Here is a 72,089-nt window from a genome sequence, read left to right on the forward strand (position 1 = left end):
GGTACCCTACACCATAACAGGGGGTTTGAAATTTTGACTTGTCTACTTAAAGATCACCAAAATCTGATAACAAGGTCAATTACGTACCTGGGTGGGATTGAACCACCAACCTTTTGGTTAATAGCCGTACACACTAACTGATTGCGCCACAGAGACACATTGCAAAAGTATATACTGACAAGGGCTAATAAGCATTCATCTAAAACGTTTCCTAGAAAAACTTTAAAAAGTTAATAATCTGGAGAGTTTTTGTAAGATGTTTCTTCCATCAACCAACGAAGAAACACATTGGTACTTTCCCATGATGAGTGAGTGCTTCAGGATCTCTTGCACTTACATGTGCAGCAGAGTACTGCAATGGAAGCATGCTGGACCCATAACCCAGAGGTAGGCAGATTGAAACTATCCTTTGCTATATGCATTTTTTTTGTTAATTTAAGTAATCAAAACTGGGATTGATATTTTTGCTCTTTTATTTTTACTTAAAGTACAATAACTTTTACCATTTTAATTTGTTTTAATAGTATATTGACAGTATAGTTTTCTTTCAAAAATCCACTTAATTTTCTTTACCCTGTTATTAAAATGGTAATTGACAAAAAAAACTACATTGTCACCAGAAGAGCAATACAAAATGTACAAGTGATATATTAAAATCATCTTTCCAGCTTGAATTTCAATGATGCATTGGGGCAACAATTTTGTGAGAAACATCTTCACCCTTAAATAAAGATTTTCGTAATTCCTTACCTGTGTGCTAATTAGATATCACCTTGTTTTCACATTAAACAGACTTCCACATGAGAAAGCAGCAAGGATGCAGTGGCGTTAATGTTTCCTGGTGTCAACCTGTATTATTTCAGTAGACATTGAAATGAGGATGCATCTTGCTGCCTTTCCAATGAAGCAAGTTTAATTTAGTAATAGGTGAAAAACCATCCCTACAAAGGTGTTAATCAGAGACTTGGCTTTGTGGACACTTTTCAGAGAACAAATTTGTTAGCATAAAAATAAAGCCAGAAAATGAAGAGCTGTTAAATCAAGCAATTTGATTTTTTTGCAAGCATATTTCTTTTTCTCTGCAACCCACTGCTAAATTGTGCTTCCTAGATGTTTTTATAAAATCACTGAATCAAATCTAACTCTGATTACATCAGAGAAGGCCAGGTACCCTACACAATAAGAGGGGGTTTGAAATTTTGACTTGTCTACTTAAATATCACCAAAATCTGATAACAAGGTCAATTACGTCCCTGGGTGGGATTGAACCACCAACCTTTTGGTTAATAGCCATACACACTAACTGATTGCGCCACAGAGACACTTTGCAAAAGTACATACTGACAAAGGCTAATAAGCATTCATCTAAAACGTTTCCTAGAAAAACTTAATAAAGTCAATAATCTGGAGAGTTTTTGTAAGATGTTTCTTCTATCAACCAACGAAGAAACACATTGGTACTTTCCCATGATGAGTGAGTGCTTCAGGATCTCTTGCACTTACATGTGCAGCACAGTACAGCAATGGAAGCATGCTGGGCCCATAACCCAGAGGTAGGCAGATTGAAACTATCCTCTGCTATATGCATTTTTTTGTTTGTTAATTAAAGTATTCCAAAACTGGGATTGATATTTTGGCTCTTTTATTTTTACTTAAAGTACAATAACTTTTACCATTTTAATTTGTTTTAATAGTATATTGACAGTATTGTTTTCTTTCAAAAATCCACTTCATTTTCTTTACCCTATTATTAAAATGGTAATTGACAAAAACAAACTACATTGTCACCAGAAGAGCAATACAAAATGTACAAGTGATATATTAAAATCATCTTTCCAGCTTGAATTTCAATGATGCATTGGGGCAACGATTTTGTGAGAAACATCTTCACCCTTAAATAAAGATTTTCTTAATTCCTTACCTGTGTGCTAATTAGATATCACCTTGTTTTCACATTAAACAGACTTCCACATGAGAAAGCAGCAAGGATGCAGTGGCGTTAATGTTTCCTGGTGTCAACCTGTATTATTTCAGTAGACATTGAAATGAGGATGCATCTTGCTGCCTTTCCAATGAAGCAAGTTTAATTTAGTAATAGGTGAAAAACCATCCTTACAAAGGTGTTAATCAGAGACTTGGCTTTGTGGACACTTTTCAGAGAACAAATTTGTTAGCATAAAAATAAAGCCAGAAAATAAAGAGCTGTTTAATCACTCAATTGGATTTTTCTGCCAGCATATTTTTTTTCTCTGCAACCCACTGCTAAATTGTGCTTCCTAGCTTTTTTTTATAAAATCACTGAATCAAATCTAACTCTGATTACATCAGAGAAGGCCAGGTACCCTACACAATAACAGGGAGTATGAAATTTGACTTGTCTACTTAAAGATCACCAAAATCTGATCACAAGGTCAATTGCGTCCCTGGGTGGGATTGAACCACTAACCTTTTGGTTAATAGCCGTACACACTAACTGATTGCGCCACAGAGACACTTTACAAAAGTACATACTGACAAATGCTAATAAGCATTCATCTAAAACGTTTCCTAGAAAAACTTAAAAAAGTCAATAATCTGGAGAGTTTTTGTAAGATGTTTCTTCTATCAACCAACGAAGAAACACATTGGTACTTTCCCATGATGAGTGAGTGCTTCAGGATCTCTTGCACTTACATGTGCAGCAGAGTACAGCAATGGAAGCATGCTGGGCCCATAACCCAGAGGTAGGCAGATTGAAACTATCCTCTGCTATATGCATTTTTTTTTTGTTAATTAAAGTAATCCAAAACTGGGATTGATATTTTGGCTCTTTTATTTTTACTTAAAGTACAATAACTCTTACCATTTTAATTTGTTTTAATAGTATATTGACAGTATTGTTTTCTTTCAAAAATCCACTTCATTTTCTTTACCCTATTATTAAAATGGTAATTGACAAAAACAAACTACATTGTCACCAGAAGAGCAATACAAAATGTACAAGTGATATATTAAAATCATCTTTCCAGCTTGAATTTCAATGATGCATTGGGGCAACGATTTTGTGAGAAACATCTTCACCCTTAAATAAAGATTTTCTTAATTCCTTACCTGTGTGCTAATTAGATATCACCTTGTTTTCACATTAAACAGACTTCCACATGAGAAAGCAGCAAGGATGCAGTGGCGTGAATGTTTCCTGGTGTCAACTTGTATTATTTCAGTAGACATTGAAATGAGGATGCATCTTGCTGCCTTTCCAATGAAGCAAGTTTAATTTAGTAATAGGTGAAAAACCATCCCTACAAAGGTGTTAATCAGAGACTTTGCTTTGTGGACACTTTTCAGAGAACAAATTTGTTAGCATAAAAATAAAGCCAGAAAATGAAGAGCTGTTTAATCACTCAATTGGATTTTTCTGCCAGCATATTTCTTTTTCTCTACAACCCACTGCTAAATTGTGCTTCCTAGCTGTTTTTATAAATCACTGAATCAAATCTAACTCTGATTACATCAGAGAAGGCCAGGTACCCTACACCATAACAGGGGGTTTGAAATTTTGACTTGTCTACTTAAAGATCACCAAAATCTGATAACAAGGTCAATTACGTACCTGGGTGGGATTGAACCACCAACCTTTTGGTTAATAGCCGTACACACTAACTGATTGCGCCACAGAGACACATTGCAAAAGTATATACTGACAAGGGCTAATAAGCATTCATCTAAAACGTTTCCTAGAAAAACTTTAAAAAGTTAATAATCTGGAGAGTTTTTGTAAGATGTTTCTTCCATCAACCAACGAAGAAACACATTGGTACTTTCCCATGATGAGTGAGTGCTTCAGGATCTCTTGCACTTACATGTGCAGCAGAGTACTGCAATGGAAGCATGCTGGACCCATAACCCAGAGGTAGGCAGATTGAAACTATCCTTTGCTATATGCATTTTTTTTGTTAATTTAAGTAATCAAAACTGGGATTGATATTTTTGCTCTTTTATTTTTACTTAAAGTACAATAACTTTTACCATTTTAATTTGTTTTAATAGTATATTGACAGTATAGTTTTCTTTCAAAAATCCACTTAATTTTCTTTACCCTGTTATTAAAATGGTAATTGATAAAAAAAACTACATTGTCACCAGAAGAGCAATACAAAATGTACAAGTGATATATTAAAATCATCTTTCCAGCTTGAATTTCAATGATGCATTGGGGCAACAATTTTGTGAGAAACATCTTCACCCTTAAATAAAGATTTTCGTAATTCCTTACCTGTGTGCTAATTAGATATCACCTTGTTTTCACATTAAACAGACTTCCACATGAGAAAGCAGCAAGGATGCAGTGGCGTTAATGTTTCCTGGTGTCAACCTGTATTATTTCAGTAGACATTGAAATGAGGATGCATCTTGCTGCCTTTCCAATGAAGCAAGTTTAATTTAGTAATAGGTGAAAAACCATCCCTACAAAGGTGTTAATCAGAGACTTGGCTTTGTGGACACTTTTCAGAGAACAAATTTGTTAGCATAAAAATAAAGCAAGAAAATTAAGAGCTGTTAAATCAAGCAATTTGATTTTTTTGCAAGCATATTTTTTTTCTCTGCAACCCACTGCTAAATTGTGCTTCCTAGATGTTTTTATAAAATCACTGAATCAAATCTAACTCTGATTACATCAGAGAAGGCCAGGTACCCTACACAATAACAGGGAGTATGAAATTTGACTTGTCTACTTAAAGATCACCAAAATCTGATCACAAGGTCAATTGCATCCCTGGGTGGGATTGAAGCACTAACCTTTTGGTTAATAGCCGTACACACTAACTGATTGCGCCACAGAGACACTTTGCGAAAGTGCATACTGACAAAGGCTAATAAGCATTCATCTAAATCGTTTCCTAGAAAAACTTTAAAAAGTCAATAATCTGGAGAGTTTTTGTAAGATGTTTCTTCCATCAACCAACGAAGAAACACATTGGTACTTTCCCATGATGAGTGAGTGCTTCAGGATCTCTTGCACTTACATATGCAGCAAAGTACAGCAATGGAAGCATGCTGGGCTCATAACCCAGAGGTAGGCAGATTGAAACTATCCTCTGCTGTATGCTTTTTTTTTTTTAATTAAAGTAATCCAAAACTGGGATTGATATTTTGTCTCTTTTATTTTTACTTAAAGTACAATAACTTTTACCATTTTAATTTGTTTTAATAGTATATTGACAGTATTGTTTTCTGTCAAAAATCCACTTAATTTTCTTTACCCTATTATTAAAATGGTAATTGACAAAAACAAACTACATTGTCACCAGAAGAGCAATACAAAATGTACAAGTGATATATTAAAATCATCTTTCCAGCTTGAATTTCAATGATGCATTGGGGCAACGATTTTGTGAGAAACATCTTCACCCTTAAATAAAGATTTTCGTAATTCCTTACCTGTGTGCTAATTAGATATCACCTTGTTTTCACATTAAACAGACTTCCACATGAGAAAGCAGCAAGGATGCAGTGGCGTTAATGTTTCCTGGTGTCAACTTGTATTATTTCAGTAGACATTGAAATGAGGATGCATCTTGCTGCCTTTCCAATGAAGCAAGTTTAATTTAGTAATAGGTGAAAAACCATCCCTACAAAGGTGTTAATCAGAGACTTGGCTTTGTGGACACTTTTCAGAGAACAAATTTGTTAGCATAAAAATAAAGCCAGAAAATGAAGAGCTGTTTAATCACTCAATTGGATTTTTCTGCCAGCATATTTTTTTTCTCTGCAAACCACTGCTAAATTGTGCTTCCTCGCTGTTTTTATAAAATCAATGAATCAAATCTAACTCTGATTACATCAGAAAAGGCCAGGTACCCTACACCATAAGAGGGGGTTTGAAATTTTGACTTGTCTACTTAAAGATCACCAAAATCTGATAACAAAATCAATTACATCCCTGGGTGGGATTGAACCACCAACCTTTTAGTTAATAGCCATACACACTAACTGATTGCGCCACAGAGACACTTTGCGAAAGTGCATACTGACAAAGGCTAATAAGCATTCATCTAAAACGTTTCCTAGAAAAACTTTAAAAAGTCAATAATCTGGAGAGTTTTTGTAAGATGTTTCTTCCATCAACCAACGAAGAAACACATTGGTACTTTCCCATGATGAGTGAGTGCTTCAGGATCTCTTGCACTTACATGTGCAGCAAAGTACAGCAATGGAAGCATGCTGGGCTCATAACCCAGAGGTAGGCAGATTGAAACTATCCTCTGCTGTATGCTTTTTTTTTTTTAATTAAAGTAATCCAAAACTGGGATTGATATTTTGGCTCTTTTATTTTTACTTAAAGTACAATAACTTTTACCATTTTAATTTGTTTTAATAGTATATTGACAGTATTGTTTTTTTTCAAAATTCCACTTAATTTTCTTTACCCTATTATTAAAATGGTAATTGACAAAAACAAACTACATTGTCACCAGAAGAGCAATACAAAATGTACAAGTGATATATTAAAATCATCTTTCCAGCTTGAATTTCAATGATGCATTGGGGCAACGATTTTGTGAGAAACATCTTCACCCTTAAATAAAGATTTTCTTAATTCCTTACCTGTGTGCTAATTAGATATCACCTTGTTTTCGCATTAAACAGACTTCCACATGAGAAAGCAGCAAGGATGCAGTGGCGTTAATGTTTCCTGGTGTCAACTTGTATTATTTCAGTAGACATTGAAATGAGGATGCATCTTGCTGCCTTTCCAATGAAGCAAGTTTAATTTAGTAATAGGTGAAAAACCATCCCTACAAAGGTGTTAATCAGAGACTTGGCTTTGTGGACACTTTTCAGAGAACAAATTTGTTAGCATAAAAATAAAGCTAGAAAATGAAGAGCTGTTTAATCACTCAATTGGATTTTTTTTGCCAGCATATTTTTTTTCTCTGCAACCCACTGCTAAATTGTGCTTCCTAGCTGTTTTTTATAAAATCACTGAATCAAATCTAACTCTGATTACATCAGAGAAGGCCAGGTACCCTACACAATAAGAGGGGGTTTGAAATTTTGACTTGTCTACTTAAATATCACCAAAATCTGACCACAAGGTCAATTACGTTCCTGGGTGGGATTGAACCACCAACCTTTTGGTTAATAGCCTAACACACTAACCAATTGCACCACAGAGACACTTTGCAAAAAATACATACTGACAAAGGCTAATAAGCATTCATCAAGAACGTTTCCTAGAAAAACTTTAAAAAGTCAATAATCTGGAGAGTTTTTGTAAGATGTTTCTTCCATCAACCAATGAAGAAACACATTGGTGCTTTCCCATGATGAGTGAGTGCTTCAGGATCTCTTGCACTTACATGTGCAGCAGAGTACTGCAATGGAAGCATGCTGGGCCCATAACCCAGAGATAGGTAGATTGAAACTATCCTCTGCTATATGCATTTTTTTTTGTTAATTAAAGTAATCCAAAACTGGGATTGATATTTTGTCTCTTTTATTTTTACTTAAAGTACAATTACTTTTACCATTTTAATTTGTTTTAATAGTATATTGACAGTATTGTTTTCTTTCAAAAATCCACTTCATTTTCTTTACCCTATTATTAAAATGGTAATTGACAAAAACAAACTACATTGTCACCAGAAGAGCAATACAAAATGTACAAGTGATATATTAAAATCATCTTTCCAGCTTGAATTTCAATGATGCATTGGGGCAACGATTTTGTGAGAAACATCTTCACCCTTAAATAAAGATTTTCTTAATTCCTTACCTGTGTGCTAATTAGATATCACCTTGTTTTCACATTAAACAGACTTCCACATGAGAAAGCAGCAAGGATGCAGTGGCGTGAATGTTTCCTGGTGTCAACTTGTATTATTTCAGTAGACATTGAAATGAGGATGCATCTTGCTGCCTTTCCAATGAAGCAAGTTTAATTTAGTAATAGGTGAAAAACCATCCCTACAAAGGTGTTAATCAGAGACTTTGCTTTGTGGACACTTTTCAGAGAACAAATTTGTTAGCATAAAAATAAAGCCAGAAAATGAAGAGCTGTTTAATCACTCAATTGGATTTTTCTGCCAGCATATTTCTTTTTCTCTACAACCCACTGCTAAATTGTGCTTCCTAGCTGTTTTTATAAATCACTGAATCAAATCTAACTCTGATTACATCAGAGAAGGCCAGGTACCCTACACCATAACAGGGGGTTTGAAATTTTGACTTGTCTACTTAAAGATCACCAAAATCTGATAACAAGGTCAATTACGTACCTGGGTGGGATTGAACCACCAACCTTTTGGTTAATAGCCGTACACACTAACTGATTGCGCCACAGAGACACATTGCAAAAGTATATACTGACAAGGGCTAATAAGCATTCATCTAAAACGTTTCCTAGAAAAACTTTAAAAAGTTAATAATCTGGAGAGTTTTTGTAAGATGTTTCTTCCATCAACCAACGAAGAAACACATTGGTACTTTCCCATGATGAGTGAGTGCTTCAGGATCTCTTGCACTTACATGTGCAGCAGAGTACTGCAATGGAAGCATGCTGGACCCATAACCCAGAGGTAGGCAGATTGAAACTATCCTTTGCTATATGCATTTTTTTTGTTAATTTAAGTAATCAAAACTGGGATTGATATTTTTGCTCTTTTATTTTTACTTAAAGTACAATAACTTTTACCATTTTAATTTGTTTTAATAGTATATTGACAGTATAGTTTTCTTTCAAAAATCCACTTAATTTTCTTTACCCTGTTATTAAAATGGTAATTGACAAAAAAAACTACATTGTCACCAGAAGAGCAATACAAAATGTACAAGTGATATATTAAAATCATCTTTCCAGCTTGAATTTCAATGATGCATTGGGGCAACAATTTTGTGAGAAACATCTTCACCCTTAAATAAAGATTTTCGTAATTCCTTACCTGTGTGCTAATTAGATATCACCTTGTTTTCACATTAAACAGACTTCCACATGAGAAAGCAGCAAGGATGCAGTGGCGTTAATGTTTCCTGGTGTCAACCTGTATTATTTCAGTAGACATTGAAATGAGGATGCATCTTGCTGCCTTTCCAATGAAGCAAGTTTAATTTAGTAATAGGTGAAAAACCATCCCTACAAAGGTGTTAATCAGAGACTTGGCTTTGTGGACACTTTTCAGAGAACAAATTTGTTAGCATAAAAATAAAGCCAGAAAATGAAGAGCTGTTAAATCAAGCAATTTGATTTTTTTGCAAGCATATTTCTTTTTCTCTGCAACCCACTGCTAAATTGTGCTTCCTAGATGTTTTTATAAAATCACTGAATCAAATCTAACTCTGATTACATCAGAGAAGGCCAGGTACCCTACACAATAAGAGGGGGTTTGAAATTTTGACTTGTCTACTTAAATATCACCAAAATCTGATAACAAGGTCAATTACGTCCCTGGGTGGGATTGAACCACCAACCTTTTGGTTAATAGCCATACACACTAACTGATTGCGCCACAGAGACACTTTGCAAAAGTACATACTGACAAAGGCTAATAAGCATTCATCTAAAACGTTTCCTAGAAAAACTTAATAAAGTCAATAATCTGGAGAGTTTTTGTAAGATGTTTCTTCTATCAACCAACGAAGAAACACATTGGTACTTTCCCATGATGAGTGAGTGCTTCAGGATCTCTTGCACTTACATGTGCAGCACAGTACAGCAATGGAAGCATGCTGGGCCCATAACCCAGAGGTAGGCAGATTGAAACTATCCTCTGCTATATGCATTTTTTTGTTTGTTAATTAAAGTATTCCAAAACTGGGATTGATATTTTGGCTCTTTTATTTTTACTTAAAGTACAATAACTTTTACCATTTTAATTTGTTTTAATAGTATATTGACAGTATTGTTTTCTTTCAAAAATCCACTTCATTTTCTTTACCCTATTATTAAAATGGTAATTGACAAAAACAAACTACATTGTCACCAGAAGAGCAATACAAAATGTACAAGTGATATATTAAAATCATCTTTCCAGCTTGAATTTCAATGATGCATTGGGGCAACGATTTTGTGAGAAACATCTTCACCCTTAAATAAAGATTTTCTTAATTCCTTACCTGTGTGCTAATTAGATATCACCTTGTTTTCACATTAAACAGACTTCCACATGAGAAAGCAGCAAGGATGCAGTGGCGTTAATGTTTCCTGGTGTCAACCTGTATTATTTCAGTAGACATTGAAATGAGGATGCATCTTGCTGCCTTTCCAATGAAGCAAGTTTAATTTAGTAATAGGTGAAAAACCATCCTTACAAAGGTGTTAATCAGAGACTTGGCTTTGTGGACACTTTTCAGAGAACAAATTTGTTAGCATAAAAATAAAGCCAGAAAATAAAGAGCTGTTTAATCACTCAATTGGATTTTTCTGCCAGCATATTTTTTTTCTCTGCAACCCACTGCTAAATTGTGCTTCCTAGCTTTTTTTTATAAAATCACTGAATCAAATCTAACTCTGATTACATCAGAGAAGGCCAGGTACCCTACACAATAACAGGGAGTATGAAATTTGACTTGTCTACTTAAAGATCACCAAAATCTGATCACAAGGTCAATTGCGTCCCTGGGTGGGATTGAACCACTAACCTTTTGGTTAATAGCCGTACACACTAACTGATTGCGCCACAGAGACACTTTACAAAAGTACATACTGACAAATGCTAATAAGCATTCATCTAAAACGTTTCCTAGAAAAACTTAAAAAAGTCAATAATCTGGAGAGTTTTTGTAAGATGTTTCTTCTATCAACCAACGAAGAAACACATTGGTACTTTCCCATGATGAGTGAGTGCTTCAGGATCTCTTGCACTTACATGTGCAGCAGAGTACAGCAATGGAAGCATGCTGGGCCCATAACCCAGAGGTAGGCAGATTGAAACTATCCTCTGCTATATGCATTTTTTTTTTGTTAATTAAAGTAATCCAAAACTGGGATTGATATTTTGGCTCTTTTATTTTTACTTAAAGTACAATAACTCTTACCATTTTAATTTGTTTTAATAGTATATTGACAGTATTGTTTTCTTTCAAAAATCCACTTCATTTTCTTTACCCTATTATTAAAATGGTAATTGACAAAAACAAACTACATTGTCACCAGAAGAGCAATACAAAATGTACAAGTGATATATTAAAATCATCTTTCCAGCTTGAATTTCAATGATGCATTGGGGCAACGATTTTGTGAGAAACATCTTCACCCTTAAATAAAGATTTTCTTAATTCCTTACCTGTGTGCTAATTAGATATCACCTTGTTTTCACATTAAACAGACTTCCACATGAGAAAGCAGCAAGGATGCAGTGGCGTGAATGTTTCCTGGTGTCAACTTGTATTATTTCAGTAGACATTGAAATGAGGATGCATCTTGCTGCCTTTCCAATGAAGCAAGTTTAATTTAGTAATAGGTGAAAAACCATCCCTACAAAGGTGTTAATCAGAGACTTTGCTTTGTGGACACTTTTCAGAGAACAAATTTGTTAGCATAAAAATAAAGCCAGAAAATGAAGAGCTGTTTAATCACTCAATTGGATTTTTCTGCCAGCATATTTCTTTTTCTCTACAACCCACTGCTAAATTGTGCTTCCTAGCTGTTTTTATAAATCACTGAATCAAATCTAACTCTGATTACATCAGAGAAGGCCAGGTACCCTACACCATAACAGGGGGTTTGAAATTTTGACTTGTCTACTTAAAGATCACCAAAATCTGATAACAAGGTCAATTACGTACCTGGGTGGGATTGAACCACCAACCTTTTGGTTAATAGCCGTACACACTAACTGATTGCGCCACAGAGACACATTGCAAAAGTATATACTGACAAGGGCTAATAAGCATTCATCTAAAACGTTTCCTAGAAAAACTTTAAAAAGTTAATAATCTGGAGAGTTTTTGTAAGATGTTTCTTCCATCAACCAACGAAGAAACACATTGGTACTTTCCCATGATGAGTGAGTGCTTCAGGATCGCTTGCACTTACATGTGCAGCAGAGTACAGCAATGGTAGCATGCTGGGCCCATAACCCAGAGGTAGGCAGATTGAAACTATCCTCTGCTATATGCTTTTTTTTTGTTAATTAAAGTAATCCAAAACTGGGATTGATATTTTGGCTCTTTTATTTTTACTTAAAGTACAATAACTTTTACCATTTTAATTTGTTTTAATAGTATATTGACAGTATTGTTTTCTTTCAAAAATCCACTTAATTTTCTTTACCCTATTATTAAAATGGTAATTGACAAAAACAAACTACATTGTCACCAGAAGAGCAATACAAAATGTACAAGTGATATATTAAAATCATCTTTCCAGCTTGAATTTCAATGATGCATTGGGGCAACGATTTTGTGAGAAACATCTTCACCCTTAAATAAAGATTTTCTTAATTCCTTACCTGTGTGATAATTAGATATCACCTTGTTTTCGCATTAAACAGACTTCCACATGAGAAAGCAGCAAGGATGCAGTGGCGTTAATGTTTCCTGGTGTCAACTTGTATTATTTCAGTAGACATTGAAATGAGGATGCATCTTGCTGCCTTTCCAATGAAGCAAGTTTAATTTAGTAATAGGTGAAAAACCATCCTTACAAAGGTGTTAATCAGAGACTTGGCTTTGTGGACACTTTTCAGAGAACAAATTTGTTAGCATAAAAATAAAGCCAGAAAATGAAGAGCTGTTTAATCACTCAATTGGATTTTTCTGCCAGCATATTTTTTTTCTCTGCAAACCACTGCTAAATTGTGCTTCCTCGCTGTTTTTATAAAATCAATGAATCAAATCTAACTCTGATTACATCAGAGAAGGCCAGGTACCCTACACCATAAGAGGGGGTTTGAAATTTTGACTTGTCTACTTAAAGATCACCAAAATCTGATAACAATATCAATTACATCCCTGGGTGGGATTGAACCACCAACCTTTTAGTTAATAGTCGTACACACTAACTGATTGCGCCACAGAGACACTTTGCGAAAGTGCATACTGACAAAGGCTAATAAGCATTCATCTAAATCGTTTCCTAGAAAAACTTTAAAAAGTCAATAATCTGGAGAGTTTTTGTAAGATGTTTCTTCCATCAACCAACGAAGAAACACATTGGTACTTTCCCATGATGAGTGAGTGCTTCAGGATCTCTTGCACTTACATGTGCAGCAAAGTACAGCAATGGAAGCATGCTGGGCTCATAACCCAGAGGTAGGCAGATTGAAACTATCCTCTGCTGTATGCTTTTTTTTTTTTAATTAAAGTAATCCAAAACTGGGATTGATATTTTGGCTCTTTTATTTTTACTTAAAGTACAATAACTTTTACCATTTTAATTTGTTTTAATAGTATATTGACAGTATTGTTTTCTGTCAAAAATCCACTTAATTTTCTTTACCCTATTATTAAAATGGTAATTGACAAAAACAAACTACATTGTCACCAGAAGAGCAATACAAAATGTACAAGTGATATATTAAAATCATCTTTCCAGCTTGAATTTCAATGATGCATTGGGGCAACGATTTTGTGAGAAACATCTTCACCCTTAAATAAAGATTTTCGTAATTCCTTACCTGTGTGCTAATTAGATATCACCTTGTTTTCACATTAAACAGACTTCCACATGAGAAAGCAGCAAGGATGCAGTGGCGTTAATGTTTCCTGGTGTCAACTTGTATTATTTCAGTAGACATTGAAATGAGGATGCATCTTGCTGCCTTTCCAATGAAGCAAGTTTAATTTAGTAATAGGTGAAAAACCATCCCTACAAAGGTGTTAATCAGAGACTTGGCTTTGTGGACACTTTTCAGAGAACAAATTTGTTAGCATAAAAATAAAGCCAGAAAATGAAGAGCTGTTTAATCACTCAATTGGATTTTTCTGCCAGCATATTTTTTTTCTCTGCAAACCACTGCTAAATTGTGCTTCCTCGCTGTTTTTATAAAATCAATGCATCAAATCTAACTCTGATTACATCAGAGAAGGCCAGGTACCCTACACCATAAGAGGGGGTTTGAAATTTTGACTTGTCTACTTAAAGATCACCAAAATCTGATAACAAGATCAATTACATCCCTGGGTGGGATTGAACCACCAACCTTTTAGTTAATAGCCATACACACTAACTGATTGCGCCACAGAGACACTTTGCGAAAGTGCATACTGACAAAGGCTAATAAGCATTCATCTAAAACGTTTCCTAGAAAAACTTTAAAAAGTCAATAATCTGGAGAGTTTTTGTAAGATGTTTCTTCCATCAACCAACGAAGAAACACATTGGTACTTTCCCATGATGAGTGAGTGCTTCAGGATCTCTTGCACTTACATGTGCAGCAGAGTACTGCAATGGAAGCATGCTGGGCCCATAACCCAGAGATAGGTAGATTGAAACTATCCTCTGCTATATGCATTTTTTTTTGTTAATTAAAGTAATCCAAAACTGGGATTGATATTTTGTCTCTTTTATTTTTACTTAAAGTACAATAACTTTTACCATTTTAATTTGTTTTAATAGTATATTGACAGTATTGTTTTCTTTCAAAAATCCACTTCATTTTCTTTACCCTATTATTAAAATGGTAATTGACAAAAACAAACTACATTGTCACCAGAAGAGCAATACAAAATGTACAAGTGATATATTAAAATCATCTTTCCAGCTTGAATTTCAATGATGCATTGGGGCAACGATTTTGTGAGAAACATCTTCACCCTTAAATAAAGATTTTCTTAATTCCTTACCTGTGTGCTAATTAGATATCACCTTGTTTTCACATTAAACAGACTTCCACATGAGAAAGCAGCAAGGATGCAGTGGCGTTAATGTTTCCTGGTGTCAACCTGTATTATTTCAATAGACATTGAAATGAGGATGCATCTTGCTGCCTTTCCAATGAAGCAAGTTTAATTTAGTAATAGGTGAAAAACCATCCCTACAACGGTGTTAATCAGAGACTTGGCTTTGTGGACACTTTTCAGAGAACAAATTTGTTAGCATAAAAATAAACCAGAAAATGAAGAGCTGTTTAATCACTCAATTGGATTTTTTTGCCAGCATATTTTTTTTCTCTGCAACCCACTGCTAAATTGTGCTTCCTAGCTGTTTTTTATAAAATCACTGAATCAAATCTAACTCTGATAACATCAGAGAAGGCCAGGTACCCTACACAATAAGATGGGGTTTGAAATTTTGACTTGTCTACTTAAATATCACCAAAATCTGATCACAAGGTCAATTACGTCCCAGGGTGGGATTGAACCACCAACCTTTTGGTTAATAGCCTTACACAATAACCGATTGCGCCACAGAGACACTTTGCAAAAAGTACATCCTGACAAAGGCTAATAAGCATACATCTAGAACGTTTCCTAGAAAAACATTAAAAAATCAATAATCTGGAGAGTTTTTGTAAGATGTTTCTTCTATCAACCAACGAATAAACACATTGGTACTTTCCCATGATGAGTGAGTGCTTCAGGATCTCTTGCACTTACATGTGCAGCAGAGTACTGCAATGGAAGCATGCTGGACCCATAACCCAGAGGTAGGCAGATTGAAACTATCCTTTGCTATATGCATTTTTTTTTTGTTAATTTAAGTAATCAAAACTGGGATTGATATTTTTGCTCTTTTATTTTTACTTAAAGTACAATAACTTTTACCATTTTAATTTGTTTTAATAGTATATTGACAGTATAGTTTTCTTTCAAAAATCCACTTAATTTTCTTTACCCTATTATTAAAATGGTAATTGACAAAAAAAACTACATTGTCACCAGAAGAGCAATACAAAATGTACAAGTGATATATTAAAATCATCTTTCCAGCTTGAATTTCAATGATGCATTGGGGCTACAATTTTGTGAGAAACATCTTCACCCTTAAATAAAGATTTTCGTAATTCCTTACCTGTGTGCTAATTAGATATCACCTTGTTTTCACATTAAACAGACTTCCACATGAGAAAGCAGCAAGGATGCAGTGGCGTTAATGTTTCCTGGTGTCAACTTGTATTATTTCAGTAGACATTGAAATGAGGATGCATCTTGCTGCCTTTCCAATGAAGCAAGTTTAATTTAGTAATAGGTGAAAAACCATCCCTACAAAGGTGTTAATCAGAGACTTGGCTTTGTGGACACTTTTCAGAGAACAAATTTGTTAGCATAAAAATAAAGCCAGAAAATGAAGAGCTGTTTAATCACTCAATTGGATTTTTTTTGCCAGCATATTTTTTTTCTCTGCAACCCACTGCTAAATTGTGCTTCCTAGCTGTTTTTTATAAAATCACTGAATCAAATCTAACTCTGATTACATCAGAGAAGGCCAGGTACCCTACACCATAACAGGGGGTTTGAAATTTTGACTTGTCTACTTAAAGATCACCAAAATCTGATAACAAGGTCAATTACGTACCTGGGTGGGATTGAACCACCAACCTTTTGGTTAATAGCCCTACACACTAACTGATTGCGCCACAGAGACACATTGCAAAAGTATATACTGACAAGGGCTAATAAGCATTCATCTAAAACGTTTCCTAGAAAAACTTTAAAAAGTCAATAATCTGGAGAGTTTTTGTAAGATGTTTCTTCCATCAACCAACGAAGAAACACATTGGTACTTTCCCATGATGAGTGAGTGCTTCAGGATCTCTTGCACTTACATGTGCAGCAGAGTACAGCAATGGAAGCATGCTGGGCCCATAACCCAGAGGTAGGCAGATTGAAACTATCCTCTGCTATATGCATTTTTTTTTGTTAATTAAAGTAATCCAAAACTGGGATTGATATTTTGGCTTTTATTTTTACTTAAAGTACAATAACTTTTACCATTTTAATTTGTTTTAATAGTATATTGACAGTATTGTTTTCTTTCAAAAATCCACTTAATTTTCTTTACCCTATTATTAAAATGGTAATTGACAAAAACAAACTACATTGTCACCAGAAGAGCAATACAAAATGTACAAGTGATATATTAAAATCATCTTTCCAGCTTGAATTTCAATGATGCATTGGGGCAACGATTTTGTGAGAAACATCTTCACCCTTAAATAAAGATTTTCTTAATTCCTTACCTGTGTGATAATTAGATATCACCTTGTTTTCGCATTAAACAGACTTCCACATGAGAAAGCAGCAAGGATGCAGTGGCGTTAATGTTTCCTGGTGTCAACTTGTATTATTTCAGTAGACATTGAAATGAGGATGCATCTTGCTGCCTTTCCAATGAAGCAAGTTTAATTTAGTAATAGGTGAAAAACCATCCCTACAAAGGTGTTAATCAGAGACTTGGCTTTGTGGACACTTTTCAGAGAACAAATTTGTTAGCATAAAAATAAAGCCAGAAAATGAAGAGCTGTTTAATCACTCAATTGGATTTTTTTTGCCAGCATATTTTTTTTCTCTGCAACCCACTGCTAAATTGTGCTTCCTAGCTGTTTTTTATAAAATCACTGAATCAAATCTAACTCTGATTACATCAGAGAAGGCCAGGTACCCTACACCATAACAGGGGGTTTGAAATTTTGACTTGTCTACTTAAAGATCACCAAAATCTGATAACAAGGTCAATTACGTACCTGGGTGGGATTGAACCACCAACCTTTTGGTTAATAGCCCTACACACTAACTGATTGCGCCACAGAGACACATTGCAAAAGTATATACTGACAAGGGCTAATAAGCATTCATCTAAAACGTTTCCTAGAAAAACTTTAAAAAGTCAATAATCTGGAGAGTTTTTGTAAGATGTTTCTTCCATCAACCAACGAAGAAACACATTGGTACTTTCCCATGATGAGTGAGTGCTTCAGGATCTCTTGCACTTACATGTGCAGCAGAGTACAGCAATGGAAGCATGCTGGGCCCATAACCCAGAGGTAGGCAGATTGAAACTATCCTCTGCTATATGCATTTTTTTTTGTTAATTAAAGTAATCCAAAACTGGGATTGATATTTTGGCTTTTATTTTTACTTAAAGTACAATAACTTTTACCATTTTAATTTGTTTTAATAGTATATTGACAGTATTGTTTTCTTTCAAAAATCCACTTAATTTTCTTTACCCTATTATTAAAATGGTAATTGACAAAAACAAACTACATTGTCACCAGAAGAGCAATACAAAATGTACAAGTGATATATTAAAATCATCTTTCCAGCTTGAATTTCAATGATGCATTGGGGCAACGATTTTGTGAGAAACATCTTCACCCTTAAATAAAGATTTTCTTAATTCCTTACCTGTGTGATAATTAGATATCACCTTGTTTTCGCATTAAACAGACTTCCACATGAGAAAGCAGCAAGGATGCAGTGGCGTTAATGTTTCCTGGTGTCAACTTGTATTATTTCAGTAGACATTGAAATGAGGATGCATCTTGCTGCCTTTCCAATGAAGCAAGTTTAATTTAGTAATAGGTGAAAAACCATCCCTACAAAGGTGTTAATCAGAGACTTGGCTTTGTGGACACTTTTCAGAGAACAAATTTGTTAGCATAAAAATAAAGCCAGAAAATGAAGAGCTGTTTAATCACTCAATTGGATTTTTTTTGCCAGCATATTTTTTTTCTCTGCAACCCACTGCTAAATTGTGCTTCCTAGCTGTTTTTTATAAAATCACTGAATCAAATCTAACTCTGATTACATCAGAGAAGGCCAGGTACCCTACACCATAACAGGGGGTTTGAAATTTTGACTTGTCTACTTAAAGATCACCAAAATCTGATAACAAGGTCAATTACGTACCTGGGTGGGATTGAACCACCAACCTTTTGGTTAATAGCCCTACACACTAACTGATTGCGCCACAGAGACACATTGCAAAAGTACATACTGACAAGGGCTAATAAGCATTCATCTAAAACGTTTCCTAGAAAAACTTTAAAAAGTCAATAATCTGGAGAGTTTTTGTAAGATGTTTCTTCCATCAACCAACGAAGAAACACATTGGTACTTTCCCATGATGAGTGAGTGCTTCAGGATCTCTTGCACTTACATGTGCAGCTGAGTACAGCAATGGAAGCATGCTGGGCCCATAACCCAGAGGAAGGCAGATTGAAACTATCCTCTGCTATATGCTTTTTTTTTGTTAATTAAAGTAATCCAAAACTGGGATTGATATTTTGGCTTTTATTTTTACTTAAAGTACAATAACTTTTACTATTTTAATTTGTTTTAATAGTATATTGACAGTATTGTTTTCTTTCAAAAATCCACTTAATTTTCTTTACCCTATTATTAAAATGGTAATTGACAAAAACAAACTACATTGTCACCAGAAGAGCAATACAAAATGTACAAGTGATATATTAAAATCATCTTTCCAGCTTGAATTTCAATGATGCATTGGGGCAACGATTTTGATAGAAACATCTTCACCCTTAAATAAAGATTTTCTTAATTCCTTACCTGTGTGATAATTAGATATCACCTTGTTTTCGCATTAAACAGACTTCCACATGAGAAAGCAGCAAGGATGCAGTGGCGTTAATGTTTCCTGGTGTCAACTTGTATTATTTCAGTAGACATTGAAATGAGGATGCATCTTGCTGCCTTTCCAATGAAGCAAGTTTAATTTAGTAATAGGTGAAAAACCATCCTTACAAAGGTGTTAATCAGAGACTTGGCTTTGTGGACACTTTTCAGAGAACAAATTTGTTAGCATAAAAATAAAGCCAGAAAATGAAGAGCTGTTTAATCACTCAATTGGATTTTTCTGCCAGCATATTTTTTTTCTCTGCAAACCACTGCTAAATTGTGCTTCCTAGCTGTTTTTATAAAAGCAATGAATCAAATCTAACTCTGATTACATCAGAGAAGGCCAGGTACCCTACACCATAAGAGGGGTTTTGAAATTTTGACTTGTCTACTTAAAGATCACCAAAATCTGATAACAAGATCAATTACATCCCTGGGTGGGATTGAACCACCAACCTTTTAGTTAATAGCCGTACACACTAACTGATTGCGCCACAGAGACACTTTGCATAAGTGCATACTGACAAAGGCTAATAAACATTCATCTAAAACGTTTCCTAGAAAAACTTAAAAAATTCAATAATCTGGAGAGTTTTTGTAAGATGTTTCTTCCATCAACCAATGAAGAAACACATTGGTACTTTCCCATGATGAGTGAGTGCTTCAGGATCTCTTGCACTTACATGTGCAGCAGAGTACAGCAATGGAAGCATGCTGGGCTCATAACCCAGAGGTAGGCAGATTGAAACTATCCTCTGCTGTATGCTTTTTTTTTTTAATTAAAGTAATCCAAAACTGGGATTGATATTTTGGCTCTTTTATTTTTACTTAAAGTACAATAACTTTTACCATTTTAATTTGTTTTAATAGTATATTGACAGTATTGTTTTCTTTCAAAAATCCACTTAATTTTCTTTACCCTATTATTAAAATGGTAATTGACAAAAACAAACTACATTGTCACCAGAAGAGCAATACAAAATGTACAAGTGATATATTAAAATCATCTTTCCAGCTTGGATTTCAATGATGCATTGGGGCAACGATTTTGTGAGAAACATCTTCACCCTTAAATAAAGATTTTCTTAATTCCTTACCTGTGTGCTAATTAGATATCACCTTGTTTTCGCATTAAACAGACTTCCACATGAGAAAGCAGCAAGGATGCAGTGGCGTTAATGTTTCCTGGTGTCAACTTGTATTATTTCAGTAGACATTGAAATGAGGATGCATCTTGCTGCCTTTCCAATGAAGCAAGTTTAATTTAGTAATAGGTGAAAAACCATCCCAACAAAGGTGTTAATCAGAGACTTGGCTTTGTGGACACTTTTCAGAGAACAAATTTGTTAGCATAAAAATAAAGCCAGAAAATGAAGAGCTGTTTAATCACTCAATTGGATTTTTTTTGCCAGCATATTTTTTTTCTCTGCAACCCACTGCTAAATTGTGCTTCCTAGCTGTTTTTTATAAAATCACTGAATCAAATCTAACTCTGATTACATCAGAGAAGGCCAGGTACCCTACACAATAAGAGGGGGTTTGAAATTTTGACTTGTCTACTTAAATATCACCAAAATCTGATCACAAGGTCAATTACGTTCCTGGGTGGGATTGAACCACCAACCTTTTGGTTAATAGCCTTACACACTAACCAATTGCACCACAGAGACACTTTGCAAAAAGTACATACTGACAAAGGCTAATAAGCATTCATCAAGAACGTTTCCTAGAAAAACTTTAAAAAGTCAATAATCTGGAGAGTTTTTGTAAGATGTTTCTTCCATCAACCAATGAAGAAACACATTGGTACTTTCCCATGATGAGTGAGTGCTTCAGGATCTCTTGCACTTACATGTGCAGCAGAGTACTGCAATGGAAGCATGCTGGGCCCATAACCCAGAGATAGGCAGATTGAAACTATCCTTTGCTATATGCATTTTTTTTTGTTAATTAAAGTAATCCAAAACTGGGATTGATATTTTGGCTCTTTTATTTTTACTTAAAGTACAATAACTTTTACCATTTTAATTTGTTTTAATAGTATATTGACAGTATTGTTTTCTTTCAAAAATCCACTTAATTTTCTTTACCCTATTATTAAAATGGTAATTGACAAAAACAAACTACATTGTCACCAGAAGAGCAATACAAAATGTACAAGTGATATATTAAAATCATCTTTCCAGCTTGAATTTCAATGATGCATTGGGGCAACGATTTTGTGAGAAACATCTTCACCCTTAAATAAAGATTTTCTTAATTCCTTACCTGTGTGCTAATTAGATATCACCTTGTTTTCACATTAAACAGACTTCCACATGAGAAAGCAGCAAGGATGCAGTGGCGTTAATGTTTCCTGGTGTCAACCTGTATTATTTCAGTAGACATTGAAATGAGGATGCATCTTGCTGCCTTTCCAATGAAGCAAGTTTAATTTAGTAATAGGTGAAAAACCATCCCTACAAAGGTGTTAATCAGAGACTTGGCTTTGTGGACACTTTTCAGAGAACAAATTTGTTAGCATAAAAATAAACCAGAAAATGAAGAGCTGTTTAATAACTCAATTGGATTTTTTTGCCAGCATATTTTTTTTCTCTGCAACCCACTGCTAAATTGTGCTTCCTAGCTGTTTTTTATAAAATCACTGAATCAAATCTAACTCTGATAACATCAGAGAAGGCCAGGTACCCTACACAATAAGAGGGGGTTTGAAATTTTGACTTGTCTACTTAAAGATCACCAAAATCTGATCACAAGGTCAATTACGTCCCTGGGTGGGATTGAACCACCAACCTTTTGGTTAATAGCCTTACACACTAACCAATTGCGCCACAGAGACACTTTGCAAAAGTACATACTGACAAAGGCTAATAAGCATTCATCTAGAACGTTTCCTAGAAAAACTTTAAAAAGTCAATAATCTGGAGAGTTTTTGTAAGATGTTTCTTCCATCAACCAATGAAGAAACACATTGGAACTTTCCCATGATGAGTGAGTGCTTCAGGATCTTTTGCACTTACATGTGCAGCAGAGTACTGCAATGGAAGCATGCTGGGCCCATAACCCAGAGGTAGGCAGATTGAAACTATCCTTTGCTATATGCATTTTTTTTGTTAATTAAAGTAATCCAAAACTGGGATTGATATTTTGGCTCTTTTATATTTACTTAAAGTACAATAACTTTTACCATTTTAATTTGTTTTGATAGTATATTGACAGTATTGTTTTCTTTCAAAAATCCACTTAATTTTCTTTACCCTATTATTAAAATGGTAATTGACAAAAACAAACTACATTGTCACCAGAAGAGCAATACAAAATGTACAAGTGATATATTAAAATCATCTTTCCAGCTTGAATTTCAATGATGCATTGGGGCAACGATTTTGTGAGAAACATCTTCACCCTTAAATAAAGATTTTCTTAATTCCTTACCTGTGTGATGTCAAAGTCAGAAAAATATCTCTACACACACTGCCATATTTGCACCTCATACTGGTCCGCACTGCGCATGCGTACGCTCTCCCGTACGTGCACATACTCACAGTCGCGGGCACCCGCAGGCGCACGGTATGCGTATTTACGGTAGAGTTTATGTAATCGTAGCGTGCGACTCATTCGTTACATATTTTCACTAATAATGTATTTTGTAGATCATGGTCCCTTTGATAGATTCTGAAAGTTTAGTTAACATAGCATGTTCCTGAACAGAGAGATCCCTCTTTGTATTGTACGAAGGGTCTAACAGGGGTCATACAGTAGTGTTTGGTACCCATCGGAAGAGTATTTAAATAGCAATATTCCGGTGTTGGTTTGGAGAGGATTAATCGCTCGTGCGAATAGTTATGGACATAAGAAGTTTATGTCCATTTACTATTATTTGTTCTTACTTAGTCATGCGGCGGGAAACCCAGTATCCAACCCACCTGGACAGTTGGAAACAGTCACAGCCCACCTGTATGAATCAACCTATGACCTTTTGTTATAATGCGAAGCCGAATTCCTGTGTCCAATGAACAATGAGATTGTAGGGACCATTGAATTGTATTGTGTGTGGGGCATAAATAGGCAGGCCGACCGTATCCAGTTCACTCTCTTCAACGGTTCTCATTGCTGATAATCGGGAGCTGGATATCGAGGCGCATGCGATCGTTTCCCCTTGTGCGTAAGTTCTCTCCGCAATCATATTGTCTTGATGTTATTGTAAGCCATCTCTCTCTCCCCTCTTTCTCCCTTATTTTCCCTTGATTGTATTGTATTGTATTGCATTGTATTTCCTGTGTAGTTATCTGGTTAGTTAGTCTATGTTATATTGTAGTGTATGATTTGTTCTGTGATTCTTTTGCAAGTATAATAGTCATAATACATATAATAGGTTTTGGACCCTAAGCCCAGGTATCTGTGTATTTCTTATAGTGTTAAGTATTCCCTGAGCGTCGGTGACGCTCAAGCAGCTTTGTAGTTAATCAGGTTACACCAGGTTGCACTTACACTCTGTCACCACACTAAGGTTTACTGTATATTTCGTTGTTAAAGGTATAGATATAAAGGTTTAACGTTATAAGCGTCTGCACCGCTGGTGATCTCCTCGTGGTCCCGAGCGTCCGCTACGCTATAGCGAATCATTACGTTAGTCGGCTGCCAATAGCGTGCCTGCCTGTGATCTCTGGGTCGTAAGCGAACGTGACGCTTGAGCGTCTCGACTACGGTTGAGCGATTGCTACGCAACTTGCGTACCCTTACGGTACTTCCTACGTAGATAGCGTACAGTGTTCTTAGACCTCTTAAAGTGTTTTATATACGATAAATATTTAGCTTTATCAGTAATAATTAGATATCACCTTGTTTTCGCATTAAACAGACTTCCACATGAGAAAGCAGCAAGGATGCAGTAGCGTTAATGTTTCCTGGTGTCAACTTGTATTATTTCAGTAGACATTGAAATGAGGATGCATCTTGCTGCCTTTCCAATGAAGCAAGTTTAATTTAGTAATAGGTGAAAAACCATCCCTACAAAGGTGTTAATCAGAGACTTGGCTTTGTGGACACTTTTCAGAGAACAAATTTGTTAGCATAAAAATAAAGCCAGAAAATGAAGAGCTGTTTAATCACTCAATTGGATTTTTTTTGCCAGCATATTTTTTTTCTCTGCAACCCACTGCTAAATTGTGCTTCCTAGCTGTTTTTTATAAAATCACTGAATCAAATCTAACTCTGATTACATCAGAGAAGGCCAGGTACCCTACACAATAAGAGGGGGTTTGAAATTTTGACTTGTCTACTTAAATATCACCAAAATCTGATCACAAGGTCAATTACATTCCTGGGTGGGATTGAACCACCAACCTTTTGGTTAATAGCCTTACACACTAACCAATTGCACCACAGAGACACTTTGCAAAAAGTACATACTGACAAAGGCTAATAAGCATTCATCAAGAACGTTTCCTAGAAAAACTTTAAAAAGTCAATAATCTGGAGAGTTTTTGTAAGATGTTTCTTCCATCAACCAATGAAGAAACACATTGGTACTTTCCCATGATGAGTGAGTGCTTCAGGATCTCTTGCACTTACATGTGCAGCAGAGTACTGCAATGGAAGCATGCTGGGCCCATAACCCAGAGATAGGCAGATTGAAACTATCCTTTGCTATATGCATTTTTTTTTGTTAATTAAAGTAATCCAAAACTGGGATTGATATTTTTGCTCTTTTATTTTTACTTAAAGTACAATAACTTTTACCATTTTAATTTGTTTTAATAGTATATTGACAGTATTGTTTTCTTTCAAAAATCAACTTAATTTTCTTTACCCTATTATTAAAATGGTAATTGACAAAAACAAACTACATTGTTACCAGAAGAGCAATACAAAATGTACAAGTGATATATTAAAATCATCTTTCCAGCTTGAATTTCAATGATGCATTGGGGCAACGATTTTGTGAGAAACATCTTCACCCTTAAATAAAGATTTTCTTAATTCCTTACCTGTGTGCTAATTAGATATCACCTTGTTTTCACATTAAACAGACTTCCACATGAGAAAGCAGCAAGGATGCAGTGGCGTTAATGTTTCCTGGTGTCAACCTGTATTATTTCAGTAGACATTGAAATGAGGATGCATCTTGCTGCCTTTCCAATGAAGCAAGTTTAATTTAGTAATAGGTGAAAAACCATCCCTACAACGGTGTTAATCAGAGACTTGGCTTTGTGGACACTTTTCAGAGAACAAATTTGTTAGCATAAAAATAAACCAGAAAATGAAGAGCTGTTTAATCACTCAATTGGATTTTTTTGCCAGCATATTTTTTTTCTCTGCAACCCACTGCTAAATTGTGCTTCCTAGCTGTTTTTTATAAAATCACTGAATCAAATCTAACTCTGATAACATCAGAGAAGGCCAGGTACCCTACACAATAAAATGGGGTTTGAAATTTTGACTTGTCTACTTAAATATCACCAAAATCTGATCACAAGGTCAATTACATCCCTGGGTGGGATTGAACCACCAACCTTTTGGTTAATAGCCTTACACACTAACCAATTGCGCCACAGAGACACTTTGCAAAAGTCCATACTGACAAAGGCTAATAAGCATTCATCTAGAACGTTTCCTAGAAAAACTTTAAAAAGTCAATAATCTGGAGAGTTTTTGTAAGATGTTTCTTCCATCAACCAATGAAGAAACACATTGGTACTTTCCCATGATGAGTGAGTGCTTCAGGATCTCTTGCACTTACATGTGCAGCAGAGTACTGCAATGGAAGCATGCTGGGCCCATAACCCAGAGATAGGCAGATTGAAACTATCCTTTGCTATATGCATTTTTTTTGTTAATTAAAGTAATCCAAAACTGGGATTGATATTTTGGCTCTTTTATTTTTACTTAAAGTACAATAACTTTTACCATTTTAATTTGTTTTGATAGTATATTGACAGTATTGTTTTCTTTCAAAAATCCACTTAATTTTCTTTACCCTATTATTAAAATTGTAATTGACAAAAACAAACTACATTGTCACCAGAAGAGCAATACAAAATGTACAAGTGATATATTAAAATCATCTTTCCAGTTTGAATTTCAATGATGCATTGGGGCAACGATTTTGTGAGAAACATCTTCACCCTTAAATAAAGATTTTCTTAATTCCTTACCTGTGTGCTAATTAGATATCACCTTGTTTTCACATTAAACAGACTTCCACATGAGAAAGCAGCAAGGATGCAGTGGCGTTAATGTTTCCTGGTGTCAACCTGTATTATTTCAGTAGACATTGAAATGAGGATGCATCTTGCTGCCTTTCCAATGAAGCAAGTTTAATTTAGTAATAGGTGAAAAACCATCCCTACAAAGGTGTTAATCAGAGACTTGGCTTTGTGGACACTTTTCAGAGAACAAATTTGTTAGCATAAAAATAAAGCCAGAAAATGAAGAGCTGTTTAATCACTCAATTGTATTTTTTTGCCAGCATATTTTTTTTATCTGCAACCCACTGCTAAATTGTGCTTCCTAGCTGTTTTTTATAAAATCACTGAATCAAATCTAACTCTGATTACATCAGAGAAGGCCAGGTACCCTACACAATAAGAGGGGGTTTGAAATTTTGACTTGTCTACTTAAAGATCACCAAATTCTGATCACAAGGTCAATTACATTCCTGGGTGGGATTGAACCACCAACCTTTTGGTTATTAGCCTTACACACTAACCAATTGCGCCACAGAGACACTTTGCAAAAGTACATACTGACAAAGGCTAATAAGCATTCATCTAGAACGTTTCCTAGAAAAACTTTAAAAAGTCAATAATCTGGAGAGTTTTTGAAAGATGTTTCTTCCATCAACCAACGAAGAAACACATTGGTACTTTCCCATGATGAGTGAGTGCTCCAGGATCTCTTGCACTTACATGTGCAGCAGAGTACTGCAATGGAAGCATGCTGGGCCCATAACCCAGAGGTAGGCAGATTGAAACTATCCTTTGCTATATGCATTTTTTTTTTGTTAATTAAAGTAATCCAAAACTGGGATTGATATTTTTGCTCTTTTATTTTTACTTAAAGTACAATAACTTTTACCATTTTAATTTGTTTTAATAGTATATTGACAGTATTGTTTTCTTTCAAAAATCCACTTAATTTTCTTTACCCTATTATTAAAATGGTAATTGACAAAAACAAACTACATTGTCACCAGAAGAGCAATACAAAATGTACAAGTGATATATTAAAATCATCTTTCCAGCTTGAATTTCAATGATGCATTGGGGCAACGATTTTGTGAGAAACATCTTCACCCTTAAATAAAGATTTTCTTAATTCCTTACCTGTGTGCTAATTAGATATCACCTTGTTTTCACATTAAACAGACTTCCACATGAGAAAGCAGCAAGGATGCAGTGGCGTTAATGTTTCCTGGTGTCAACCTGTATTATTTCAGTAGATATTGAAATGACGATGCATCTTGCTGCCTTTCCAATGAAGCAAGTTTAATTTAGTAATAGGTGAAAAACCATCCCTACAAAGGTGTTAATCAGATACTTGGCTTTGTGGACACTTTTCAGAGAACAAATTTGTTAGCATAAAAATAAAGCCAGAAAATGAAGAGCTGTTTAATCACTCAATTGGATTTTTTTGCCAGCATATTTCTTTTTCTCTGCAACCCACTGCTAAATTGTGCTTCCTAGCTGTTTTTTTTTATAAAATCACTTAATCAAATCTAACTCTGATTACATCAGAGAAGGCCAAGTACCCTACACCACAAGAGGGGGTTTGAAATTTTGACTTGTCTACTTAAAGATCACCAAAATCTGATAACAAGGTAAATTACGTCCCTGGGTGGGATTGAACCACCAACCTTTTGGATAATAACCGAACACGCTAACTGATTGCGCCACAGAGACACTTTGCAAACGTACATTCTGACAAACGCTAATAAGCATTCATCTAGAACGTTTCCTAGAAAAACTTTAAAAAGTCAATAATCTGGAGAGTTTTTGTAAGATGTTTCTTCCATCAATCAACGAAGAACATTCAAGCTGATTTCTTGCAGCAGCTGGGCACTGTAACAGCTCCAGAGCTGCTCTTTAAGGCAACTAAAAGGGTGTGGGCCCTGCAGCACTACCTGTAGTTCGCATTGTGCGTTGGAAGGCACAAAGTAAGCAGACGGGAGAAGTCAGGATAGTGCGCAAGGGCATAGAAGGGAGCGGCTCAAGAAAAGAGAAGTGGAAACAGACAGCAAACTAGGCTGGAGAGAGACCTGAGACAAAGAGATCTGAATTATACGAGAGCCGACCAGGGGAAACACAAATTATGCAGTCAAGTTTCCCACATTTGGGGAAATCACAGGGGCAGCACACCCAGAGTGCAATGGGTGAGCCTTGCCCTGGGAGAAGCACCTACATGATCATAGTATCTCACCTGGCAGGTAAGTAGGAGTTGGGCTAGAGCTGCGAAGGGTCGCTGCTCGGGTACCCCCCTGTCAAGTGAAGGAGATAAAATTGAGGCAGCACAAGGGAACTCTCGAAAGAAGAACAAGGCTAGAGGAAGATCTGAGACAAAGAAATCTGATTTTTACCAGAGTTGACCAGAAGAAAGCACAAACACAGTCCCCCACTACCACAAATAATGCAGTTGAGTTTCCCACATTTGGGGAAATCACAGGGGTCAGCATACCCAGAATGCAATGAATGAACCTCACCCTGGGAGAACAATCTTCATGACCATGGTATCTCCTATGCAAAATAAGTATGATTTGGGATAGGGCTGGGGAGGGCCGCTGCTCAGGCACATCTCTGTCAAGTAAAGGAGATTCAACTGAGGCAGCACAAGGGAACTCTCATCTGGGGACAACAACTGCAGGGAGAACACATATTTTCAGATGAACATGGGAGGGCAGAAGGCTGCCTAATACTGAAGCACCCCCAAACAACAAACCAAATGCAACAACTAGTGCAAGCATTCCTGGGGGAAGGCCTGCAGCAGATGGATTTGCATATGGTGATGTCATCCAAGCAGTGGGTCAAAGTTGGCTTCAACCCTCGTCTGCATATGAAAAGAAAAAAGGGATGTGCAGGGCATGGCGTCCTTTTGTGGCGCTTGGATGACCCCTAATTTGCATTAAACATCTCCACCCTCCTTCGGTGTGGGGCTCATGTTGGCTATGCCCAGCCCCTGAAGCAGATGAGAGTTCCCTTGTGCTGCCTCAGTTGAATCTCCTTTACTTGACAGAGATGTGCCTGAGCAGCGGCCCTCCCCAGCCCTATCCCAAATCATACTTATTTTGCATAGGAGATACCATGGTCATGAAGATTGTTCTCCCAGGGTGAGGTTCATTCATTGCATTCTGGGTATGCTGACCCCTGTGATTTCCCCAAATGTGGGAAACTCGACTGCATTATTTGTGGTAGTGGGGGACTGTGTTTGTGCTTTCCTCTGGTCAGCTCTGGTAAAAGCCAGATTTCTGTGTCTCAGATCTTCCTCTAGCCTTGTTCTTCTTTCGAGAGTTCTCTTGTGCTGCCTCAGTTGGATCTCCTTCACTTGACAGGGGGGTGCCCGAGCAGCGACCCTCCTCAGCTCTTGCCCAACTCCTACTTACCTGCCAGGTATGATCAGGAAGGTGCTTCTCCCAGGGCAAGGCTCACCCATTGCACTCTGGGTGTGCTGCATCTGCGATTTCCCCAAATGTGGGACACTTGACTGCATAATTTGTGTTTCCTCTGGTCGGCTCTCATATAATTCAGATCTCTTTGTCTCAGGTCTCTAATGCTAATGGCTGATTAGAATAAATGCCGTGCAGCTGCCTTGCTGCACGGCCAGAGAGCAGGTGAATATCTTAATTTCCTAAAGCCTAGCAACGGGGAACGCGGTCCGCCAGTGGCGTCCCCGTTGCTAGGGTCCGTGCGGCTCAGCGCGCCCGGCGTCTAGCGTTGCTAGGGAGCCGGCGGCTGTACGTGCACGGCATCTCTAGTTGCTAGGCGCCGGGCCGCGCAGACCATCAAGCGGACCCCGGCGCCAAACAGTACCCCCCCCTTGAGGAGGGGTCAAGGAACCCCTAAAGCCAGGTTTCTGAGGAAATTCCCGAAAAAATGCCCTCTTGAGCCTCGGGGCATGAAGATCCTTATCCAGGACCCAAGACCTTTCCTCCGGACCATAGCCTTTCCAGTGAACCAGAAAATACAGCCGATCCCGGGACAATTTGGAATCGAGAACCTTCTCTACCAAGAACTCCTGTTGTCCCTGTACATCTACTGGAGATCTACCCTGAGAGATCTTCCGAGGAAATCTACTGGAAGAAACGTATTGTTTCAACAGGGAACAATGAAACGTATTTCCAATCCTGAGAGATCTTGGTAAACGTAACCGAAAGGCAACTGGGTTGACTCTTTTAATAATAAGAAATGGCCCAATAAATTTTGGTCCCAGTCTAGCTGAGGATTGTCGAAGCCTGATGTTGCGAGTCGACAACCACACCCTATCTCCCACCTTAAAAGTGCAAGGACGTCGGAGCCTGTCAGAAAATTTCTTCTCTCGAAAGGCCGCTTTTCTGAGAGCAAGGTGCACCTTTTTCCAAATGGCTCTGAGATGGGAGGTTAAGGTAAGCGAGGAGACTGAGGAATGATGAAAAAAAGAATTAGCTCTGGGGTGAAAACCAAAAACTGAAAAGAATGGAGACTCTTTAGTGGAGGAATGACAAGAATTATTGTAAGCAAATTCAACCAACGGAAGAAACTCGGACCAATCATTCTGGAGTTTGGCTGAATACAAGCGCAAATATTGTTTCAATGATTGGTTAACTCGTTCGGTTTGCCCGTTGGATTGTGGGTGGTAACCGGATGTTAACGACAATTTCATCTTCAATGAGGCACAAAAACATTTCCAGAATTGTGCGATGAATTGTGGACCCCGATCAGAAACAATATCAGTAGGCAACCCATGAAGCCTGAATACATGGCGGAGAAACAAAACTGCCAACCCTTGGGCAGAAGGCAATCGGGGAAGAGCAATAAAATGAGCCATTTTACTAAAACGGTCCACTACCACCCATATGACTCGGAATCCGGCTGAAAGGGGAAGGTCAACCACAAAATCCATAGAAATATGAGACCATGGCCTGAGAGGAACATTTAAGGGCATAAGTTGCCCGATGGGCAAGGAACGGGGAACCTTATGCTGTGCACAAACCTGACATGAATAAACAAATTCCTTGACGTCTTTAGAAAGACCAGGCCACCATACTGAGCGAGAGACTAACTCCAATGTCTTAGAGACTCCTGGATGCCCTGAAACTTTGTTATCATGGAATTCCGTTAAAACAGTAACTCTCAAAAACTCAGGGACGTAAAGACGACCAGCAGGAGTAATTCTAGGAGCTTGGTGTTGAAGCTGTTTTAACTGGGTAAATAAATCTTGTGTGAGGCCCGCCCAGATGACCGAAGATGGAAGTATGGGGGTAACAGGATTGTTATTGTGAACCGGAAGAAAGCTATGTGACAGGGCATCAGCCTTAGTATTCTTGGAACCAGGCCTGAAAGTGATTATAAATTTGAAACGTGTAAAAAATAATGCCCAACGTGCCTGCCGGGCATTAAGCCGCTTAGCCGATTCAATGTATTGCAGGTTCTTATGGTCAGTCAATACCGAAATAGTATGTTTTGCTCCCTCCAGCCAATGCCTCCACTCCTCGAAAGCCCATTTTACCGCCAGTAACTCCCGATTACCAACGTCATAGTTGGATTCAGCGGAGGAGAATTTCCTGGACATAAAGGCACAAGGATGTAACTCCAGAGACTCCGGATCCTTTTGAGAAAGGATAGCCCCCACTCCAACCTCCGAGGCATCAACCTCCACCACAAAGGGCAATTCCGGATTAGGATGTCTGAGGACTGGAGCCGAGACAAAGGCTTGTTTCAAGGCCCGGAAGGACAACTCAGCTTCACGCGACCAGTTGGTAGGATCCGCTCCTTTCTTTGTCAGAGCTACAATGGGAGCAACCAGGTCAGAAAAAGAATGAATGAACCTCCTATAATAATTCGCAAACCCTAAAAAACGCTTAATTGCTTTTAAATTGGTGGGTTGCGCCCAACTAAGGATGGCCTGGAGTTTCTTTGGTTCCATGGAAAATCCCTGAGGGGAAATTATGTACCCTAAAAAAGATACTTCCGTGACATGAAACTCACACTTCTCCAGCTTGGCATATAAATGATTCTCACATAACTTTTGAAGAACCAGACGCACCTGGGTAACATGTTGTTCCATTGATTTAGAAAAAATCAGGATGTCGTCTAAGTAAACGACCACGAATTTCCCTAGGAAGTCACGGAGCACATCGTTAATGAGGTCTTGAAAAACTGCCGGAGCATTGGACAGGCCGAACGGCATCACCAGGTATTCGTAGTGACCCGACTGAGTACTGAAGGCCGTTTTCCACTCATCTCCAGATTTAATTCGGATGAGGTTGTACGCTCCTCTAAGGTCAATTTTAGAAAAAATCACAGCAGAACGTAACTGATCAAAGAGTACAGAAATCAACGGCAAAGGATAGGTGTTTTTAACTGAGATCTTATTCAGGGCTCTAAAATCAATGCAAGGTCTAAGCGAGCCATCCTTTTTCTCCACAAAGAAGAAGCCTGCACTTAAAGGAGATTTTGATGGTCTAATAAATCCTTTCTCAAGGCTCTCCTTTACATAATCATTCATAGCCGCAGTTTCTGGCCCGGATAATGCATATAATCTTCCCTTTGGCAATGCGGCACCAGGAATTAACTCAATAGCACAATCATAAGGCCGATGGGGAGGCAGAATGTCCGCATTGCCTTTGGAGAAAACATCAGCAAACTCCTGGTATTCCACCGGAATGAGTTCTGGAATGATAGCTGCTACTCTGACTGGAAACGTGATACATTCCTTATCACAAAAAGTACCCCAATGTGAAATCTCCCCCGACCGCCAATCAATGGTGGGATTATGAAAGGCCAGCCAAGGGTGACCCAGAACAACTGGAACTGCTGGGCAATGTGTAAGAAAGAACTCGATTTTCTCGGAATGTAGAGCTCCTACTGTAAGTAGTGCAGGGGGTGTACGGAGAGAAATAATCCCATTAGACAGCGGACTCCCATCTAAGCCATGCATGGTGACACACCTACCCAAAGGTAACTGAGGAATGCCTAAGGCCTTAGCCCAAGTTAAATCCATAAAGTTTCCTGCAGCTCCACTGTCAACAAAAGCCGACACCGAAGAACTGAGGCTGCCAAAGGAAACTTTAACTGGGACTAAAAGGGAGTTATTCGAGGAGATAAGCTGCAGACCTAGGTGAACCCCCTCACAATTCACCTGGTCAAAGCGTTTCCCGACTTGATCGGACAATTACGAGCAAAATGTCCCTTACCCCCACAGTACAGACAAAGACCAGAATTTTGCCTTCTGGCTCTTTCTTCAGGAGACAGCCGGGAGAGACCCATCTGCATGGTCTCCTCTACGTCTTCAGGAATGGAATTTACACACGGACTTGACCTTACAGGTGCTCCTTTTTCAGCCCTCCGCTCTCTGAGACGACGATCAATCTTAATAGAAAGCTCCATGAGTTTATCGAGAGTCTCAGGAGCGGGGTACTGAAGGAGACTGTCTTTTATAGACTCTGATAAGCCGAGGCGAAACTGACTGCGCAGGGCTGGGTCATTCCAGCCACAGTCGTTCGACCAACGGCGAAACTCCGTACAATAAACCTCTGCAGGATTTCTACCCTGTCTGAGAGCGCGCAACTGACTTTCAGCGGACGCCTCTCTATCAGGGTCATCATACAAGAGCCCTAAAGACTCAAAAAAAGCGTCAACTGACAACAATGCCGGATCCTCTGCTCTTAAACCAAATGCCCAGGTCTGAGGATCCCCCTGGAGCAAAGAAATAATAAACCCGACCCGCTGAGATTCAGTACCCGAGGAAGTCGGTCTTAAACGAAAATAAAGTTTACAGGATTCTTTAAAATTAAAAAACTCTTTTCTATCACCAGAAAAACGGTCAGGCAAATGCATCTTTGGTTCAGGGACTACCCTTGGGGAAGCTCGCAAAAGATCTTCCTGCGACTTCACCCGAAGAGAAAGATCCTGAACCATCTGAGTAAGTTCTTGAATCTGGCTGACTAAGAGCTGACCAGGATTTGGCACTAAACCTGTTGGATTCATGAGGCCGATAAACTCTCACAAAACTGAATGAGAAAAAATTAAACCCCGTTTAATTTTAAGTTTTGGTATGGCCGGTAATAATGTTATGATTCCAGCACTCTGGTCAGAGAAGATCTTATGGCAAGGACTGGAGCACTGGAACGGAATGCTGGGGAAGGGAGCAGGACAGGAAAATAGCCCCTGGCGCCCTAACTCTGTTGTCTTACCCGTGTTGTCAGAAATCCCCTGCGAGACTATGGTTTCTTGAGCCCTTGGCAGCCGCGTTTGAAGGGCGGATTATGTCTGCCCAACTTCGATGCCCCCCGGTCTTAATGAGAGACAAAGGGAAACCCGAGACAGGGTGATAACAAGAGGCCCTCTAACTAAACAACCAGGCCAGGGGCTAAGCAAACTCAAAACTATAATATGTGCGGAGAAACCGCCAGGAAAAAGGACAACCAAAATATCCACTTGTCCAATTCTCCTACCCGGCACCGCCAAGTACCAGAGAGGACTTGTGGAAGCGGAACCCTCCGCAAATGCTCCAAACACAAAATATAAAAGGTAAAGCGGCTGAGCTGCAACACACGGCAGAGCCGCAACTCACGAACACCACTGGATATAAAACGGTGATCAGTCAGGACTCCAGGGAACCAAACGACCTCTTGGGATGAGATGACAACTCCCGAATACCGGACTTCTGCGGACTGGAATGACCGGATACAGCAGGACTGGAAACAGACTCTCAGCAAACAAAGGCAGCATGCAGGAAGCTATTACCGGCGTCTGTGAGAAGCCCTGGGAGTGTATTTAACAAGGAGTCCTCCAATCAGCTGCTAAAGGCTGATTAGAATAAATGCCGTGCAGCTGCCTTGCTGCACGGCCATAGAGCAGGTGAATATCTTAATTTCCTAAAGCCTAGCAACGGGGAACGCGGTCCGCCAGTGGCGTCCCCGTTGCTAGGGTCCGTGCGGCTCAGCGCGCCCGGCGTCTAGCGTTGCTAGGGAGCCGGCGGCTGTACGTGCACGGCGTCTCTAGTTGCTAGGCGCCGGGCCGCGCAGACCATCAAGCGGACCCCGGCGCCTAACAGTATGACTCCCAAAAACAACAACCGCGTCATTGGGACCAACTGCGATTTTGGCAAGTTTAGGAGCCAACCATGTTGTTGAAGAACTGTCAGGGAGAGTAGATGTTTTGCACCAACTGGTCCCTGGATCTCGCCTTTATCAGGAGATCATCCAAGTACGGCATAATTGTGACTCCTTGCTTGCGAAGGAGAACCATCATTTCCACCATCACCCTGGTGAAAATCCTCGGAGCCGTGGACAGACCAAACGGCAACGTCTGAAATTGGTAATGACAATCCTGAATTGCAAACCTCAGGTAGCTTGATGCAGTGGCTAAACGGGAACATGTAATTAGGCATCCTTATGTCTACCAAAACCATGAAATCTCCTTCCTCCGGACTGGAGATCCCTACCCTGAGAGATTCCATCTTGAAATTGAATTTCTTTAGGTAGAAATTGAGGGATTTCAGATTTAAGATTGGTCTGACTGAGCCGTCCGGCTTCGGGAGCACGAAGAGGCTTGAATAAAAACCTTCTCCCTGCTGACTAAGGCCGATTTGAACAATCGGTGAGGGGGAACGTCTTGAAACCCCAGTTTGTACCCTATTGACACTATTTGTAAAACCCACGAGTCCAGGTCCAAATTAATCAAGAACTGACTGAAGTGTTTTAGACGTGCCCCCACTGGTGTGGGCTCCTGCAAGAGAGCCCCAGCGTCATGCAGTGGATTTGGCAGAAGCAGAGGACGATCTCTGCTCCTGCGATCTTGAAGAGGCTACAGACCTCTTCCCTCTTCTCCTTCCTCTACCTGCAAAGAAAGGGAATCTTAACTTCTTGCATATCTATTGGGACAAAATGACTGCGTTAGACAATGATGCGTCTTCATCCGTTGAGAGGGAACATAGGGCAAGAAGGTTGACTTACCTGCGGGAGCTGCTGAGATCAAATTAACTAGGCAGTCACCAAACAAGGCTTCACCTTCATAGGGAAGAGACTCCCTTTCTTCTTGGAGTCAGCATCAGCATTCCCTTGGTGAATCCACAATGCCCTCCTATCCGAGACTGCCATGAAATTGGCCCGTGAACTCAAGAGTCCTATATCCCTTGCAGTCGTAAGTATGCTGCAGTGTCCTTGATATGATCCAACGTAAGGAGTATCCCATCTCTCCAAGATATCTATATCGGAAGACAAGGTATTCGACCAATTCTTGAATACTACTACTCACCCATGCGCATGTAATGGCAGGTCTAAGTAATGTACCCGTGGTTACATAACTAGAAATAATGTAGCTTCCTGCATACGATCCGCTGGATTTGTGACAGGGCCCCGTGCAGAACAGGGGGTGAATCCCACTTTATTCTGTCCGCAGCAGGAAATGAATAAACAATCGGAAACCTTTTGGGGATTTGAAACCATCTTGTCGAGCTGGCCCAGACTTTCTCAAACAGAGATGGAGAAACGTTACATCAGCTTTCATTATATATCTATATATACATACATATAGACCCCTTTGTCAGGAACAGCAGGGTCCTCAGTGATGTTAATATGTCCTTAATATCCACAATCATGTACTGAATGCTCCTTGCCAATATTGGATCTAATCAGGAAATATTATGGTCGACATAGGAATCAGTATCCGAGTCAGTATCAGTGTGTAGTAACATTTTTGCGGGCCTGAGGGAAAAGAAGCATAGCCATGAACATCACATCTATTCTCTACGTCTGTGTCTGGGACACAGATTTATCCAACCTCACTCTGATATTATTGAAACTTTCACCCAGTCAGTTATTGGTGGTGCCAACAGGGCCACCATCATATGTCTGCATTCCTAATATAGTTTCCTCTTGGGAAAAACATTCAGCCACCGACATGTTGACACACATGTACCAAGTACCCACAGACACATCGGCTTATGGGGGATAGACCTACAGTAAATCTGTCAGAGGGACAGAGAGGATTTTTCAGCTCACAACCCAGCGCCAAAAGTACACAGTCTGGGAAATAATAAACTCTATAGTGATAGACTTGTAACGCTCTATAGATGTGCTGGTGAGGTGAGGAAGAAGCCCCGCCGCTGTAATGGCACGCTTCTGTCCCGCTCAGAAACAAATAATTAATTACGCTGGCGGGGTAAGGACAGTGCCCAGGCACTAATGTCCACTTTTGCCAGCCTTTTGTGAGGAATTTATGCTGCCCAGGGTGCCCCCCCCCCACCCACCCACATGCCCTGCACCCTGCAGTGCCTGTGTTTGTGTGGAAGCATGGCGCACAGCATTCCGCTCGCTGCGTGGTACCTCAGAATGCCATCACTGGAGAAGAAGTCTTCTGTTCTTCTGCTACTCGCCTGTCTTCTGACTTCTGGCTCTGTAAGGGGGTGATGGCAGGCTACGGGAGTGGGCATCTAGGCGTACCCAGCGATCAGCACCCTCAGGAGCTAATGGTGTCCTGTCAGCCAGAAGCAGAGCCATTGAACTCACTAGAAGTTGGTCATACTTCTCTCCCCTAAGTTCCACGAAGCAGGGAGACTGTTGCCAGCAGCCTCCCTGAAAATAAGAAAAACTAACATAAGTCTTTTCAGAGAAACTCAGTAGAGCTCCCCTGTAGTGCATCCAGTCTCACTGGGCACAATTCTAAAACTGGAGTCTGGAGGAGGGGTATAGAGGGAGGAGACAGTTCACACCCTTTGAAAGTCTTAAAGTGCCCATGTCTCCTGCGGATCCCGTCTATACCCCATGGTTCTTAATGTGATCCCAGCATCCTCTAGGACGTATGAGAAAACAAATAACGCACACACGAGGAGGAGAGAACAAAGGAAGCTATAAGGAGGGGAGGGGAGGGGAGGGGAGGGGGGGGGGGAGGTAAGGTAGTAAAGGGATATTGGATAAACTACAACCTTATACATATTCATTAATGTACCAGTAGTTAGAAGTAGAAGAGCTCTAACAGAAACCACAAAGCTTATCTAAAGCCACACCACACTGGATATGCCCAATCTCATTTGATCTTTGAAGCAAAGCAGTATTGGACTTTGTTACTACCAAGCAGTCTCCCATCCATGTATTATCAGATTCTTTAGGTGTTTTTAAACTACCAACACCCTTTTCTTGGTACTGTACATTTAATTTTTACACATATTCTTTTATGTACCAGAAGTTAGAAGTAGAAGAGCTCTAACAGAAACCACCAGCTCATCTACAGCCACAGCACACTGGATTTGCCCAATCTCTCCTGATCATGGAAGCTGAGCAGTGTTGGTCCTGGTTTTAGTACTTGGATGGGAGACCACCAGGAAATACCAGGAGCTGTGTGTATTTTTACAATACCAACACCGTTCTCTTGATGCATTCCATTTTGAAACATTGGGGCAGATCTATTAAGCCTGGGGAACTGATAAAGTGCAAGGTGATAAAGTACCAGCCAGTCAGCTCCTAACTGTCATTTTTCAAACCCAGCCTGTGACATGGCAATTAGGAGCTGATTGGCTGGTACTTTATCACCATGCAAATTATCATTTCACCAGGTTTAATAAATCGTCCGCTTATTCATTTATGTACGAGTAGTTAGAAGTAGAAGAACTCTAACAGAAACCACTAAGCTCATCTACAGCCACACCACACTGTATATGCCCAATATCACCTGATCTTAGGCCTGGTTTGTTCTTGGATGTGAGACCACCTGGGAATACCAGGTGCTGTAGGTAGTTTTATACTACCAACACCGTTCTCTTGATGCATTCTATTTTGAAACTTATTCATTGATGTAGAAGTTAGAAACAGCAAAAATCATCTACAGCCGCATCACACTGGATATGTCCAATCCAGTGGCGTAACTAGAAATTTTTCTCCCCCAAGCCAAAAAATTCTTCGGCGCCCCCCCCCCCCCCCTTCATGCTCCATAATTGGGAGCAAGAAAGGGATAAATATGCGTGCGCCTAAGGCGCGCGCGTCAAAAAGGGGCGTGGTTTTGTTGGAGTGGGCGTGGTTTCGCATAAAGGGGCGTGGCATTGCAGGAAAAGACTACCTTATACCCCAGTTTTGCAACCTGCACGCCCATACGTTGGCCACCACAGGAAAGAAAAATAATCCTGATTCATGCCCCTTACATTATTTGTCATTTTTCCTCCTTATAGTAATGCCCAGTATACATTATGCCACATACTGCAATGGCCCTTAGACATTATGCCGCACACAATAATGCACGACACAATATGCACACACTGTAATGCCCCCGACACATTATGCCACACACCGTAATGTCTGTGACACATTATGCCACACACCGTAATGCCTGTGACACATTATGACAGGAATCGCAATGCCCGTTATACATTATGCTACACACTGCAATGCCCCTGATACATTATAGCACATACAATGTCTGTGACACATTATGACACACACCGCAATGTCCGTGATACATTATGCCACACACTGCAATGCCCAATACATTATAGCACATACAATGCCTGTGACACATTATGCCACACACTGCAATGACCTTGAGACATTATACCACAATGCCCGTGATATAGTATACCATACACCGTAATGCCTGTGACACATACCGCAATGCCCTGCCCGTTATACCCTATGCCACACATCGCAATGCCCGTTATGTATTATGCCACACTGCAATGACCCTGAGACATTATACCACATACCACAATGCCCGTGATATAGTATACCACACACCGTAATGCCTGACACATTATGACACACACCGCAATGTCCGTGATACATTATGCCACACACTGCAATGACCCTGAGACATTATACCACATATCACAATGCCCGCGATATAGTATACCATACACCGTAATGCCTGCGACACATTATGACACACACCGCAATGTCCGTGATACATTATGCCACACACCGTAATGCCCATTACACATTAAGTCCTACAGTAAGGCTTCTAATTACTTTTCAATTACCTGCTCGTTGTCAGGGGTTTCATGCACTGGGTGTCATGCTCGTTGCCAGGGGTTTCATGCTCTTGGTTCCATGCACGGTGCCAGGGGTTTTCATGCTCAGGGTGTCATGCTCGTTGCCAGGGGTTTCATGCACTGGGTGTCATGCTCGTTGCCAGGTGTTTCATGCACTGGGTGTCATGCTCGTTGCCAGATGTTTCATGCACTGGGTGTCATGCTCGTTGCTAGGAGGTAGTCCTTGTTGCTAGGGCTGTGCTCCCAGTGCCACATATGTCCCCAGTGCCAGATATTCCCCCACGGTGCCAGGTACTTACATGCCCCAGTGCCAAATATAGTCGTCCCCCCCATGTGCCAGGTACACATATGCCCCCAGTGCCAGATATTCCCCCCCAGTGCCATATATGCCCCCAGTGCCAGATATTCCCCCCAGTGCCATATATGCCCCCCGTGCCATATATGCCCCCAGTGCCAGATACCCCCCCCAGTGCCATATATGCCCCCAGTGCCAGATATTCCCCCCCAGTGCCATATATGCCCCAGTGCCAGATATCCCCCCCAGTGCCAGATATGCCCCCAGTGCCAGATATTCCCCCTAGTGCCAGAAATGCCCCAGTGCCAGATATTCCTCCCCCCCCCCCGTGCCATATATGCCCCCAGTGCCAGATATTTACCCCCCCCCCCGCCGTCGCTTTTTGGAGGGACACGGAGGGCACAGCTCGTCTCTCCTGTGTCCCTCCTGCTGCATCATCTCCGGCGGCCGCGGGTCTAATAGGGGGAAGTGCCGGTTCGTGAGCCAATTAGAGCTCACGGACGGCACTTCCCCCTATTAGACCCGCGGCCGCCGGAGATGATGCAGCAGGAGGGACACAGGGAGGCGCGCTGTGTGCCCTCCGTGTCCCTCCAAAAAGCGGCGGAGGGAAGGAGACTGCAGACTGACATGCGGACGCTCATCCGCATGTCAGTCTGCTGTAAATCAGTGGCGCCCCCGCAGCCCACTCGCCCCCAAGCCACCGCGAGGACTGCGGGGGCAGTAGTTACGCCACTGGTCCAATCTCATCTGATGATGGAAGCTAAGCAGTGTTGTGCCTGGTTTGTTTTTGGATTTCAAGTCCTGCCTTCTGGTTTGGCCACGGCACCTCGGATATTCACCAAGGTCATGGCCGTGATGACGACCCTTCACCATCAGAGAATCAGGATCCTGCCAAATCTGGACGACTTGCTGATCCTGGTGAACTCCCAAGAGGTTCTCCACAGTTATCTGGAACTGGCGGTCCAATTCCTAAAAGTCCACGGGTGGCTCATCAACTGAAAAAAGTCCTCGCTGGTCCCTGCTCGGAACATTGTGCACCTAGGGGCACTGCTGGACACACACAGCCAACAATTGTTTCTGTCTCCAGAGAAAGTCCTGAAAATTCAGGACAGTATCGTCCTCTCTCGCCCAAGAGTGTTGATACACACGGCGATGCAAGTACTAGACCTCATGGTGTCGGCTTTCGATATGGTAGAGTACGCTCAATTTCATTACCGCCCTCTGCAGAGGTTAATCCTCTCCAAGTGGGACGGCCTGCCTCATCGGATGATGTCTCAAATGATCTCCTTGACTCCGGAGGTTCGTCTGACACTGAGCTGGAGGCTACAGGTCCAACAGTTGAGCAGGGACCATCCCTTCTGGATCTCCAACTGTGTCCTCCTGACAATGGATGCCAGTCTTTTGGGCTGGGCCATGGTGTTGGAGCAACACTTTCTCCAGGGTCAGTGGACCAGGGAGGAATCTCTCCTCCTGATATACATTCTGGAATTGCAGGCAGTGTTCAATTAATTGACACTGGCCCTGCCTCTAGTACAGAACAGGCCTGTTCAAGTACAATCTGACAACGCCACCACGGTAGTGTACACAAATCATCAAGGCGGCACTCGAAACTGCATGGCAAAGCTGGAAGTATCAAAAATCCTCCGTTGGGTAGACAGTCATCTGACAGCAATATCGGCAGTGTTCATTCCCGGAGTCCTCAACTAGGAAGCGGATTTCCTCAGTCGTCAGGACGTTCACGCTGGAGAGTGGAGAGGCCGCAGCAGAAATGTCTGCACTGGTGTCAGTAGGTGACTGAGGCAGGGATGACTGGGAGATAGTGGGTGACAGGGAGATAGTGGGTTACTGAGGGAGGGGTGATAGGAAGGGGTTGGGTAAGTATGGGAAGAAAGTGGGTGACAGGTATAATAAATGACTAAGGCAGGGGTGATAGGGAGATAGTGGATGACTGTGGCAGGGGTGACAGGGACAGTAAGAGACTGAGGCAGGGGTGACAGGGATAGTGGCTGACTGAGGCAGGGGTGACTGGGAGATAGTGGGTGACTGAGGCAGGGTTGACAGGGATAGTGGGTGACTGAAGCAGGGGTGATAGGGTGACAGTGGGTGACTAAAGCAGGGGTGACTGGTATAGTGGGTGACTGAGGCAGGGATCGCAGATATAGTGGTTGACTGAGGCAGCGGTGACTGGGAGATAGTGGGTAACTGAGGCAGGGGTGACAGGGAAAGTGTGTGACTCAGGCAGGGGTGATAGGGAGATAGTGGGCTGCATATCTCTGCCTCACTGCAGCAGCACATTCCTGCTTCAATGACAGCAGCACATCCCTACCTCACTTATAGCAGCACATCCCTGCCTCGCTGACAGCAGCACATCCCTGCCTCGCTGACAGCAGCACATCCCTGCCTCGCTGACAGCAGCACATCCCTGCTTCGCTGACAGCAGCACATCCCTGCTTCGCTGACAGCAGCACATCCCTGCCTCGCTGACAGCAGCACATCCCTGTCTCGCTGACAGCAGCACAGCACTGCTTCGCTGACAGCAGCACATCACTGCTTCACTACCAGCAGCACATCCCTGCCTCACTGGCAGCAGCACATCCCTGCCTTACTGACAGCTGTATATTCAGACCTGATCCCTGCTGTGCATATTCACACAACAGGAGATCAGGTCTGAAGTGCGTGTGTGCTGGTGCCGCAGTGCACCGGCACATGCCAGAGATGCGATCAGCATCTCTGCCCAGTGAGCGCCTCTGCCTGATTGACAGGCAGAGGCGGTCACTAGGCAGGAGGAGTCGGGCCAGCGGCGTTGTGCCGCCATTTTGGGGGCACAGTCAGGACAACGCAGACATGACCGGACCGTATGGGGGCGGGCCGTGACGGCTGCGTGACCCGGACAGCAACGGGCCTGATTTACTAAAATCTCAGATAAATTTTATGGCATTTATGTGCAGTCTAGTTTGCACAGTTGATAGAGTGTTGATCTTGCACTATCAATGTAAGCCTCACATAGGTTTGATACACATGTAAGTTTGGTTTTATTTTACTACATTGTGGTTTGTGGCTCTATACCATGTAATGCATGTCTTTTAACAGTAGTCAAGTCTTCCAATGTGCTTGTTTGTGAAACCCAATAGATAGCTTTATTTTATTTTGTTTCTTCAAATATTGAATGCATATGTCTTATAACTTTTTTTTTTTTCAATATACAGGTTGAGTATCTGTATATACATTTTTATTATAAGATTTTCAATGACACAAGTACATCCAAGTTGCAGATTATGGATTGTGAAGGACAAATCAACCATATAAACAATTTAAGCAATTTAAATTGCATGCAGGTAGTAGAATATCAAACTCCTTGGATGAGAGTTGGTCGTAATAAACTAGGATAGAAAAGAATAAAGTAGAAAATAAGATTTTGAACCTACCGGTAAATCTTTTTCTCGTAGTCCGTAGAGGATGCTGGGGACTCCGTAAGGACCATGGGGATAGACGGGCTCCACAGGAGACATGGGCACTTTAAGAAAGACTTTAGTTCTGGGTGTGCACTGGCTCCTCCCTCTATGCCACAGTTAGAGAAACTGTGCCCAGAGGAGACGGACAGTATGAGGAAAGGATTTTGTTAATCCAGGGCAAGATTCATACCAGCCACACCAATCACACCGTATAACTTGTGATAAACTACCCAGTTATCAGTATGAAAAAACAACATAGCATCAGTGCAGGACCGATGCAAATATAACATAACCCTTATTGAAGCAATAACTATATACAAGTATTGCAGAAGTAGTCCGCACTTGGGACGGGCGCCCAGCATCCTCTACGGACTACGAGAAAAAGATTTACCAGTAGGTTTAAAATCTTATTTTCTCTAACGTCCTAGAGGATGCTGGGGACTCCGTAAGGACCATGGGGATTATACCAATGCTCCAAAACGGGCGGGAGAGTGCGGATGACTCTGCAGCACCGATTGAGCAAACATGAGTTCCTCCTCAGCCAGGGTATCAAACTTATAGTATTTTGCAAAGGTGTGTGAACCCGACCAAGTAGCAGCTTGACACAGCTGTAGTGCCAAGACCCCTCGGGCAGCCGCCCAAGAAGAGCCCACTTTCCTCGTGGAATGGGCCTTGACCGATTTCAGTAACTGCAATCCAGCCATAGAATGCGCTTGCTGAATCGTGTTACAAATCCGGCGAGCAATAGCCTGCTTTGAAGCAGGGGCACCAATCTTGTTGGTTGCATACAGGACAAACAGCGCTTCAGTTTTCCTGACTCTAGCCGTCCTGGCCACGTAAATTTTCAAAGCCCTAACCACATCAAGTAACTCGGAATCCTCCAAGTCACGCGTAGCCACAGGCACCACAATAGGTTGGTTCATATGAAAAGATGAGACCACTTTTGGTAGGAATTGAGGACGGGTCTGCAATTCCGCTCTATCCACATGGAATACCAAATATGGGCTTTTATGTGACAAAGCCGCTAATTCCGACACTCGCCTAGCCGAAGCCAAGGCTAATAACATGACCACCTTCCATGTGAGATATTTTAACTCCACTGTTTTAAGTGGTTCAAACCAGTGTAATTTTAGAAAACTTAACACCACGTTAAGGTCCCAAGGTGCCACCGGAGGCACAAAAGGAGGCTGAATATGCAGCACTCCTTTTACAAAAGTCTGATTTTCTGGAAGAGAAGCCAATTCTTTTTGAAAGAAAATGGATAAGGCTGAAATCTGGACCTTAATAGAGCCTAATTTTAGGCCCAAATTCACTCCAGTTTGTAGGAAGTGAAGGAAACGGCCCAGATGGAATTCTTCCGTAGGAGCATTCCTGGCCTCACACCAAGAAACATAATTTCGCCATATACGGTGTAATGTTTTAACGTTACATCCTTCCTAGCCTTTATCAGCGTAGGGATGACCTCAACCGGAATGCTAGGATCCGGCATTCAACCGCCATGCCGTCAAACGCAGCCGCGGTAAGTCTTGGAACAGACAGGGCCCCTGATGCAACAGGTCCTGTCTTAGAGGGAGAGGCCACAGATCTTCTGTGAGCATTTCCTGCAGATCCGGATACCAGGTCCTCCGTGGCCAATCTGGAACAATGAGGATTGTTCTCACTCCTCTTTGTCTTATTATCCTCAACACCTTGGGTATGAGAGGAAGAGGAGGAAATACATAGACCGACCGGAACACCCACGGTGTCACTAGGGCGTCTACAGCTACTGCCTGAGGGTCTCTTGACCTTGCGCAATACCTCTGTAGCTTTTTGTTGAGCCGGGACGGCATCATGTCTATCTGTGGCAGTTCCCACCGACTTGTAATCTGTGCAAAGACTTCCTGATGAAGTCCCCACTCTCCCGGATGTAGGTCGTGTCTGCTGAGGATGTCTGCTTCCCAGTTGTCCACTCCCGGAATGAACACTGCTGACAGTGCGCTTGCGTGATTCTCCACCCAGCGAAGAATTCTGGTGGCTTGTGCCATCGCCACTCTGCTTCTTGTGCCGCCTTGGCGGTTTACATGAGCCACTGCGGTGACGTTGTCTGACTGGATCAGAACCGGTTGGTCGCAAAGTAAGGTCTCCGCTTGACGTAGGGCATTGTATATGGCCCTTAGTTCCAGGATGTTGATGTGAAGACAAGTCTCTTGACTTGACCAAAGACCTTGGAAATTTCTTCCCTGTGTGACTGCTCCCCAACCTTGGAGGCTTGCGTCTGTGGTCACCAGGATCCAGCCCTGAATGCTGAATCTGCGTCCCTCGAGAAGGTGAGCACTCTGCAGCCACCACAAGAGTGATACCCTGACCCTGGGGGACAGGGTGATCAACCAATGCATCTGTAAATGTGACCCGGACCACTTGTCCAGTAGGTCCCATTGGAAAGTCCTTGCATGGAACCTGCCGAATGGAATGGCCTCGTATGATGCCACCATCTTTCCCAGGACTCGAGTGCAGTGATGCACTGACACAAGTTTTGGTTTCAATAGGTTCCTGACAAGAGTCATGAGTTCCTGGGCCTTTTCTATCAGGAGATAAACCCTCTTCTGGTCTGTGTCCAGAATCATGCCCAAGAAAGACAGACGAGTAGTAGGAATCAACTGCGACTTCGGGATATTGAGAATCCAGCCGTGTTGCTGTAACACTTTCAGTGAAAGTGATACGCTGTTCAGCAACTGCTCTCTTGATCTCGCTTTTATGAGATCGCCCAAGTACGGGATAATTGTGACACCTTGCTTGCACAGGAGCACCATCATTTCCGCCATTACCTTGGTGAAAATTCTCAGTGCCATGGAGAGACCAAACAGCAACGTCTGAAATTGGCAATGACAGTCCTGTACCGCAAATCTGAGTTACGCCTGATGAGGTGGATAAATGGGGACATGAAGGTATGCATCCTGTACACAAATGCGGACAACAGGTGTCAAGCCGTGTGTTGCCTTTGTCAAGCTGTAATAAGTAGGGATAAGGATGTTAACCACCTCGGAACATCCTCCCTTATACGTCACCTGCAGCGCATTCATCATAAGTCAGTGACAAGTTCAAAAACTTTGGATGACAGCGGAAGCAGTCCACTAACCACTAAATCCCTTCCTCTTGTAACCAAGCTCCTGCAAACCACACCACCAACTCCCTCAGTGTCAATTTCCTCCTTAGACAGGAGAGCCAATAGTCCTGCAGGCCATGTCACTGGCAAGTCTGACGAGTCCTCTCCTGCCTGGGATTCCTCCGATGCATCCTTGAGTGTAACGCCTACTGCTGCTGGCGCTGCTGTTGTTGCTGCTGGGAGTCGATCGTCATCCCAGAGGGGAAGTCGGAAGACCACTTGTACTTCTTCCAGTAAGCAATTGACTGTCCAACAGTCCTTTGCGAGGAAGATGAAATATCACAGCAGTCATCCTGCTGCAAAGCGGATAACTCAGGTCTGGGTGGTGAGAAACGTGGTTCCGGTATCCATCGTTAATTTATAGGCAACTAGAGACTTGATTGAGGTACTGTGTCCCCGGTACCAAATACCCTCTAGGTTCCATTTCTCTAGGCAGGCGATACCGAAAATGTACACAGACCTCAGAAAAAGAGTCACCAGTGTCCTAAAAAATGCAGTTGTACCCAATGTCCACTTGTCTGTGGTTAAGTGGAGCAGGGCAGACTCAGGACTATATGACTGTGACAGCCCACTGGGTAGATGTATTGCCTCCCGCAGCAAGAACAGCAGCGGCGGCACCAGTAGCAGCATCTCGCAATTGCCAACTCGTTCCTAGGCAGGCTACGCTTTGTATCACCGCTTTCCATAAGAGGCACACAGCTGACAACCTCTTACGGAAACTGAGGAACATCATCGCAGAATGGCTTACCCCAATTGAACTCTCCTGGGGATTTGTGACATCGGACAACGCCACCAATATTGTGCGTGCATTACATCTGGGCAAATTCCAGCACGTCCCATGTTTTGCACATACATTGAACTTGGTGGTGCAGAATTATTTAAAAAACGACAGGGGCGTGCAAGAGATGCTGTCGGTGGCCCGAAGAATTGCGGGCCACTTTCTGCCTTCAGCCACCGCATGCCGAAGACTGGAGCACCACCAAACATTCCTGAACCTGCCCTGCCATCATCTGAAGCAAGAGGTGGTAACGAGGTTGAATTCAACCCTCTATATGCTTCAGAGGATGGAGGAGCAGCAAAAGGCCATTCAAGCCTATACATCTGCCCACGATATAGGCAAAGGAGGGGGAATGCACCTGACTCAAGCGCAGTGGAGAATGATTTCAACATTGTGCAAGGTTCTGCAACCCTTTGAACTTTCCACACGTGAAGTCAGTTCAGACACTGCAAGCCTGAGTCAGGTCATTCCCCTCATCAGGCTTTTGCAGAAGAAGCTGGAGACATTGAAGGAGGAGCTAAAACAGAGCGATTCAACTAGGCATGTGGGACTTGTGGATGGAGCACTTAATTTGCTTAACCAGGATTCAATCTGTTGAAATCAGAGCACTACATTTTGGCCGCCGTGCTCGATCCTAGATTTAAAACCTACATTGTATCTCTCTTTCCGGCAGACACAAGTCTGCAGAGGTTCAAAGACCTGCTGGTGAGAAAATTGTCAAGTCAAGCGGAACGTGACCCGTCAACAGCTCCTCCTTCACATTCTCCCGCAACTGGGGGTGCGAGGAAAAGGCTAAGAATTCCGAGCCCACCCGCTGGCGGTGATGCAGGGCAGTCTGGAGTGAGTGCTGACATCTGGTCCAGACTGAAGGACCTGGCAACGATTACTGACATGTCGTCTACTGTCACTGCATATGATTCTGTCACCTTTGAAAGAATGGTGGAGAAAAAGAGGCAATTTGGAGGCCCTTGCACAAACTGGCTTTATTCTACCTAAATTGCCCTCCCTCCAGTGTGTACTCCGAAAGAGTGTTTAGTGCGGCCGCTCACCTTGTCAGCAATCGGCGTACAAGGTTACTTCCAGAAAATGTGGAGAAGATGATGATCATCAAAATTAATTATAATCAATTCCTCCGTGGAGACATTCACCAGCAATTGCCTCCAGAAAGTAAACAGGGATCTGAGATGGTGGATTCCAGTGGGGACGAATTAATAATCTGTGAGGAGGGGGATGTACACAGTGAAAGGGGTGAGGAATCGGAGGATGATGAGGTGGACATCTTGCCTCTGTAGAGCCAGTTTGTGCAAGGAGAGATTGATTGATTTTTTTTTGGTGGGGGCCCAAACCAACCAGTCATTTCAGTCAGTCGTGTGGCAGACCCTGTCGCTGAAATGATGGGTTCGTCAATGTTTTTCTTTTCAATCTAAGCCCCTGCAGTTTTCTGTAAGCATCTGCTTCGCTATGATGATCAACAAGTCACAAGGGAAAACACTCAGGGCTGGAGGCGTAGATCTTAGAACCAGCTGCTACAAGCATGGCAGAGGTGTCACTATCACTGATGACACCCAGAGAGGCGGCGAGGGAGATTGTAATGCAGTGCGCGCAGATAAGCAGCGCAATGGTAAAAAGGAGGCATGGTCTCATAGGTAGGGGCGTTTCCTGAATCACCATTTTGTTGCTGCGGGTATCCCGGGGGTTGGGGGCTGTACCCGGGGACTAGTGTGTGAGTGGTGCTGGCTCCTACACAGTGACAGAAACTGGGTGTTGCACGTAATGTCACAGTGAAACACCCATATTCTGTCACTGAAGAAGAGCCGGCACTTTGGTGTCACCCCACTTGGCGGGTGACACTCGGGTGTGTGCCGCAACCCCGTTGTGATGCCACTGACCCATGGGAAGCTTTACGTGGCTTACCCATGTGTTAGTAGCCCCAAGCATCTTTTGTGTTAGTCCCTGAAGAAAAACTTCAAATATTGTTTACAATTTTGTAATCAATGGCCTAATTCAGTAAGGATTGCAAATTCTGCTAAGTAACAGAATTTGCAATCCTTTGGTTCGCATGCTGGGGCCACCCATCACAGGGCATGGCCACCCAGCATGCCGCCTCCCTTCTTGACCACGCTGAAATTGCAGTCTCAGTGCAGTTCAGCGTGATCATAAAAAATGGGTTAGCCTCCTGTTGGTGCAGACTGTACGTGTGCGCAGGAAGCCGCCACCATTTTTGTGATCGCAACGGCTGCATGTGATGTCATGCAGCCGCTCTGACCACGCCTCCTGTTTCTCCGTTGAAGCCCTGCCCCCGCACCGCTCCATCTCCGACTTTGAAATGGAGTGTTGCTGACCCCCCCGCACCGATTGACAGTCACAGAAAATGCAGGCGCATGCGTATGCTCTTAGCAATTTTAGCAGTTGGATTGCTTATTGTGATTGCAATCCAACCTGAATCAGGCTCTATTACCTATCACAATGCACTGCAGGTAGTACAAAATGGGGTTAATATAGGAGAAAAACCCCCAGAGCTGTGCTCCTTAACTGTCCCTGGTGGCTAGTGGAGCGGCTGCCCAGTAATCAGTGTCCACGCCAGTGCGCACACGGCCCGTCCCCTACTGCCACGCTGGATCACGGTATAGTGTGGGCACAGAAGCCCCCTACCTCCCTTTCATCAGCGGCCTCGTGATCCCGGAGGGCGGTGTGTGTGTGACTGACCTTAGGAAGAAACCGGAGCCTCCGCTGCAGTGACCCAGCAACCAGGGCACAGGAGTATACTGCGCCGCTGGGAGTGATGGAGCTGCAGTAAAGATGTCTATTAGACCTAGCCTGCTGCAGCCCTTGTACATTCTTATAAAAAAAGTTCTTCTTTTCTTGTCAAAATTAATAGCTAAGTATAGGCTGCCTGAGGCAGCCCCCTGTTAAGTGTCCTGCTACTGAAGGCACCAACTACAAACTGAGCTCCCTGTTCATGGAAGCGAGGTTATAGAGCAGGGGGCGCTGAGCATCTTGGGAACAGTCAAAAGCTTTGAGCCTGTTGGTGCCTCAGATCAAGATCCTACTCTACACCCCAATGTGAATCCTTGTGGAGTCCAGTGTACCCCACAGAAGAAATGAATGTGTCACACCCATTGGCAGCAACATTAGAATAGCTGCTGATGGGCACAATTGAGAAAGGAAGGGGGGAAAACATTTGAATTCAGCACATATATGTAATTTGAATATGTAATTTGTACCTTCCTACTTTAAAATGTAATGGATGAACCTCACCCTGTGAGAACTATCTTCATGATCAAGAGATCTCATATGCAAGATAAGTATGTGTTGGCAGAGGCGCTCACTGGGCAGAGATGCTGATCGCATCTCTGGCATGTGCCGGTGCACTGCGGCACCAGCACACACACACACACTTCAGACCTGATCTCCTGTTGTGTGAATATGCACAGCAGAGATCAGGTCTGAATTAGGCCCTATATACAGCTGTCAGTAAGGCAGGGATCTGCTGCTGCCAGTGAGGCAGGGATGTGCTGCTGTCAGTGAAGCAGTGATCTGCTGCTGCCAGTGAGGCAGGGATGTGCTGCTATAAGTGAGGCAGGTATGTGCTGCTGTCAATGAGGCAGGGATGTGCTGCTGTCAGTGAAGCAGGGATGTGCTGCTGTCAGCGAGGCAGTGATCTGCTGCCCACTATCTCCCTATCACCCCTGCCTGAGTCACACACTTTCCCTGTCACCCCTGCCTCAGTTACCCACTATCTCCCAGTCACCGCTGCCTCAGTTAACCACTATACCTGCGACCCCTGCCTCAGTCACCCACTATACCAGTCACCCCTGCTTTAGTCACCCACTATCTCTGTCACCCCTGCCTCAGTCAACCACTATCTCCATATCATCCCTACCTCAGTCACCCACTATCCCTGTCACCTCTGCCTCAGTCACCCACTGTCACCCTATCACCCCTGCCTCAGTCACCCACTATCCCTGTCACCCCTGCCTCAGTCTCCTACTGTCCCTGTCACCCCTGCCACAGTCATCCACTATATCCCTATCACCCCTGCCTTAGTCACTGACTATCTCCCAGTCACCCCGGCCTCAGTCACCCACTATCTCCCAGTCATACATGCTTCAGTCACCCACTATCTCCCAGTCATCCCTGCCTCAGTCACCTACTGACACCAGTGCAGACATTTCTGCTGCGGCCTCTCCACTCTCCAGCGTGAACGTACTGACGACTGAGGAAATCCGCTTCCCAGTTGAGGACTCCGGGAATGAACACTGCCGATATTGCTGGCAGATGACGTTCTACCCAACTGAGGATTTTTGATACTTCCAGCTTTGCCATGCAATTTCGAGTGCCGCCTTGATGATTTGTGTACACTACCGTGGTGTCGTTGTCCGATTGTACTTGAACAGGTCTGTTCTGTACTAGAGGCAGGGCCAGTGTCAATGAATTGAACACTGCCCGCAATTCCAGAATGTTTATCGGGAGGAGAGATTCCTCCCTGGTCCACCGATGGTGAAGGGTCGTCATCACGGCCATGACCTTGGTGAATTTCCGAGGTGCCGTGGCCAAACCAGAAGGCAGGACCTGAAATCCAAAAACTAACCAGGCACAACACTGCTTAGCTTGCAACATCAGATGAGATTGGACATATCCAGTGTGATGCGGCTGTAGATGATTTTTGCTGTTTCTAACTTCTACTTCTAACTACTGGTACATCAATGAATAAGTTTCAAAATATAATGCATCAAGAGAACGGTGTTGGTAGTATAAAACTACCTACAGCACCTGGTATTCCCAGGTGGTCTCACATCCAAGAACAAACCAGGCCTAAAATCAGGTGATATTGGGCATATACAGTGTGGTGTGGCTGTAGATGAGCTTAGTGGTTTCTGTTAGAGTTCTTCTACTTCTAACTACTCGTACATAAATGAGTAAGCAGCCGATTTATTAAACCTGGTGAAATGATAATTTGCATGGTGATAAAGTACCAGCCAATCAGCTCCTAATTGCCATGTCACAGGCTGGGTTTGAAAAATGACAGTTAGGAGCTGACTGGCTGGTACTTTATCACCTTGCACTTTATCAGTTCACCAGGCTTAATAGATCTGCCCCAATGTTTCAAAATGGAATGCATCAAGAGAACGGTGTTAGTATTGTAAAAATACACACAGCTCCTGGTATTTCCTTGTGGTCTCCCATCCAAGTACTAAAACCAGGACCAACACTGCTCAGCTTCCATGATCAGGAGAGATTGGGCAAATCCAGTGTGCTGTGGCTGTAGATGAGCTGGTGGTTTCTGTTACAGCTCTTCTACCTCTAACTTCTGGTACATAAAAGAATACATGTAAAAATTAAATGTACCAAGAAAATGGTGTTGGTAGTTTAAAAACACCTAAAGAATCTGATACTACCAAGCAGTCTCCCATCCATGTATTAACAAAGTCCAATACTGCTTTGCTTCAAAAATCAAATGAGATTGGGCATATCCAGTGTGGTGTGGCTTTAGATAAGCTTTGTGGTTTCTGTTAGAGCTCTTCTACTTCTAACTACTGGTACATTAATGAATATGTATAAGGTTGTAGTTTATCCAATATGCCTTTACTACCTTACCTTTCAACCCCCCCTCCCTCCCCTCTTCTCCTTATAGCTTCCTTAGTTCTCTCCTCCTCGTGTGTGCGTTATTTGTTTTCTCATACGTCCTAGAGGATGCTGGGGTCACATTAAGAACCATGGGGTATAGACGGGATCCGCAGGAGACATGGGCACTTTAAGACTTTCAAAGGGTGTGAACTGTCTCCTCCCTCTATGCCCCTCCTCCAGACTCCAGTTTTAGTATTGTGCGCAGTGATACTGGATGCACTACAGGGGAGCTCTACTGAGTTTCTCTGAAAAGACTTGTTAGTTTTTTTTATTTTCAGGGAGGCTGCTGGCAACAGTTTCCCTGCTTCGTGGGACTTAGGGGAGAGAAGTATGACCAACTTCTAGTGAGTTCAATGGCTCTGCTTCAGGCTGACAGGACACCATTAGCTCCTGAGGGTGCTGATCGCTGGGTACGCCTAGATGCACACTCCCGCAGCCTGCCGTCACCCCCTTACAGAGCCAGAAGACAGGTGAGTAGCAGAAGAACAGAAGACTTCTTCTTCAGTGACGGCATTCTGAGGTACCGAGCAGCGAGCGGAACGCTGCGCACCATGCTCCCACACAAACACAGGCACTGCAGGGTGCAGGGCACGGGGGGGGGGGGGGGCACCCTGGGCAGCATAAATTCCTCACAAAAGGCTGGAAAAAGTGGACATTAGTGCCTGGGCACTGTCCTTACCCCGCTAGCGTAATTAATTATTTCTGAGCGGGACAGATACAGCGGCGGGGCTTCTTCCTCACCTCACCAGAACATCTTTAGAGCATTACAAGTCTATCACTATAGAGTTTATTATTTCCCAGACTGTGTACTTTTGGCGCTGGATTGTGAGCTGAAAAATCCTCTGTGTCCCTCTGACAGATTTACTGACGGTCTGTCCCCCATAAGCCGGTGTGTCTGTGGGTACTTGGTATATGTGTGTCAACATGTCAGTGGCTGAATGTTTTTCCCAAGAGGAAACTATATTAGGAATGCAGACATATGATGGTGGCCCTGTTGGCACCACCAATAACTGACTGGGTAAATGTTTCAGTAATATCAGAGTAAGGTTGGATAAATCTGTGTCCCAGACACAGACGTAGAGAATAGATGTGATATTCATGGCTATGTTTCTTTTCCCTCAGGCCCCGCTGGGTCGCAAAAATGTTATTTTGCCCAGTTACTACACACTGATACTGACACGGATACTGATACTTATGTCGACCATAATGTTTCCTGATTAGATCCAATATTGGCAAGGAGCATTCAGTACATGATTGTGGATATTAAGGACATATTAAAATCACTGAAGACCCTGCTGTTCCTGACAAAGGGGTCTATATGTATTGTGACAAGAACACTGGGATAGTGTTTGAGGGCAGGTATATTTGTCCCAGGTTCTTGTCTTACATGTTTTAGAAAATGTTAACTTCTAGGAAAAATGCTTTTTGTTTTGTCTGAACCTTTTCAGTTTGCTGTAAAAGCTGGGTAAAGGCTCTGAGAGAGAGATAAGGCGAGTTCTAGACATTGGGCCCAGTTCGGGTCTTTGGCCTCACAGAGGGCTAATCAGGGTTTCAGCTGTGTAAGAGTGATATAGTGCTTCTAACCTGATTAGTATGGGCAGACTGCCTGGGAAGGCTGCAGGATCTGTGTGTGAGAGACACGCTTTCTGATGCAAGTAAGCTATACAGTATGTACTGAAGAACTCTGTGTTTTGTTTAGTGACAGTTAGGAACATCTTATGTTTAGTTAGTGCCGGACAGGCAAGGTATTTTTATTTTGGGGTTTGTTTTATTTTCTGTTTCAATAAAACTGGCCGGGGTCAGTTGTACCAGAAACTGGACTTGTGTTGTTCCTCAGCTGCTGCGTGCTGCCATATTCCCCAGGAAAAGGCACCTTGCACCCCTACAGTGTCACAGTATGTATATATAGATATATAATGAAAGCTGATGTAACGTTCCTCCATCTCTGTTTGAGAAAGTCTGGGCCAGCTCGACAAGATGGTTTCAAATCCCCAAAAGGATTCTGGTTGTTTATTCATTTCCCGCCGCGGACAGAATAAAGTGGGAGTCACCCCCTGTTCTGCACGGGGCCCTGTCACAAATCCAGCGGATCGTATGCAGGATGCTACATTATTTCTAGTTATGTAACCATGGGTACATTACTTAGACCTGCCATTACATGTGCATGGGTGAGTAGTAGTATTCAAGAATTGGTCGAATACCTTGTCATCCGATATAGATACCCTGGAGAGATGGGATACTCCTTACGTTGTATCATATCAAGGACACTGCAGCATACTTACGTGAGACTGCAAGGGATATAGGACTCGAGTTCACGGGCCAATTTCATGGCAGTGTCGGATAGGAGGGCATTGTGGATTCACCAAGATAATGCTGATGCTGACTCCAAGAAGAAAGGGAGTCTCTTCCCTATGAAGGTGAAGCCTTGTTTGGTGACTGCCTAGTTAATTTGATCTCGGCAGCTCCCGCAGGTAAGTCAACCTTCTTGCCCTATGTTCCCTCCCAACGGATGAAGACGCATCATTATCTGATGCAGTCATTTCGGCCCAATAGATATGCAAGAAGTTAAGATTCCCCTTTCTTTGCAGGTAGAGGAAGGAGAAGAGAGAAGAGGTCTGCATCCTCTTCAAGATCGCAGGAGCAGAGATCATCCTCTGCTTCTGCCAAATCCACTGCATGACGCTGGGGCTCTCTTGCAGGAGCCCGCACCAGTGGGGGCACGTCTAAAACTCTTCAGTCAGTTCTGGATTCATTCGGACATGGACTCGTGTGTTTTACAAATAGTGTCCCAAGGGTACAAACTGGGGTTTCAAGATGTTCCCCCTCACCGATTGTTCAAACATTAAGTTACTGTGCTATTCCTGTGTTATATAGCGCTGGGGTATGTGCTGGCATACTCTCTCTCTGTCTCTCCAAAGGGCCTTGTGGGGGAAATGTCTTCAGTAAAAGTATTCCCTGTGTGTGTGGTGTGTCGGTACGCGTGTGTCGACATGTCTGAGGAAGAAGGCTATATTAGAGAGGAGCGGGAGCAAATGAACGTGGTGTCTCCGCCGACACCTGATTGGATGGATATGTGGAATGTTTTAAATGCTAGTGTAAACTCATTGCACAAAAGATTAGACAAGGCAGAAGCTTTGGGACAGTCAGGGTCTCAACCAATGCCTAATCCTATGTCGCAGGGACTGTCAGGGTCTCATAAGCGCCCACTATCCAGATTGTTGACACAGATACCGACACGGATTCTGACTCCAGTGTCGATTACGATGATGCAAAGTTACAGCCAAAATTGGCAAAATACATTTGATATATGATTATGGCAATAAAAGATGTTTTGCACATCACAGAGGAGCCCCCTATCCCTGACAAGAGGGTACATATGTACAAGGGAAAGAAGCCTGAGGTAACCTTTCCCCCCTCACATGAGCTGAACGAGTTATGTGAAAAAGCTTGGGAATCTCCTGCAGATTTCCAAAAGGATTCCCCTTTCCCATCAACGGATAGGTTACGATGGGAATCCTCCCCTTGGGTGGACAAAGCATTAACACGCTTATCCAAGAAGGTAGCCCTCCCGTCCCAGGATACGGCTACCCTCAAAGAGTCTGCTGACCGCAAACAGGAGATTACCCTGAAGTCCATTTATACACATTCAGGTACCTTACTCAGACCGGCAATTGCGTCGGCCTGGGTGTGTAGTGCTGTAGCGGCATGGACGGATACCCTAGATAAGGCTACTATTTTATTGCCCCTGGGGCATATAAGAGATGCTGTCCTATATATGTGTGTATGCAAACTACAGGTGGTGCTGCAGGGCTCACACCCTTTTACTTGTCTTGTAGAGCAACTCTGGAGCTGTTACTGGGTCCAGCTGCTGCAAGAAATCAGCTTGAATGCTTCAGGGGCTTGGGCATGGCCAACATGAGCCCCACACTGATGGGGGTGTATAAAGCGATCTAGGGGTCATCCAAGCGCAACCCCACAAAGGCCGCCATGCCCTGCGTAACCATTTTCTCTTTTCATATGCAGACGAGGGTTGCAGCCAACTATGCCCATTGCTTGGATGACATCACCGTATGCAAATCCGTCTGCTGCAGACCTTTCCCCAGGAATGCTTGTACTAGTTGTTGCATATGGTTTGATGTTTGAGGGTGCTTCAGTATTAGGCAGCCTTCCGCCCTCTCATGTTCATCTGAAAATATGTGGTCTCCCTGCAGTTCCCTTGTGCTTCCTCAGTTGAATCTCCTTAACTTGACGGGTGTGTGCCCGAGCAGCCGCCCTCCACAGCCCTATCCCAGCACATGCTTTTCTTGCGTATGAGATCTCTTGATCATGAAGATAGTTCTCACAGGGTGAGGTTCATCCATTACATTTTAAAGTAGGAAGGTACAAATTACATATTCAAATTACATATATGTGCTGGATTCAAATGTTTTCCCCCCTTCCTTTCTCAATTGTGCCCATCAGCAGCTATTCTAATGTTGCTGCCAATGGGTGTGACACATTCATTTCTTCTGTGGGGTACACTGGACTCCACAAGGATTCACATTGGGGTGTAGAGTAGGATCTTGATCTGAGGCACCAACAGGCTCAAAGCTTTTGACTGTTCCCAAGATGCTCAGCGCCCCCTCCTCTATAACCTCGCTTCCATGAACAGGGAGCTCAGTTTGTAGTTGGTGCCTTCAGTAGCAGGCCACTTAAGAGGGGGCTGCCTCAGGCAGCCTATTCTTAGCTATTAATTTTGACAAGAAAAGAAGAACTTTTTTTTATAAGAATCTACAAGGGCTGCAGCAGGCTAGGTCTAATAGACATCTTTACTGCAGCTCCATCACTCCCAGCGGCGCAGTATACTCCCGCGCCCTGGTTGCTGGGTCACTGCAGCGGAGGCTCCGGTTTCTTCCTAAGGTCAGTCACACACACACCGCCCTCCGGGATCACGAGGCCGCTGATGAAAGGGAGGTAAGGGACTTCTGTGCCCACTCTATACCGTGATCCAGCGTGGCTGTAGGGGGCGGGCCATGTGCGCACTGGCGTGGACACTGATTACTGGGCAGCTGCTCCACTAGCCACCAGGGACAGTTAAGGAGCACAGCTCTGGGGGGTTTTCTCTTATATTAACCCCATTTTGTACTACCCGCAGTGCATTGTGATAGGTAATAGAGCCTGATTCAGGTTGGATTGCAATCGCAATAAGCAGTCCAACTGCAAAAATTGCTAAGAGCATACGCATGCGCCTGCATTTTCTGCGGCACCCCGCAGTTAATGCGATCGCCTCTGACTGTCAATCGGTGCTGGGGGGGGGTCAGCAACACTCCATTTCCAAGTCGGAGATGGAGCGGTGCGTGGGCAGGGCTTCAAAATGGGGTCGGCAACGGAGAAACAGGAGGCGTGGTCAGAGCGGTTGCATGACATCACATGCAGCAGCTGCGATCACAAAAATGGTGGCGGCTTCCTGCGCACACATACAGTCTGCACCCAACAGGAGGCTAACCCATTTTTTATGATCACGCTGAACTGCACTGCGACTGCAATTTCAGCGTGGTCAAGAAGGGAGGCGGCATGCTGGGTGGCCCCAGCATGCGAACCAAAGGATTGCAAATTCTGTTACTTAGCAGAATTTGCAATCCTTACTGAATTAGGCCCATTGATTACAAAATTTATTTGTAAATATTTTAAGTTTTTCTTCAGGGACTTACACAAAAGATGCTTGGGGCTACTAACACATGGGTAAGCCACGTAAAGCTTCCCATGGGTCAGTGGCATCACAACGGGGTTGCGGCCCACACCCGAGTGTCACCCGCCAAGGGGGGTGACACCAAAGTGCCGGCTCCTCTTCAGTGACAGAATATGGGTGTTTCACTGTGACATTACGTGCAACACCCAGTTTCTGTCACTGTGCAGGAGCCAGCACCACTCACACACTAGTCCCCGGGTGCAGCACTCAACCCCCGGGATACCCGGAGCAACAAAATGGAGATTCAGGCCAACAGGCCACACCCCTACCTATGAGACCATGCCTCCATTTTACCATTGCGCTGCTTATCTGCGCGCACTGCTTTACAATCTCCCTCGCTGCCTCTCTGGGTGTCACCAATGATAGTGACACCTTTGCCATGCTTGTAGCAGCTGGTCCTAAGATCTACGCCTCCAGCCCTGAGTGTTTGCCCTTGTGACTTGTTGATCATCATAGCGAAGCAGATTCTTACAGAAAACTGCAGGGGCTTAGATTGAAAAGAAAAACATTGACGAACCCATCATTTCAGCAAAAGGGTCTGCCACACGGCTGACTGAAATGACTGGTTGGTTTGGACCCCCACCAAAAAAGAAGCAATCAATCTCTCCTTGCACAAACTGGCTCTACAGAGGCAAGATGTCCACCTCATCATCCTCCGATTCCTCACCCCTTTCACTGTGTACATCGCCCTCCTCACAGATTATTAATTCGTCCCCACTGGAATCCACCATCTCAGATCCCTGTGTACTTTCTGGAGGCAATTGCTGGTGAATGTCTCCACGGAGGAATTGATTATAATTAATTTTGATGATCATCATCTTCTCCACATTTTCTGGAAGTAACCTTGTACGCCGATTGCTGACAAGGTGAGCGGCTGCACTAAACACTCTTTTGGAGTACACACTGGAGGGAGGGCAACTTAGGTAGAATAAAGCCAGTTTGTGCAAGGGCCTCCAAATTGCCTCTTTTTCCTGCCAGTATACATACGGACTGTCTGACGTGCCTACCTGGATGCGGTCACTCATATAATCCTCCACCATTCTTTCAAAGGTGACAGAATCATATGCAGTGACAGTAGATGACATGTCAGTAATCGTTGCCAGGTCCTTCAGTCCGGACCAGATGTCAGCACTCACTCCAGACTGCCCTGCATCACCGCCAGCGGGTGGGCTCGGAATTCTTAGCCTTTTCCTCGCACCCCCAGTTGCGGGAGAATGTGAAGGAGGAGCTGTTGACGGGTCACGTTCCGCTTGACTTGACAATTTTCTCACCAGCAGGTCTTTGAACCTCTGCAGACTTGTGTCTGCAGGAAAGAGAGATACAATGTAGGTTTTAAATCTAGGATCGAGCACGGTGGCCAAAATTTATTGCTCTGATTTCAACAGATTGAATCCTGGTTAAGCGAATTAAGGGCTCCATCCACAAGTCCCACATGCCTAGCGGAATTGCTCTGTTTTAGCTCCTCCTTCAATGTCTCCAGCTTCTTCTGCAAAAGCCTGATGAGGGGAATGACCTGACTCAGGCTGGCAGTGTCTGAACTGACTTCACGTGTGGCAAGTTCAAAGGACTGCAGAACCTTGCACAACGTTGAAATCATTCTCCACTGCGCTTGAGTCGGGTGCATTCCCCCTCCTTTGCCTATATCGTGGGTAGATGTATAGGCTTGAATGGCCTTTTGCTGCTCCTCCATCCTCTGAAGCATATAGAGGGTTGAATTCCACCTCGTTACCACCTCTTGCTTCAGAGGATGGCAGGGCAGGTTCAGGAATGTTTGGTGGTGCTCCAGTCTTCGGCACGCGGTGGCTGAATGCAGAAAGTGGCCCGCAATTCTTCGGGCCACCGACAGCATCTCTTGCACGCCCCTGTCGTTTTTTAAATAATTCTGCACCACCAAATTCAATGTATGTGCAAAACATGGGACGTGCTGGAATTTGCCCAGATGTAATGCACGCACAATATTGGTGGCGTTGTCCGATGTCACAAATCCCCAGGAGAGTCAAATTGGGGTAAGCCATTCTGCGATGATGTTCCTCAGTTTCCGTAAGAGGTTGTCAGCTGTGTGCCTCTTATGGAAAGCGGTGATACAAAGCGTAGCCTGCCTAGGAACGAGTTGGCATTTGCGAGATGCTGCTACTGGTGCCGCCGCTGCTGTTCTTGCTGCGGGAGGCAATACATCTACCCAGTGGGCTGTCACAGTCATATAGTCCTGAGTCTGCCCTGCTCCACTTAACCACGGACATGTGGACTAGTGGACATTGGGTACAACTGCATTTTTTAGGACACTGGTGACTCTTTTTCTGAGGTCTGTGTACATTTTCGGTATCGCCTGCCTAGAGAAATGGAACCTAGATGGCATTTGGTACCGGGGACACAGTACCTCAATCAAGTCTCTAGTTGCCTCTGAATTAACGATGGATACCGGAACCACGTTTCTCACCACCCAGGCTGACAAGACCTGAGTTATCCGCTTTGCAGCAGGATGACTGCTGTGATATTTCATCTTCCTCGCAAAGGACTGTTGGACAGTCAATTGCCTACTGGAAGTAGTACAAGTGGTCTTCCGACTTCCCCTCTGGGATGACGATCGACTCCCAGCAGCAACAACAGCAGCGCCAGCAGCAGTAGGCGTTACACTCAAGGATGCATCGGAGGAATCCCAGGCAGGAGAGGACTCGTCAGACTTGCCAGTGACATGGCCTGCAGGACTATTGGCTCTCCTGTCTTAGGAGGAAATTGACACTGAGGGAGTTGGTGGTGTGGTTTGCAGGAGCTTGGTTACAAGAGGAAGGGATTTAGTGGTCAGTGGACTGCTTCCGCTGTCATCCAAAGTTTTTGAACTTGTCACTGACTTATGATTAATGCGCTGCAGGTGACGTATAAGGGAGGATGTTCTGAGGTGGTTAACGTCCTTACCCCTACTTATTACAGCTTGACAAAGGCAACACACGGCTTGACACCTGTTGTCCGCATTTGTGTACAGGATGCATACCTTCATGTCCAAATTTATCCATCTCATCAGTCGTACCTCAGATTTGCGGTACAGGACTGTCATTGCCAATTTCAGACGTTGCTGTTTGGTCTCTCCACGGCCCAGAGAATTTTCACCAAGGTAATGGTGGAAATGATGGTTCTCCTGCGCAAGCAATGTGTCACAATTATCCCGTACTTGAGCGATCTCATAAAAGCGAGATCAAGAGAGCAGTTGCTGAACAGCGTATCACTTTCACTGAAAGTGTTACAGCAACACGGCTGGATTTTCAATATCCCAAAGTCGCAGTTGGTTCCTACGACTCGTCTGTCTTTCTTGGGCATGATTCTGGACACAGACCAGAAGAGGGTTTATCTCCCGATAGAAAAGGCCCAGGAACTCATGACTCTTGTCAGGAACCTATTGAAACCAAAACTTGTGTCAGTGCATCACTGCACTCGAGTCCTGGGAAAGATGGTGGCATCATACAAAGCCATTCCATTCGGCAGGTTCCATGCGAGGACTTTCCAATGGGACCTACTGGACAAGTGGTCTGGGTCACATTTACAGATGCATGGTTGATCACCCTGTCCCCCAGGGTCAGGGTATCACTCCTGTGGTGGCTGCAGAGTGCTCACCTTCTCGAGTGACGCAGATTCGGCATTCAGGACTGGATCCTGGTGACCACAGATGCAAGCCTCCAAGGTTGGGGAGCAGTCACACAGGGAAGAAATTTCCAAGGTCTTTGGTCAAGTCAAGAGACTTGTCTTCACATCAACATCCTGAAACTAGGGGCCATATACAATGCCCTACGTCAAGCGGAGACCTTACTTTGCGACCAACCGGTTCAGATCCAGTCAGACAACGTCACCGCAGTGGCTCATGTAAACCGCCAAGGCGTCACAAGGAGCAGAGTGGCGATGGCACAAGCTACCTTTGCATTTTTCTCCCAAACGAAGGACACTAGAATGAAAATTTTAAAGCCTCCTGTTAGTGCTTCATCTACACGGTATAGCCCTGAATTTTCCAATGCGTAGCTCTTTGCAAAAGAGAGATATTGGCAAGGAAAAGCTGTCTTGTACCTTTGCATTTTTCTCCCAAACGAAGGACACTAGAAAGAAAATTTTAAAGCCTCCTGTTAGGCCATCATCTACACGGCATAGCCCTGAATTTTCCAATGCGTAGCTCTTTGCAAAAGAGAGATATTGGCAAGGAAAAGCTGTCTTGTACCTTTGCATTTTTCTCCCAAACGAAGGACACTAGAAAGAAAATTTTAAAGCCTCCTGTTAGTGCTTCATCTACACGGTATAGCCCTGAATTTTCCAATGCGTAGCTCTTTGCAAAAGAGAGATATTGGCAAGGAAAAGCTGTCTTTCAACTCTTCCACAACTGAAAAACAGATAGTGTTCCCAAGCCTTCCATCCTGTAATATCTTCAGTCTCTCGTCAATGAAGAAAACAATCCCTCCAGCAGACTCTTCAACCACGATACAAGATCACAGCCAAAAGGGCGAGAAGCAACTACACTTGCGTTTAACCAAAATGGCTAATACTTAGTGGAGGAAAGTGCAGTGCACCAAAACATAAGCTGACACAATCATGGAGAATGCGCCAGCATATATGCTCTTCTATCTATATTTTGCAAACCTGCTCTTGTCCCCTCCAGCTGCTCCATGTAGATTTGACGCCTGGCAAGGTGCATAACCCACTGACAAGCAGGCACACTCCTGCATGAGTTTTCACTCTCACTAGCAGGATGATACACATTCATTTGCATGTGCTCCACCTCTGACACACCGCCCACCCAACCACCCAGTCACCAGAGCCACCCACAAGCCAACTGGCTCCGTGATTTAATTTGCACAGTGCAGTCATCCAGGCAGCATGTCCTTCTCAATGGAATAATCTCTGGTTCCATGGAATCTTCCGCATTGGAATGCTGCGGAACAAAAAGGATTTAAACATTCAGCTTGCTAGCATTCAATGTACCTGCGGCTTGGCTCTAGCACATGGGTCTTCATCCTGTGGCCCTCCAGCTGCTGTGAAACTACACATCCCAGCATGCCCTGCCACAGTTTTGCTATTAAGGTATGCTAAAACTGAGGCAGGGCATGCTGGTATATGTAGTTCCACAGCAGCTGGAGGGTCGCAGGTTGAAGACCCATATTCTAGCATGCCTGTTCTATGATGCATGTTCCGTGATGTCACAATCAGCTTGGAATGGGGTGTCTAGCATGCATTTGCTGACAGCCACTTGAGGGAGACACACATCAGGAGATGCAGCATATCGGAGGTCTTCGATGCCTTTCCAGCAAATGCACACCACCAGCTGCTGGTCTGGACACAAAACAATACCCACAATTGAAGGCTCAAAATGCCCAACTACAGGATTAATGTAAGTAGTGAATTTAGGAATGAATTTAGAAGTAGGAAATTAAGTTAGTTCACAAGTACATTCAAATTCCGATCTAAAGTCTAGGTAGGCCTCACGTCCTGGCAGCCCCCAGCATTTAAAAATGCCTTGATTAGAGGTAGGGAATTAAATGTAGATAAGAAGTAGACACAAAATAACACTCCACAGAGCAATTATCAGGTGTCTTTATCAATTGTTGCATTTAAAAAATCAAGCAATTAGGGAACACAATGTTGCGACAATGTAACCCTATTTGCAAAATAGTACTAAATAAGTTTGTCGATGTAAGACATTTGCAAAGGCGCAAACAAAACACGCTGGAAAATGCAACTGAATCTGTTTTTGGAGGTTAGAATAGATGCAGGATCAAGTAGCTCAATGGGTAGGGTGTTTGATTAGAATTCAACAGGTTATAGATTTGAATCCTGGGTATGATAGTTTGAGGTGTTATTTAATAAAGTATGTTTATATATTAGTCACACATGGCTTACTTTTACAAATGGCATGTCACCAGTTAGTGCTGACTGCTGATATGCCATTTGCACAAACACGCCATGTGTGACTGTATATGCATTTAAGGAGGGCACCCCGGCAATACCACAAACCATTGAGTGTCAAGTATACTAGATATATCTTCATATCTCATGTGCTTTCTCTGAGACCAATCTTGTTATGCCCCTTCCCCACAAGGCATGCGCCTTTTGTCCATATTGCAAAAATGGGGAGGGGAGGGGGGGGGGCATATAATTCTCTGTCACAGGGCACCAAAAAGTCTAGTTATGGCTCTGGTATGCATTATGTAATCTGGCAGACCATATCTCCAACACTGGCTGGTTGGAATAGAAATCCGGTTATCTATGTGAGCAAATGACCATCAACGATTTACTCTCAAACACTAGAAAATGGACAAACATGGTCCCCTAAACAAATTGGTTAAATTTTGGGTTTAACCAATTTGTGTAATGACCATTTTTGACCACTTTTCTAGTGTTTGGGAGCAAATGGTTAATTGACATTTGCTACTATACATTACCAGATTTTCATTCCATCCATCCAGACTGGATAGATAGCCTGACAGATAATTGTGTAGTGTACGCCCAGGATAACTGTCAGTTGTGCTTTCTTTTATGACGGCACATAAATGGGTGGGCAGATCCAGAGCAAGCACTGCCCACTCATGCATAGTTGTCAACTGATGTGAAGTTCCAGGGGGCAATCTCAGTTATAAAGAAAAGTATCTGGAAATTGTCCCTAGTTTAAAAAAAAAATAAAAAAAAAATTGATCAACTCCATTTATTTAGTATGATATCCCAGCAGTCAGAACAACATACTTTATTAAATAACACATCTCAAACTACCATACCCAGGATTCAAACCTATAACCTGTTGAATTCTAATCGAACACCCTACCTATTGAGCTATTTGATCCTGCATAAAAATTGTGAACATTATATGAAGCTATTGGTACTTTGCAAAAAAAAAGTATCAGCATTACAACGCAGCAGATCCATGCAGTTTGCAGCCACACACTACATGTATCTGCTCAGCCACAATGCTGATTATTTCTTCACAAAGTACAAGGTGAGCTCCAAACAGAATTCTCTAGCTTAGAATTATACCTTTCTATGCCAAACCTAGAAGTCGGGCCCCCCACCCTGGGATCCCCCAGAGGGAGGCCTGCACCGTCATGCGGCAGGCTTGTCCGTTTTGGAAGCAGGCTGATGGGCAGCCCAGGCTTGCTTCAGTCTGGGCTTGGCAGGTCTGGAAGCATGAGCTTGCTTTGGGTATGCCTGACCTTGGGTACGCTTTACCTGAGGGATGAAAGGGCCAAGGGAAAGTACTTTTAGCCTTCTGCGTGGTAGGAGTCATACGAGGTAGGCAAGCTGTTTTAGCAGTAGCCAGATCAGCTACAATCTTATTGAGGTCTTCTCCAAAGAGAGTGTCTCCCTTGAAAGGAAGCACCTCCAGGGTTTTCTTGGAATCCATATCCACCGACCAGGATCTCAACCAGCTGTATAAAGTATTACCTTGGAACTGGCTCTCCACTCCCCATTATCTGGTTATCATGGCTTCCTCCGCCAGTGTCCAGACTCGCTTGCTGAAGCTCGGCCACTTCTTCCTAGCAGCAGGCTCCTGGATCACTGGGCAGCAGAGGTGCTTGGGAGCCGGAAGGGGGCGGAGCAATCAGGCAGGCAGTTGCAGTGCTGCCCAGCTATCTGTGGTGTGAGAAGAAGCAGGGGCACCCCACCGCTGGCAGTGCTGCAGCTAGCGGTGGTGGCAGCGGCGAGGCTGCTGGGCTGGGTCTTGAAAAAGGTGGAAAGAAGGGTGTTACGGCATGGAATGTACAAACTGCGAGACCCTGCTGGTAGCGCCTTTGTCTATTTAGTAGGAAGGGCACGTAACAGCCGGGGGGCAATGGAGGAAGCCCCTTTAGGGCTGGAGCCCCTTCAGGGCTGGAGCCCGGCGGCAACTGACTCCGTTGTCTCTGGCAGTTCTGCCCCTGGACTAGAGGAATGGTCAAGAACATGGCAACATTTAATGCCAAAAAATGCAAAATCATACACGTCTCAAAAATGCAAAGGCTAACTATAATATTAAGGGCATTATAATGGCAAGAGGAAAGCTATCTAAGTATTACTATTTCAGGTGAGCAATGTAACAAAGTAATAGGAAAGGCAAGTCAGATGCTTGTTTGCATAGGTTAAAGAACCAGTAGCAGAAAAAAGTAATACAGGTTGAGTATCCCATATCCAAATATTCCGAAATACGGAATATTCCGAAATACGGACTTTTTTGAGTGAGACTGAGATAGTGAAACCTTTGTTTTTTGATGGCTCAGGTTGAGTATTCCATATCCAAATATTCCGAAATACGGAATATTCCGAAATACGGACTTTTTTGAGTGAGACTGAGATAGTGAAACCTTTGTTTTTTGATGGCTCAGTGTACACAAACTTTGTTTAATACTCAAAGTTATTAAAAATATTGTATTAAATGAACTTCAGACTGTGTGTATAAGGTGTATATGACACATGAATGAATTCTGTGAATGTACACACACTTTGTTTAATGCACAAAGTTATAAAAAATATTGGCTAAAATGACCTTCAGGCTGTGTGTATAAGGTGTATATGAAACATAAATGCATTCTGTGCTTAGATTTAGGTCCCATCACCATAATATCTCGTTATGGTATGCAATTATTCCAAAATACAGAAAAATCCGATATCCAAAATTCCTCTGGTCCCAAGCATTTTGGATAAGGGATACTCAACCTGTAATGCCACTGTATAGGTCCTTGGTACAGCCACATTTAGAATCCTGTGTTCAGTTCCAGAAGCCATATCTCCAGAAGGCTGTAAATACATTAGGGCAACTAAAATTGTGCATGGCCTACATCACAAAACTTACCTGGAAATACTAAAAAATGTTGATGTGTATAGTTTGGAGAAGGGAAGAGGGAACATACAGTAATAGAAACATTTAAATATATAGGGAGGAATGTAATAGGGTGTGAGAATCAGAAAGTGAGAGATTTTGTGTTTTTTCCTGTTGTTTTTTTTTTTTTTATTGTTTGTTTTTTAAAGTGGCAATCCTTTACATGGCAAAACCAGGTTGATATTTGCCATGTAAAGGATTGCCACCGTGGGCATGTGTAGAAGGGGCACTGCTACTGTTGGCATTATGTGTGTAAGCTGCACTGATATGGTGGTTATGTGTATAAAGGGCACTGCGACTGTGGGTATTTATTATTATTATTATTATTATTATTATTATTACATGCGGTGTAATGACAATAAGATAGTGCTACTGTGTGGCGTATTTTGATTTGGGGTGCTATTGTGTGGCCATGCCCCTTCCTTGTGATAACACACCTTCTTTTTTTAAGGAGCGCACTGTCCCTTTATTAAGTATTGGAGAGAGGGCCCAAATTAATAGTTTGCAGGGAGGCGCCAAACACCCTAGCAATGGCCCTTTGGTAGGGGACAGGATTTGCTTCTGCTTGTGCACATATGTTATGATTGCCAGCCAACAGCACTGGTTTTGCCTATAACACTAACTATAAATATTTTGAATTGGTCCTGGACCACCAATCCAAGGCACCCCTGCAAGTGTCCTGAGGCACCCCAGGGTGCAGTTTGAGAACCACTGGTCTAGTGAGTACCCAGGATAATTATTGTAGCTGGTCAGCGGGTAACAGCTCTCAGATCCACTTCTAGAAAAAATGCAGCAATGTAATTTGAGTGACAAACTGCAGAGATGAACCCTTTCTGTGACTGCTGCACAGGGATCACACAAACTCTATTCATAGGGCTGACTTCACTTAGGGGAGATGTTCTCACCCCGCAAAGAAGTGCGAGTATATATACCGCACTTACGGTACCATTGGATTTACAGATATTTTCTTGCAATACACTATGGGGGTCATTCTGAGTTGATTGCTCGCTAGCAGTTTTTAGCAGCCATGCAAACGCATTGTCGCTGCCCACTGGAGAGTGTATATTCACTTTGGAGAAGTGCGAACACTTGAGCAGCAGAGCGCCTGCAAAATCGTTTCAAAATAAGACCAGCACTGTAGTTACACTTCGTGTGCGTTGATTCTAACAACCGAGGGACGGCTTTTGATGTCACACACCCATCCAGCGAATGCCCAGCCACGTCTGCATTTCTTCTGCCACGCCTGCATTTTTCCAAGCACTCCCTGAAAACGGTCAGTTGACACCCAGAAACGCCCTCTTTCTGTCAATCTCCTTGTGGCCTGTTCTGTGATTGGAATAATCGCTAGAACTAGTGCAAAACCACAATGGACTTTGTACCCGTACGATGCGCATGCACATTACGGAGCATGCGCATGCACAGATTAGCCATTTTTTTTCAACTGATTGCTACGCAGCGAACAACGGCAGCAAGCGATCAACTCGGAATGACCCCCTATATACATAGAAACATGGATTTTTACTGCAGGAATTATGGTTAGTTTAGGGGTATCGGTTAGGGTCAACAGAGGTGTAGCTAGGGGTCCAAGCGCCCCTGGCAAAGTAAGGGACTGGCGCCCCCCCTTTCGATAAAGCATTGCAGTCCATTGGCGGTTACCATGTTGGAGCCACAGCAACTGACCCCCTCCCCCACACGCTGCCCTACATCATCGGCTGGGATTCACTGTTGGTGTGAAGCCACTGGGAACATTCTGGTAGCATTAGCAGCAGTCTGTGTCATAGATAGGGAAGGCAGAAGGTTAACTAGCTAATAGCAGTCTGTTGGCAGCAGAGGCTGGGCGGGGGGCTGAGAATGAGCCAACGCTGATCAGTGTCCAGTCTGCTCAGACAAAAATATTTTGTGATCAGGGCTGGTTCTAGACCAAAGGAGCCAATGGCAAAAATTTCCTTTGGCACCCCCCCCCCCCCCCACACACACACATACACACACACACACACACACACACACACACACCAAAAAAGAACATATCCCAGTTTAACATAACGCTATGTGGTGCAAGGTGTGGAGCTGGTCACTTGTATCAGACCTCTGACATTTGCCTTTTCACCCATATTGCATACTTTTTCTTGCACGTTGTGTCTTAATTCAAGAAGTGTTCTAAGTACTTCAGCTTAGTATCTTTACTGACCCCTCTTTACCCCACACTACATAACTGACCCCTCTATACCCTACACTACATCACTGACCTTTCTATAACCATCACTGCATTACTGACCCCTCTATACAGTACACTGACCTCTATATACCTGCTAGTACATCCCTGATGCCTATATTCCCTAAGCTAAATCCCTGACGCCTCTATTCCCTACGCTACATCCCTGACGCCTCTATTCCCTATGCTACATCCCTGACGCCTCTATACCCTACGCTACATCCCTGATGCCTCTATTCCCTACGCTACATTCCTGATGCCTCTATAACCTACGCTACTTCCCTGACGCCTCTATACCCTACGCTACATCCCTGACGCCTCTATACAGTACAATGCATTACTGATCCCTCTAGACCATACATCCTCATTACATCAGAGAAATAGTGAAACACTGGAAAAAATAAGGATAAAGTGGACTACAGAAACTGATGCTCTAAACAAAGGAGAGAGAGAGAGAGAGAGAAAAGCACAAGGGAAAGTGGGCAATCGGAACACCATAGAGAGAGGAGAGATAGAAATGCCTGAAAAAGTAAAGGGGGTTGGGTATGGCATCCGGCGCTCGGGATTCCAGCAGTCACATGATACCTAATCCTAACCCTCTGGGGGGGTGGCGGTAAGGGCTAACCCTCAGGGGGTGGCAGCTAGGACTAACCCCCCCCCCCCTCCTAGTGCCTTCCCTAACACCCGCTCTCCCGGTCCTAACCCTCCCTCCAATACTCGCCTTCGGGATGTTGGCTGTCTGTGTGCCGGCACCAGTCTCCCAAGTGGTGTCAGGATTCCAACATCGGTCAAATGACCGCCGGTATACCGTCTGCCGGGATGGTAAATGTATCCTGAGGACAGGTAGTGAGTGTGGAGGGATAGGTGGTTCAGTAAAATGTAACAGCTCAAACTGCGATCATTCACTGATAAATGGATTTATAGCTCTCCCTTTTTAACCATTGCAGTCATAAAAGCAATGTTTTTTAAACTTTTAAATAAAGCTTGTTAGCATCCCCAGCACACTGTATATGCTGGGAGATGTAGTTCTCAATATGAAAACATTTAGTTACTGTATGAACTCTAATTCCCCAACTGAAACCTCTCACAAACACACACTCCTAATTCTAGTACACACACACACACACACACACACACACACACACACACACACACACACACACATTTCCCCAGTACTGACAACTCTCATCACTTCCACACACTGACAACTCCCTCCTGCTCCTCTCCCCACTGACACTGACAGCTCCCTCACAGTCACACACATCCTCCACCCCCCCCACCCCCCCCCACACACACACTGATAGCACACATGCACAAATCCCCCCCTCCTCGACACTAACTGTCACGGACTGCTTGGGC

At 42.8% G+C, this 72,089-nt stretch overlaps 3 non-coding genes and 1 pseudogene across 3 annotated transcripts; 2 read left to right on the forward strand and 2 right to left on the reverse strand.

Annotated features, from left to right (window-relative positions):
• Positions 1–28,778: 28,778 nt before the first annotated feature.
• On the reverse strand, positions 28,779–28,941 carry LOC135031544 (U1 spliceosomal RNA). The gene has a single exon (XR_010227234.1). It is a non-coding gene; the product is annotated as a U1 spliceosomal RNA (small nuclear RNA).
• A 152-nt stretch (positions 28,942–29,093) lies between these two features.
• Positions 29,094–29,257, reverse strand: LOC135031537 (U1 spliceosomal RNA). Its single transcript, XR_010227227.1, has one exon. It is a non-coding gene; the product is annotated as a U1 spliceosomal RNA (small nuclear RNA).
• Positions 29,258–29,779: 522 nt separating this feature from the next.
• LOC135031536 (U1 spliceosomal RNA) lies at positions 29,780–29,943 on the forward strand. The gene has a single exon (XR_010227226.1). It is a non-coding gene; the product is annotated as a U1 spliceosomal RNA (small nuclear RNA).
• A 152-nt stretch (positions 29,944–30,095) lies between these two features.
• Positions 30,096–30,250, forward strand: LOC135031548 (U1 spliceosomal RNA; annotated as a pseudogene).
• Positions 30,251–72,089: the final 41,839 nt, after the last annotated feature.

The sequence above is a fragment of the Pseudophryne corroboree genome, unplaced genomic scaffold (assembly GCF_028390025.1).
Source record: "Pseudophryne corroboree isolate aPseCor3 unplaced genomic scaffold, aPseCor3.hap2 scaffold_517, whole genome shotgun sequence".
Taxonomy (NCBI): domain Eukaryota; kingdom Metazoa; phylum Chordata; class Amphibia; order Anura; family Myobatrachidae; genus Pseudophryne; species Pseudophryne corroboree.